Genomic DNA, 72089 nt, shown 5'->3' with positions numbered 1-72089 from the left:
TATTACTCAGACTTCTGGGTCCAAAATGCCTGGTGTCTTCAGCAAAGGGGACTTACTTTTAAACTTCCCTATAAAAGTATTTAAAAATTTCCAAAGTGTCATCCATTTTCACTTTCAACGGTACATGAGTGCTCTCATTGCTCTGCATTCTTGTCCATAGTTCGTGACACTAGTCTTCCTTTTAATCATGTTGAGTGTGTAGTGGTTGTCTCTGGAGTTTTAACTTAAGGTTCACTGAGAGATAATGATGTTAAAGAGCTTTGACTTGCTATAATGGTTTACTGCATTGTCAGCCTTCCTACTTTGAGAGACATCTAGAAAATTGGAAAGACAAACTTCCGTGGGTGTTTATAAAATCCTGTTCAGAGATGACTCCTTTGTAGGGCCTTGGAATCGGAGAAGGCTCTCCTTGCATGTGAGTGGAACTGCCAAGGAGGTTTGAGGTCTCATTGGAATAAGAAGCAGAAAAGAGTAGCTCATTCTCACACAGCTGTGAGGCCCTTCTTAGCCAGTAAGTTCTTTGTTGCTGTCATTGCCTAGGGACAGGAGACACTTGGTACCAACTATTGTAACTGAAGGATGTACTATCATCTCTCATCAGTGGTTGTTCTGAAATGATTGCTATACTCTCATAAAGGCGTCAGTTGGATACTGCTGACAGAGTCATCGTACAACTGTTGATACCTTTATTTCACACTTGAAGAAATGAGAACTGGAAAGTTCTATCACTTTATCAAGATCATTAAGTCATAATGTCAAAGGAGCTGATCACATCGGGAATTCTCAAATTCTGTTTCATGCTTTCTTTGTCTTTTTATTTATTAGTGGCTTGATGAATTAAACACTGGGATGGCCGTTAAGTCTGTTACTTCATTCTTTTAGATTTAAATACGACAGACATAGTGATGTTAAACATACCGTTTGGTTGACTTATCTCACCCCAACCTTATGAAAATACATTTTCTTTGTCTAGACTATTATGTTGTCTAATAGACAGAGAAGTCATGCAATTGCCCAATATCACATGGCTAATAAGAGGTGTGGACAGAATATAAAACTCAATTACTACCAAATAATGTATGTCATGTTTTGTGTTGTTAAACATACATATTCTTCTGTCTCTCATGCAAAAGAAACTATGTCCTGTTAAATTTGAGGGGTTTGTGGTCAGAAAAGAAAATAGAGCCAATGGAGCTATGACACTTAGAGAAAATGGCATGTCAGGACAGGAGGTCCAAAAAGACTGAATAGTTAGCCACCACAGGGCAAGACCTTGAGAGAAAGATCCATAAGGAGTCCTTGGACAATGCACTACCTACAAACACAGCCAGATTTGAAGACAGTTCTGTTGATGACTCTACTCTTTATGGCCCACTTGGTTCTTAAGAACTGGTGTGTGGTGAGGAAGTTGGTTTCTCCCTAAGATATTCTACCATACTTTGGCTGCTGCTTCTTGTTAGAATCCAAGCAAATGAGCCTAGGTTGTTTACCCAGAGGGCCTGAGTAAACAGTAATCCCAATGACCCCTTTTCTATTTACTGAAAGGCCCATGAGGCCCAGAAGGTACCCTTTGGGGTGGCTGGTAATCCTCCTTTACTGGGATTTCACCCTCCAGATAAGGGACAGTGAGATGCTGAGTCAGTGCCTACAGATTGGCATTGGCAGGCTGGTGTTAATCTGTGTTATTTTAGCTCCCACAGGGTGAGTAATCACGCCCAGCCAGAGGAGCTCACTGGGGGAACAGGTGCAAGCTTCTAAAGGCTGCCTCAGTGCCGGTAAAGGCGGTTATCTGAGAGCATATCTATATTTACTCTTTGCAAGGGAGTATTTTTGAAGCATGATTTACAGGAACATTCAGGCTCCCTAAAAAAATTCATTTCTGCCCCAGTTACATGGGGTCATGACCAGATACCAGTAACATACATTGGGTGAAGCCATGCGTGGGACTTACAGAGCAGGGCTGAAGTCCCAGAGAGGCCGCCTGTGACAAGGAATAACTTTGTTTGGTGGTTGCACAAGCAAACATGCTTTTAGGCTCTCATTGGGGAACATATCGTTCTGTCTGGGAAGTAGCCAGAGTGTTTGATCAATGCCAAGAACAAACATACAGGCCACTTTATGCTCAGACAGGGACACTGTGTGGTGCTGGGCTGCCATGCCCCTCTTTTCTCCTCTGGCCTCTCACACAGACTGCGTTTGCTGCTCTTCTGCATTTCTCAACCCTTGGTTTACTTAAGAGTTATTACTGGTGCTGGGCGTTGGTGGCGCACGCCTTTAATCCCAGCACTCCGGAGGCAGAGGCAGGCGGATCTCTGTGAGTTCGAGGCCATCCTGGTCTCCAGAGCGAGTGCCAGGACAGGCTCCAAAGCTACACAGAGAAACCCTGTCTCGAAAAACAAAACAAAACAAAAAAATTATTACTGGAGGCCGCTGTACCTCCCAACAATTGTAATCTTGTTATTTAGGGTCACATGCCAATAGGTTCTTGCTACTTTCACTTAGTTTGTGTCTCAGGGACTCAAACTGTAGAGCTTTGGGATGGAACCAGGGGGGACCAGCCATTGACCTCCTGTCCCTCCACCCCACCCCTGCCACAGAAGGGAAAGGAGAGCCTGAGCAGTCACCCCCGCCCCGCCCCATTACCTCTCTGTTGTAGCTGGGGCAAAGAAGGAAAAGAACACTTGGGATCCAATCAGCACCTGCAAAGTTGAGAGAAAACTTAGCTTTTGTCTTCAGGCCTTGCACATGTCTCCACCCCTTTCCCGTGTCTTCTTTCTCAGCACCTTGCCTTGCTGACTCCTTTATAATACTGCAGGCAGGAACTAGCACACTTTTTCTTTTGCTTCTAGAAGAAATATTTGAAAGTTTTTCAGATATCTCCTTATGTGTATATAAGCCGTGGCTTGTTTCAAACTTTTAAACTGAGTTTCTAAATCTCAGTCACTTTTTTTTTTTTTTTTTTTTTTTGGTTTGAAACTACCATTAAACAAGATGCATCTACATGGTGTCAAACACTGAAATTAAAATTTTATTTCATTCTCCTAGTCATTCATCCAACAATCTATATCCATCCATCCATCCACCCACCCACATGTACATATGTACATAATACATACATACATAATACATACATACATACGTCCAGGGTATTAGGCATATTCTATGTGTTTAGTGCCCAAATGAGACAAACTCCTTTTTATAGATGACAATTATAAAATGAAAACTGCCATAAATATACTTATTGCTTATCAAATAAGTGAAAATGGAAAAGTTTAGGAGACAATGATCTTGGTGAATGTAAAGGATTCTGCCATGGAAAAATGCAAAATACAAAATATCAAGTCCAGGCAGGATACACTTATACTGGGCTTGGGTCTGCTAATTGCTTTAACATGTGTGGGGATGGAGCCATCACCTGACTTGATTCCCGTATGGGGAAACAAATGAAGCTCTGCACTGATAGGTAGGTATAACTGGATGGATAATGTAATCGTCAGCATTAGTGTGAGGATTTCACTGGCCATTCAAAGGCAGTGGATTTAAGTCCCAGTTCACCATTCCTAAGCATGCCCCATTGATAAATCTAATGGATATTTATTGAGCTCTATATACCAAACATGATGTGAGGTTATGGAATTCCCCTGCCCTCATATGATATCTGTACTCATTCCCGTAGAATAGGCTTCATTTTGTGGCTTTGGCAGTTTGACGACCCTCTCTATGATTTTCTTCATGTCATCTGTTAAGTGAGATGATAATATATAAGTATGTCGGATGAGTAAATGAGAAAACATTCACAAAACATCTGACTCTTCTTTTTGAGTGTCATTGTTTTAGAGGCCACATATGAGTGTGAGGATGGTGGCAGTGGTCTTTCTGTAACTGGGTTATTCCATTTAGTAAATGTCCTGTGCATGTTATCAGAAATACCAAAATTTCTTTACAATTTTTTATTTCATTAATTGTATGTATTACATATGTATGTGTGTATGTACATGTATGTGTGAGTGCCTATGGGACACAACATGTGTGGAGGTCAGAGGACAACTTGTGGCATTTGGTTCTCTCCATCTATCATGTGTGTCCTATGGATTGAAGTCAGGTTGTCAAAGGTTTGTCAACCTTCACCTGCTGAGACATCGTAACAATCCCTAATTTCCTTTCTTAAGGCTGAATAGTCCACTGTGTATACAGATCTTTCATATTCCTTAAGATTTGGCAACTTGGTTCCAAAATTAGTGACAAAAATCAAGGTAGAGGACAGAACAACAATTGGGCTTTATTAAGAAGCACGTCCATTCTGCTACTCCACTTATCGCTCTCTGCTAATCTTTAGGGGACTGTTGAATTGTAAGTCACAGCTGCAGAAAGAGTTGTGTGTCTTTTTCTTCTGCTCCTTCTAATAAGCCAGTGACAAGTTCCAAGAGGAAGATTTGTAGAGATTAGATTTGTTTGTAAGATGTTTAGCCTAGAATCTCATTTTTCAGTTGGATGGCTACTTGTGCAATGGATCTGCCAAACTGTTCCTCTTTTTTTTTGCCTATCTGAGCAGTAGAAAAGAAATTTAAGAAGAAAACTTGGGGTGTAGAAAATGAACAGCTGAAGAAGGCAGCTCATTCCCCCTGCCTGGCAGAAAAATGACACAAGAGTCACCTGTAGGGCCAGTGAATGCCACGGAGAGTACTAGACTTGAACTATAATGGTGGAAGCACACCCTCACTGGGAATCACCAAGAGAAGAGACCCAGCAGCAAAAATCTGCAGGCTGGAACATATCGGAATGGGATCGGGAGAGTGTGAGAGGCCCACAGGGATCAACTTCCCGTGCTGGGTGGCCATACAGTGAAGAGCCAGAGAATGATCAGGTGTCTCCCAAGGGATACAGCATTTGGAAGCCCACCTGGCCAAGGGCAGAAATCATGACGGCCACTGGTAAGCAAAACACTGCATTCCCTTTCGTATGTTTTCTGTCCCTGACCTCCACGTAGAAGATGATGGGGGCTGGATGGGGGTCCAGAGAAGCTTTCCATTCTTGCCACTGGCCCCAGTGTGGGTGTTACACATTTATACTGGTTCAGACACTAAAGCTGGTGGCTCTGGAATATGTCTTTACAACCCCCAAAGCAAAGGTGACAGAATCTCCCCGAGATGCCATAGGATCTTGGGAAGAGGAGAGTCTGTTAAAGCCAGGCTCAGAGGCAACTAAAATCCCACCAAGTTTGAACCCCACGGAGGGTAAAGAGTTCAATAAATTTCAAAAGGTCGGAAAGAGTTCAACAAACACCCAAAGTGGTGGATGTTATTCCTATACACCAGAAGAGAATAAATAATTAGACCACATACGCATGTTTCTTATTGAAGGGTCCCAAAGGTATTCTATTTGTAGTCTTCATTTATGGAAAGCATAATATGCTCACTGCCTCCAAGTTTTCATTTCACCTTGTGAGGGGACATTTTTCCTCAGAGTTCATCACATTCCTTTTTGTTGCTTTGGATATTTGCTTTCTTTGGCATTTTTGTGGACCTCCATGTTCTTGAGGGATAGAGGAGACCACAAACTTCATCTAATGTTGCTTCCTGCCTGGTTAAGAAAAAGAACTATTTTGTTATGAAAAAAAGAAACAAGCACGTTATTAAAAACAGCATGCTTTGTGCAAGACTGCAGGCAGATCAATTTTTGCAGACTTAAGAAACCACCTGGAGACAAGAGTGATCAGGTACTGAAATAGAAGCAGGAAGACACTGGGTTTGGGGCCAGAGACCCAGAGTATCTCTCTTGGTGTATATTTTTAAAACACTTGGTTTGTGGGGGATGCCCCCCAAGCACACATTCATGAGTATTCGTGGGTGTGCACTTGCCAAGGCATGCATGTGTTTGTCAGAGGACAACCTCAGGGGTTCTGAATCTTTCGCTTCTTTAAGAGCAGGACCTCTCTTTTGTTGTCTGCCACTGTGGACTCCAGGTTAGCTGGCATGTTTGTTTTGGGGGGGGAGTCTCCTGCCTCTGCCCTTCTCACTGTAGGCATACTAGGATCACAGACTTGTCATACCGGATTTTGGGCAGGTTCTGGGGTTCAAATTCATGCCCTTACACTTGTTCCGATGGTGCATCAGTCACAGAGACATCTCCCTAGCTCCCTCGTGTGAAGTTGCATGAGCTATTTATTGTTGTAAGCATTCACTTTCTTAGATGTAAAATGGGGACTTTGACAAAGACAGTTCCGAATCGATGACAATTAAAGGAGAGACCGTGTCAAGTGCATAGCACAATGCCAGGTACAATGCTGATTCTCAGAAACAGCTGCTGTGTCTTTCCAAAGCTGTCAGGTCAGGTGCACACCTGAGTGGAGGAGCCAAGGTGCTTCTGGGAAGGGAGGCACTGGGGAGGGGCAGGGACCTGAGAGAATCAGGAGACCATTCATTTGCTCATTCAATACACTCAGTTGGCCAGCTGTGTGGCATTAAGATCCACGAGTAATCATGATTACAGTATTTTAGCTAAAGGATAATACTGGTATTTTCAGATTTATTTCATAACACATTTACATGTTAGTGTTAATTAATACTCATAGTTTGGTTAAAAGTGTTTATAATGAAAAACTTTTTAAAATCACTGTAATTAAATATTCGATATATTTCTTACAATGTTTGAACATCTTGCCTTGAATACAAGTTTCAAAACTGTTTTAAGCTCATTCTCATTTTAATTACAAGGAGAACAAGCAATAAGAATGAACATATAAAGTAAATCTTATATAAAGTGGAAAAAATCAACCCTATGTCCCAGAAATGAACTAAATGCTTAGATTTTTAAGTATGAGCCTAAGAACAAACAAAATGCATAAATGATACCACCTTTTAATCACAAACTGAGAGTTTTGGGGATATATCTTCCGGGTACCAAAAAAAATTTCATAATTTACACACAAGAACAGGGAAAGCTTAAATCCTAATATTGACATCTGAACCTTCTATTTACAGCAAGGTCTTTTTTGTGATAGCACAGAATGGTCTTGGAGAATGTTGTATTTTTGTTACAGGCTGCAATGATTTTATTGGCAGCTAGAGCTGTTGTTACTTAAGGCTCAGCAGTCAGCTGGCTAGATACTGGGCACACAGCCTGGGCTATGAAACAATCTTTTGTTCAAATAAACAAAATGAATCAATCAGGCAGATAAGGAGTTTCTATATCTAAATGAGGCTGACTTCGTTGTCAGCTTGACCGAATTGGGAAGGAGCCTTGTCTGAGGCTGTGTCTTTGTTCTCTGTAACTCTCTTTCAGGAAAGATCTACTTACATATTCAGGAACACAGAATTAGGTGTGGGTGGGTCTGTGCTGTGGGATATGGGCTAGTGGCTCAGTGTTCTCCACTTACCAGCTCTGAGTCTGGACGGGATCCCAGGACCTAGTTTTTATGATGGGCTTAGCTCTCTAGGTCCTTCTCGAAGTATGACCACCTAGCAACAATTCCGTAAGTAACTCAGATCACAAATTCTTAAAATACTGAACTGAGAAAATACAAGCACACAACCCAGTGGCTTTTTGGTAGTTAACAACCAATGGCATGAATACTGGAGTCCCAGTTTGCTGGACATTGAGGTTGCAATCACTAAACTCACTTTTGCACAGCAAGTTTTCCTCTATTAACTGGTATGGTTGTTTAGTTGGTTTTTAGGGTAAAGTCAACATTGGTTTAAGGCAAATACTTTTAGGATATCTTTGAATGGTCTATGCACCCCTATGTTCCCATTAATCATTAATAATGTGGTGTAAGCCATTTGTCAGCCAAATAGATATGAGCATGACTCAAAACAAGTTCCCCACCATCATGCTGTTTTTTCCTTTTGAAGTAGGGACAGTGGGAAGAAATCTTCATGTAAGGACAGGGACTATTACATTTGTGAGCCAGGATCCAGAGAGGGAGGTGAATTGCTTGGCCAGGAAGCATCAGGAAGGCAGGATGGATGGCCTTGGGAGAAATGCTGGTCATGTCTAGGCTGGAGCCAGAAAATGAACCTGGGCTTGACCTGTGACACCGCACCCACATTGGACAATCTTATTCTAGAGCCCTGGATCAAGGGCAACTAAGAAAATATTTCTCAAAAAAAAAAAAAAACAAAAAAGAAACCAATACAACACAAGAACAAAATAAGAGTCAGGGAAATGACTCAGAGGGCGGTGCAAGCTTGAAGCCTTACACTTGATTCCCGGAACTCACACAAAAAGTCCATTGTGGTGGAGTGCAGGTCCAGTCTCATGATTTGTAGGGCAAGGTCAAAAGCAGAGACAAGAGAATCACCTAGAAGGTTGGAGGCCAGGTAGCCTGGAGTACACAGCCAAACAACAAAGACAAGAGCGGCCTTGCTTAAACAGGGTGGAAGGTGAGGGCTAACTCCTGAACATTGGTGCCTTTGACCTCAAAATGGCTCCTGTGTCTACACACATGGAGGTGGGGGAATTAAATGACAAGTTTTAACAACAAACCTAGTTTTGCCACCTAGAGGAAGGGGAGAATTCACTTTTGTGCAAAATAATTGAAGAAAACTGTAAGTGAGTAGAGTTACAAAAAATTACTCAGGAAACCAAAGCATGGATGTGGTGAGCGGGTAAATGATAGGGGGAGCTGGGCTGCTACAGAGAGGGTCACTCCCAGAGAAGCTGGTTATGGGTTGGGCAGGAGGGAACATCTGTGGAAGCTATGCAAAAGTGCTGTCTTACTGAGTCTGTATTCCTGGGAAAGGAACCCTAAGTCATCCTTGGGTATACATGGACTTACATGGAGCCCATGTGCAGAGAGGCAACCATGATGGGCAAAGGAGGGCAAAAATAGATGTGAGAAGCCACATGACTAATTAAACTTAGTCACTAGAGGAGCAAAGGGTGACAGCTATGGTTATCCCAGGGTGAACAACAGTCTCACCGTTGGCCTCTTGCCCTCTCCAGCTTCTCGCACTTGTTCTGTTCTCCATGTGTGTCTTTCCTTATTTTTCTCACACACAGCTGGTGGGATGTGACTTGGTCACTGGAGATGAGTGTTGCTGTCATGATGACTGTGACATGGTCTGGCCTTTGCTTCTCGGGAGTTGGGGGGATGTCACTGGAGTATCAGATGACACATTCAGAAGCATACAAATAAATGAATAAAAGCTATGTGGGAATCTATTTAAACATTTAGAGTGTCCTCCATTCTTAAGGGGCATTTATGTTTACAATATAGATGGCAGCTCCCACCCCCCCCCACCAGTAATATTATTAAAAAAGAAATCCCACTTAGGACTGCTTCTTAGCTGTGACTAAGATGAAATGAAACAGAAAATCATGATTCTGGTGACCCAATTGCTCAAGATGGCCCCTATTAGTAGTGTGTAGATAAACTTGGATTTTTTTTCCTCATGAAAGTCCAGAACAGTTAATTGCAACAATCTCAATCTATGGTGAACCTCATGCTGAACGAGTTTCAAAGGCATGACTCAGTTTCTAGCTGTTTGCTTCTGCAAATGAGAGATTGGGATCTCATGGCTCAGGACCCAAACTCATCTCCTTTTGCCCACATAGTCAGCATTTCTGGTTTATAATTGGGGGTGGGGGTGGCCAAGATTTAACCAAAAAAGGATAAACCAGGTTCATGGAAAAGTCTTACTTGCTAATAAAAACCACAGAGACGAAAGGATAGGGCTTGCTGGTTCCTGTCAGTTCTTTCACTCCAAACCCTACCGGGATGCCTGATGATATCTATGAGAGCCACACTTGAGAGGTGGTGGCATCAAAACCAAGGACAAAAATTCACCAGGATGAGAGTGGGCAGAGGTAAGCAGGACCAATTCTCAGTGACAAGATTTGACCATCACTTAGGGCTTTGATGTTTACTCTAGAACACAGGCTTTGTCAACACAAAGCAAAGCAGACAATCGCACCACTGATGTTACACTACCGGGCTGTTACTTGGAGGTCACAGAAATTGGAAGGATGTGTTATGACTGGGCAATTATTCTGTAACTGATTTTAGAGCGCAGGTAATCTAAGTTACAAGCGAAGGTATGGATTGGCAGCTAGTCTGACTTTTGTGCTTAGCTGTGTAAAATTTTGAATTGTGCTTTACAAGCAGACCCTCTGTTTAAAATGTATTTCTATTGGCCCAGGGTAGCTGTCACAAAATGTCTTGAGAAATTTAGCTTAAAAGAATTTTTTGTCTTCTCCCCAGTTTCTAAGGTTTCAATCAATGGCCACTTAGCTCTAGTATTTCAGGGTCTGGGGCAAGCAAAACATCATGGTGTGTTGGGCCTGGTGGAGCAAAGCTATTCATATTGCTTGTCTGGGAAGCAAAGAGAAAGGGAGAGAAGGAGGGCTTGAGTGACCAAGATAACCTTTCGGGTGGGCTGCCAATAACCTATTCCTGTGGGTAGCCCTGCCTCCTACAGCCTCTGCCACCTACAGATAGGCCCAACAGCTGGAGACCAATTTCACTGTACAGGAGCTCTGTGGGGAGCATTTAATATCTGATCCATGTTGCAAGGTCAGTGCCAATACAAGAAGGCTATGCCCCAAGCCCTGAAGACTTTCTTTCACAAAACATTTTATGGAGACATTTTCTTTTCTTGCTAGTGATTCCTTTCTACTAATTAGATTTAATTGCATCAGCTTCCTAATAGTGTCCCTTCTGGCAATAAAAAGGAAAAATAAAAGCCTTCACCACTTTCAAAATACCTGCTTTCTTCTTCAAGGTAAACAAAACTCTCGTGCCAAATTAAAATCAATTTCCTGTAATCATATTCTTAATAGATATTATATTAATTTGTTCTAATTTGTGTGTGTGTGTGTGTGTGTGGTATATGGACTGGTTTTGTGAGCACTTGTGCGTGTGAGTGCTTTTGTAAGTATGTATTTGTGCATGGTATGTGTGTTTCAGTGCAGGTGCTCATGGAGCCGGGAGGCTTTGGATCCCTCCCCTTGCCCTCAGAGCTGAAGTTATAGATTGTAGTGAGCTGCCTGTCAGCAGGAACCAAATTCAGGTGCTGAGCTGTTTCTACACTCCTACACCACCTTCCACTGCCCCCAAGATAGCATCTGTCACTGAAGCTGGAGCTTACCAATTCCTTCATTGGTTGGACTGGATGGTCAGTGAACTCTAGGGATCATTTTGTCTCCACCACCACCTCAGTGCTGGAGAAAAAGACAGGCTGTGAACCTATTTCTTTTTTTGTGGGTGCTAGAGATCCCAACTCAGGTAATTAGGCTTGCACAGAAAACACCTTACCCAAGGAGGCTTCACTTCAACTCAAAAGATTTCAAAGTGAAGCCATATTCAGGTCTTAGGAGGAAAATGGGAACATCATCAATGAAGTAGCAGAATTTCCTTTAGACTGATTTCAGTTCCAGCAAACTTTATGCAGACTTTTCCAGTGGGTGGGTTCTAGTACCTCACAGCCAATGACGCTTGATCCACCCAATGTATTTTGGCGAGTGAGTGATGGACATTGAAAAAAGAGCCTCATGTGTACTAAACAAATACCTGAGCATTGAGCCCCATTCGCTGTCTTTTTAAAAGATGAGTTGTTTTTCTCCTTATTCTACATTTTATGCTTGCATATTGGCTCTTTCTTGGTTCCAGGGCTGCAAAATGCTGAGTGGTCAAGGCAGGTGCTACGCACTGAATTGTGTTTCTTTCAAAGATGTTGATGTCCTCACACCCAGATGCTGCTGTGACTGTCACAGGTTTTCTAATTAGGTTTTTGCATATCATCACATGAAGATAAGATCGCTATTTCAAACTTTACTGTGCCCTTAGTGAAGGGAATTTGGGACAAAGAACTAGATGGAGGAGATGGTGGGAAGACAGGGAGAGTGGAAGTCTGGAGCTGAGGAGCACTGCATGACTGGAAGCAGAAAGGCCTGGGACTGAAGAACACTGCTTGACTGGAAGCAGAGAGGCCTGGGACTGAGGAGCACTGCGTGACTGGAAGCAGAGAGGCCTGGGACTGAGGAGCACTGCGTGACTGGAAGCAGAGAGGCCTGGGACTGAGGAGCACTCCACTGTGGGAAGCTGAGAGGCCTGGGACTGAGGAGCACTCCACTGTGGGAAGCTGAGAGGCCTGCAGTGGATTCTGGCAACAATCCTGAAAGAATCAACTTTTGGGGCACTTTTATTTTAGATCTCAACTTTAACAAATATGAGGCAATGCATTTTTGTTATTTAAGCAGTTCAATTTATGCACTATTTTTGAAAACTTTGGATCAGTGACACAGTTGGGAAATACTAAACTAGCAGACAAACCTGAATGACAGAATTCACCTGAATGACAGAGTTCAACTGCTACTCAACATTTCAAAACTGTCTTCTCCTTGGTGTGGGTACTGCCTTCTGTCCTAGGCTCACACAGCTGAGTATGTCCCTGATGTTTGCCTCATCAGACTGCCAGTCACTTCATGGTAAATGTTGTGTCTTAAGTGAGAACATCGGAGGGATGTTGTAAAACTGACTCTAAAGCAATCTATACCGTCAGAGAAAGGGCAGCCAGAATTTCAATTACATTTTTCTTTTGTACAAACTGAAAGGCAAACTGAGAATCAGGGGAGGAGGGGAGGGAGAGGGAACTGGGATTGACGTGTAAAACAATCTTGTTTCTAATTTAAATAAAAAATGGAAAAAACCAAACTAAATAATAATAATAATAATAATAATAATAATAATAATAATAATAATAATAATAAAGAAACATAATAGACCCCAAACAAATTTGGAGGCATCAGACAATCTAAATCCAAAATTTACTACAAAACCAGGGTTGTCAAAGTAGCATGGCATGGCATAGAAACAAAACAAAGAAGTGGACCAACTGAAGAGGAAACCCAGAAATAAACTTATCTATTCTAGTCCCCTGGTCTTCAGCAGTGGTCAAAAGACTACAGGGAAAATTGCAGATAGATCCATACCTGTCACCATGCACAAAATTTAAGTGCAAATGGATCAAAGATCTCACCATAAATCCAGCCACTCTGAATCTTCTAGAAGAGAAAGTGGGAATTACCCTTGAACAAATTGGCACAGGAGACTGCTTCCTGAACATTACACCAGTAGCACAGACATTGAGGTTTGCAATTAATAAATGGGACCTCCTGCAACTGAGAAGCTTCTGCAAGGCAAAGGAAACAGTCAGTAAGACAAAACAACCACCCACAGAATGGGAAAAGATCTTCAATGATCCCACATCTGACAGAGGACTGATTTCCAAAATATATAAGGAGCTCAAGAAGCTAGACACCAAAACACCAAACAATGAAATTAAAAAGTGGGGTACAGAACTAAATACAGAATTCTCAACAGCAGAATCTGAAATGGCTGAAAGACGCTTAAGAAAGTGCTCAAAATCCTTGGCCATCAGAGAAATGCAACTCAAAACAACTCTGAAATACTACCTCACACCTGTCAGAATGGCTAAAATCAAAAATACCAATGACAATCTATGCTGGAGAAGATGTGGAGAAAAAGGAACACTCCTCCATTACTGGTGGGAGTGAGAACTTGTAAGACCACTCTGGAAATCAGTGTGGCGGTTGCTCAGAAAAATGGGATCAGTCTACCTCAAGATCCAGCCATTCCTCTCTTGGGTATATACCCAAATAGGGCATGTACATAGAACAAGGACATCTGTTCAACCATGTTCATAGCAGCATTGTTTGTAAGAGCCAGAACCTGGAAGCAACCTAGATGCCCCTCAACTGAAGAATGGATTGAGAAAATGTGGTACATCTATACAATGGAGTACTACTCAGCAGAAAAAAGCAATGGAATCTTGAAACTCGCAGGCAAATGGGTGGAACAAGAAGAAATCATCCTGAGTGAGGTAACCCAGGCACAAAAAGACAAACATGGTATGTACTCACTCATATATGAATTTTAGACATAGAGCAAAGGATTACCAGTCTATAATGCTCTTCACCAAAGAAACTAGGAAACAATAAGGACTCTAAGGGAAAAAATGCATGGACCCCAGAAATGGGAAGTGGCATGAACTCCTGAGTTAATTGGGAGCATGAGGGTAGGGGAGAGGGAGCTGCCACAATAAGAGCAAGAGAAGAGGAGTAGAGAAGAGGAAATGGAGGAGCAGAAATATTGAGTTGGGGGAAGAATAGAGGAGAGAGAGCAGGAGGAGAGATACCATATCAGAGGGAGTCACTATAGGTCCGAAAAGAGATCTGGAACCAGGGAGATCTCCAGAAACCTACAAAGATGACACGATCTGACAATCCAGGCAAGGGTGGAGAGGATAACCTAAAGGCCCTTCCCCTAAAATGAGATTGATGACTACTCTTTATGCCATCCTAGAGCCCTCATCCAGTGGCTGATGGAAGCAGAGACAGACATCCACAGATATACACTGAGCTGAAATCGGGAATTTAGTTGAAGAGAGGGAGGAATGAAGAGCGAAGGGGTCTGTACCAGGTGGAGAAACCCACAGGAACATTTGGCCTGAACAAGGGAAAGCACATCGACCCCAGATGCTGTCTGGGAGGCCAGTACAAGACTGATCCAGACCCCTGAACATGGATGTCAATAAGGAGGCCTCTGCACTCCAGGGAGCCTCTGGTGGTGGATTAGTATTTTTCCCTGGTGCAAGAAGGGACTTTGAGAGCCCATCCCACATGAAGGGATGCACTCTGGCCCTGGACACATGGGGAAGGGCCCAGGCCCAGCACAGGAAGATTTGGTGGACACTCCAGAGCCCCCGTTGAGGGCCCTACCCTGCTTGGGGAGTGGTGGGTGGATGGGGTAGGTTGGGGTGGGGAGGAGGAATGGGGGTGAGGGGAGGGAGAGGGAGAAGGGACTTAGATATGAAACAAGCTTGTTTCCTAATTTGAACTAATAAATAAAAAAATGGCAATGTTTTTTAAGCCATCAGCTGAAAAAAAGTGGTATCCAGTTTTCATATAGAAGTCGTGAAACACTGTTTTCCTTGGATTAAAATGGCAGAACAATTCTTCGACACTCTTATTCAAGAGAGAGTGGAAAGGCATGCTGCAACCATTTTAATTATCACATTGGAGTTCTTTTGAGAGAAAAGAAACAAAGTGATATGTTGTCAGGACTTCAATTAAAAAAATGTTTTGTCTTTCTGTGCTTTCACAGAGCTGGGAAGCTGCCTCCCTAGGCAATCATGCACATAAATGTATTTCTAATTTTCCTAAAATACTCCTCGGATCATTCAGCTACTGGGTGAAAATCAACACTAGTCCCTTACTGTGTATCGGGTCATTCCTAGGCTCTTCTATATTGTTGGTCATCACCACCCATACTATTTTAAACCTTACTTTCCCTTCCCTGCAATTAGCTTTATCATGAGCTGATCACCTTCTTCTATCCGCATTAAGACCAACATGTGCAGGATTCATATAACTATGTACCCATGCTCACACCGGATACTCTAGACCTTCACTTAACATGTTCTGTTCTTTCTGATTGTCTCTTTCTCTCTTAGAGTCTACATTTCCTTAGAAGCTGCTACAGATTTTCTTTCCTCCTAGGAATCTCTCCTCCTGACTTGAAACAGCACAAGTATTTCACTTTCTTATCTCCAGTCTTTATTTGGTATGATGCAGCTGAGTACTGGTCTAAATGTCATTCGTCTTAACTTTTTTCTGAATGTAGAAGCTGTATCACCATTTTCCTCCTCCTCTGCATTTCTGAGAGTCCTCTGGCACATGGTAAGGCATCATAAACAGAGATTCCTTTCCACCAGTCTGCTTTCTACCTTGCAGACTGCTGCAGCCATGAGTCTATACAAGCTCGTACATGAGGAATCCCGAATCCCCAAATGTCCCCAGTTACTGTCACCTGGGGAGGCTGAGGTAGCCAGGCTTACCAACAGCCAGTGCAGTCATCCTGTATGTGGATCACCGAGAGAAGAAAAAGCAATGCTAACCTTCATTGGTCCATATGGCTGAGGAATATTTCAGTTACAATTTTTGTGTATATCTATCTTCTTTTCTTCCTTTCAGGGGAAAGTTGGGACATACACTAGATATATATTTAATCTTTAAAGAAATTGCCAAATGCCTTTTGCTGAAGTGTTTGTTCTTTCCCAACAATAGTAGTTGAGAGTTTCTGTTGTTCTGCTTCCAAGCTAGTAAGAGGTAGAGACACATTTAAAATGTTTCCTTATTCTAAAAGTAGTGGAACTTCAAATACTTAATTGATAATTCCCCCTGTGACTGGTGCTTTTGAACAAATTTCATGGGCGTACGTCTTATCCATATGTTTCCAGTGAGGAAGTAATGAACCAAAAATCTGCCCAACTTCTTTATTGGATAGTATGATTTCTCCTTTACAATACCTGGAGAAATTTTCATTTATTTTGTGTATAAATCCTTTACCAGATATATAATACACAAATATTTCTGCCAGCTTATGATTGATATTCTCATTTTTTAAAAGTTGTTTTTAAAGAGAAGCCTACATTTTTAATCTGGCTCCACGTATATGAGCAACAGCTATGTTTAAGAAATCTTCCCCAACATAAGGGCATAAAGTTTTTCTTCTATGTTTTCTTTTAGAAGTTTTATCATTTGGGCTTAGTTTAGGTCCTTAACCTAATTTCAATATCTATGTGATTTAAGTTCACTCTTTTGTATGAGGAAATCCAATCATACTAGCTCATTTTCCAAAACCACTATATTTCTTCCATTGGATTTCTTTGGCACCTTTGTCAAAAATCAATTGTCCATATACGCCTGTGGGTTTATTTCCGAACTCTCCATTCTCACCAATTGATTTTTTTCCCCTGTCTATCGTGACTCCACATGGTCCTGATTACTGTAGCTTCATTATAAGTGTTGAAGAGAGACACATCTTCTCCTTTTGCATCTTCCTTTCTCAAGTTTATTTTGGCTCTTCTAGCTCAATCACATTTTCCATAAGAACTGTAGAATGAGTTGGCCAATTACCAGTGAAAAGCCTACTGAGATTTTGATTAGGATTGCAATGAAGCTAACCAACAACTTGAAGTTCACAGAATTGACTTCTTAAAAATAATGAGACTTTAGATCTTATAAGCATCCACTTTGTAAACAGATTTGTCTCTCCATGTGGTTACATCACCCTTATTTTCTCTCAGCATGCTTTTTAGTTTCCACTGCCTATATCATGTTGAGTTTTCATTGATTTAATATGGATATGTGGCTGTCATTTCATGTCCTTTCTCATGTGTGTGTATACATGTGTTTATGTGTATGCATTTGGAGACCAGAGATACACCTCAATTGCGTTCCTCTATTTCCACCTTAGTATTTCTTCCATTTTTCTTTTATTGAAGATACATTTTCATACAATATTTTATGATTATAGTTACCCCCCATAAATGCAGTTAACATTGTAAGTGCAGAATTCAAAGTAGCTTCACTTGCAGATGATATAATAGTATATGTAAGTGACCATAACATTTTCACCAAGGAACTCTTCCAGCTGATTAACACTTTCAGCAAAGTAGCTGGATACAAAATTAACTTACAAAATTTAGTAACCCTCCTGTATACAAATGACAAATCAACCGAGAAAGAAATCAGGGGAATAACACCTCTCTCAACAGACATTAGTAATATAAAATATCTTAGAGTAGTTCTAACCAAGCAAGTGAAAGACTTGTATGATAAAATCTTTAAGGCAATGAAGAAAAATTAAAAAAACATATCAGAAGATGGAAAGAACTCCCATGCTCATGTATCAGTAGGATTAATATAGTAAAAATGATCAGCCCTACCAAAAGCAATCATAAGACTCAATGCAATTCTCATCAAAATTCCAAGGCAGATCTTTTTCCTTTCTTTTGATTTATTCTATGCATCTTTTATATCATGTATCTTGATCCCATTCGTTTTCTCATCCCTTCCCACCTGCCTTCTGCCTCTGTATTCCCCCAAAATAAAACAGTATTTAAGAGAAAAAAAGAGAAAAAGGCAAAAATTAAAAATCTGTCCCAGAAGCAGCATGCACTGGACCTTCATGGGTCTGTATCAGGTTTTCTGATTATATACTATGCTTCCTGCTTAGTGATTCTCTGGGAGGCATGGACGTAAATGAGTGGGACTCTGATTCTCGGATCCTTTTCCTTTTGTTAGTTTGTTTTGTCCAAATGTGATGTGTCAAGTTTTTAAAATCTTATTGTATTATGTTATATTATATATTATCTCTTAGAAGCTGTTTATTCTATGAAAGACATAAAAGGAGTGGATATGGATGGGAGGAGATAGGGGGGAGGGAACCAGGAAGAGTACAGGGAGGGGAAACTGTAATCAGGATATGTTATATAAGAAAAAATATTTTCAATAAAAGAAAAACATGTTTAAAAAGGAAATAACTTTTCTATACAATTTATTATGATTATGGTTTCCTCGTCCCCCGTTCCTCACAGATTCTCCCTACCTCTCATCTCATTCAAATTCATATCCTTTCTTTATCTCTCTTGTTAGAAAATAAACAGGTATCAAAAATAATAATAAAGTAAGATAAAACAAAACCAAATAAACCAGAATAGGAAAAACCAACCAAACATACAAGCATAAGAAATAGTGCCAAAGAAAAAGCAAAAGAAGTTAATATAGATGCCAGAGACACCCGTGTTCCCACACAGAAATCCCGTAAAAACACAAAATTGGAAACCTTAGTATATCTTAGTGTGTGTGTGTGTGTGTGTGTGTGTGTGTGTGTGTGTGTGTGTGTTTGCATATGTATTTGCAGGAACACACACACATATACAAAGACCTCTAAGGGGAGAAAAATGAACAAAGCCACAACAAAGCTTCATGAGACATAGAACTTCCAAAAAATGCCATTGTGATTGTCTTGTGTTGGCCACCTGGGCATGGAGCCTGACCTTGACTGTCCACCTTAATTTTTAAAACAGAATTTTTAATTGAACCTGGAGCCATTATATTCATCTAGACTGGCATCTAACCAGAAAGCCTCAAGGATCCTACCTTCTCCATCTCTCCAATGCTGTGCATCATAGGCGTGTGCTGCCTCACCTGGCCTTTATGTGGTTGTTGGGGATCTGAACTCATCTTCATTGCTGCTCTACAAGCACAGTACCAACTGAGCCATCCCCTAATTCTTTACATTTTCATGACTTAAGACATGTCACAACTTGAATGAAATCCTGCTTATTAACTCTGTTCTTTCATGGGTCACACTTTCAGAATAAAGGCAGTGTGTATGTATACATTGCCTGATCATGACATTGCTATTTATTGTCTTATTCTTAATTTATGTTATTGCTTATTAGCTGCTGAATACCATGGAGAGATAGATTTTTGCTTGTTTTCATCAATATTGTACCCTAGAATATAACATTGCGTTTAGCACTTAAGAGACACTCAAACTTAAAACATTAACTGTTAAATGACTTGTATCTGGTGGATTGTGTCTTGGTTATTGTCTTCACAGAAGTCTGAACTCCACTGCCTTTTTATTTTCATCTTGTTTAGCAACAGATGACTGAAACCATCATGATGTCCTTGCTTGCAACAAGACTTGGGGGTCTGCAAATGAGCTCCCTCTTAGGGGTCTAAGAACAGTTTTTACATGTTTTTCAAAGGTTGTTAAAATGGCAAATAAAAATAAATAGAGCAGGTCATGCACAGTATTTTTTTTGCTGAATTAATTCATTTTTTTTTATTTTTGTCATGCACAGTCTTACAGAGTCAGGAAAGGATCTGATTTGAATTGGATCCACTACTGTCAGTCTCACCTCTATAGTCCCAGGACTGACCTTCAGGCTGTCAGGATATTTCATCCTTGGGGATACGTGAGAGATCAAAGAAATACCTTTCCCAAAGATGCCACTGTGACGTAAGGATTATTTTGACCTCGATGATATTTTAATTGATGAAGAAACTCTCCTAGATCTTTCATTGACTAAAAGTAGGAACCTTCTAAAACATAGACTCTCATATACTCTCTATCCACAGGTTTTTGAGCCACAAAGAAAATGGACAGTGTGTGCTGAAGTCGGTCAGATCATTTAAGCTTCACTCTGTTAGGTCCTCTCTGTGTTTCCCTTACTATAGTTTGGTAACCTAGGAAGCCCAAACTCTTTTATAGTTGTTTCTAGTTGTTTCTCCCTCCCTCCCTCCCTCCCTCCCTCCTCCCTCCCTCCCCCTCCCCTCCCTCCCTCCCTCCCTCCTCCCTCTTCTCTTCTTCCTCTTTCCCTGTGTTTTTTATATTATTTCTCCATATTATTTCAAAGATACTGTGGAAGCTCAAGCTCTAAGCAACTACTGATTGATTTGTCACTGTGTGTGTGTGTGTGTGTGTGTGTGTGTGTGTGTGTGTGTGTCTGTGTGTGTCTTTCATGTTATTTGCCTTTAGACTTACTGACCCCAGCCAGTGAGCCTATGATGATACAGGGAAAGGCTCCCCCTCTATTTTCATCTACCCTTCCCATGTACATCCCATGGTTGATCTTGAAAAAGGAAATGAACAAAATTGGGTTGTTCCCTGTCCTGGAGCAGAAGCACTGCTGTCTTTTCTCTTGAAGGACCTTGCTGGAGAGCAAAGGCTGAAAGAAAGTGCCGAAGATGTACTGTTTCATGGTATTTTGAGTATGCATTTACTAGAATCTAGGCTAAAGGACAGATTGGTAACTTAAATGATAATGAAATGGATAGCAAGAAACGGGCCTCCTAAGAGGTATATGCTTATATTTCAAGAGTTGAGAACACCCTGGGTGGGGAGACACTCAAGCAGTAAATTCAGAGGCATTGGGCTTGTATCTAACCTGCAGACATTTGTTCATATTCCTGTTCTATCCCAAATGACAATCTGTGTGCATTAGGGAGCATAAAGTTTCTTTCTCCCTCTTGGTAGAGAAGTAATATGATAACTATTTCTTTCCCCTATGAACTCTTAGATTCTCCTGGGGTTCTCTACCTACATCACCAGTCTAGCAAGCAGAAGGGGCTATTCATTGGCTGCATCACTGTAGAAGGGGAAAAAGATCGGGGGGAGGGGGGAAGGGTGCCAATGCAGCCATTTGGTGTAGGTAAGTACAAACAGTTGGCCCCTATTTTAGAAATCTTATATCCAGTTCCAGGATAATATAAATCAAGATAGAGCTTAAAGCATCAATATTTATAATGTTTTGAATATCTATACTCAAAAGTAGGCTGTAAGGTCTCATGGCATGAGAATCTTTGCAGTTTATTGTGGTATCCTCAGTGCCTGTCAGGATATGAGCTAAAGAAATCTTTGGTGATTGCTTGCTGAATAATAATAAGATTGCCTCAAGGCCTGAAAAATGGCTAAGTACCATTCAGTAGATTTGAGGTCCGCTCCAAGAATCCTAACTTTTAATGGATGAACACATGAGTAATACCTTCCTGTAATATCTGAAGAACTCCAGGGACTTCCAGCTGATGGGATCAGCTTGGTGATGATGAAGCAGTACCAGTGTCCTTTTCCTCCGTAGGTCATTTATGGACTGACCTTGGGCATCACTCTAACTTGGCCCTATCTCAGGTACTTTCCTTAAGGGTCTGTTTATACAGAGTGAAGGCTTTGCTCCCAGTGCTAACTGGGCCTTACCTGACCACTCTGTAGCTTTTCTAACTGTAACACAAGGAGGGTAATGCTACAGGGAGTTACTACAATAAAGGTTTGTAGTAGTACTTTCTTCTCAGGATTGCCAGCCCGCAAGTAATGACATGGAGACTTATCATCGGTTATGAAAGCTTGGCCTTTAGTTTAGGCTTGTTTCCAGCTAGCTCTGATAATTTAGATTAACCCATATTTTTTAAGGAAAAATTTTATTTAAATTAAAAACAAGCTTGTTTTACATGTCAATCCCAGTTCCCTCTCCCTCCCCTCCTCCTCTGCCCCTCTTGCACCCCTGTATCCCATGCCCTTTCTGCTTCCAGGGAGGGCGAGGCCTTCCATGGGGGATCTTCAAAGTCTGTCGTATCATTTGGAGCAGGGCCTAGACCTTCCCCCGTGCTGAGAGAGCATCCCTCTATGTGAAGTGGGCTCCCAACATCCATTCGTGTACTAGGGATTAATACTGATCCACTACCAGAGGCCCCATAGATTAACCAGACCTCCAAACTGACATCCTTGTTCTGGGGGTCTGGACCTATGCTGGTTTCCCAGCAATTTGTCTGGGTTCCATGAGCTCCCCCTTGTTCAGATCAGCTGTTTCTTTGGGTTTCTCCAGCCTAGTCTTGACCCCTTTGTTTATCACTCCTGCCTCTCTGCAACTGGATTCCAGAGTTCAGCTCAGTGTTTAGCTGTGGGTGTCTGCTTCTGCTTCCATCAGCTACTGGATGAAGTCACTAGGATGGCATATAAGGTAGTCATCAACCTCAGAGAAGGGCATTTAAGGTAGTCTCTTAGCTATTGCTTAGATTGTTAGTTGGGGTCAATTTTGTAGATCTCTGGACATTTCCCTAGTGCCAGATTTCTCTTTAAACCTGTAATGGCTCCCTCTATGATGGTATCTCTTTTCTTGCTCTCCTCTATTCTTCCTCCTCACCCCTTCTCTTCTCCCCTTCTCATTCTCCTAGCTCTCCCTCCCTTCCCCCATGCCCTCAATTAGCTCAGGAGATCTTGTCCCTTTCCTCTTCTCTGAGGGACCATGTATGCCTCTCTTAGAGTCCTCCTTGTTTCCTAGCTTCTCTGGCAGTGTAGATTGTAGGCTGGTAATCCTTTGCTCTATTTGTAAAATCCACATATGAGTGAGTACATATCATGTTTGTCCTTTTGTGACTGGGTTACCTATTTTCTGCCATGTGGCTTGTTACTTCATCTCAACCCTGCACATTCTGTCTCCCCTGCATCTTGCTGGTAAATGCCTCTTGAGCCTAGATTCCTCCCTCTGACTTCCTCTCTCTGCCAAAAAGTCCTGCTTATTGTCTCCTGCCTAGCTATCTGTCATTTAGCATTTTATTAAAGCAATCACAATGACACACCGTCCCAGTGTACAAAAAGATTAACCCACAACAAAGGTTTGTGATAATAAATGAATTAATTAATATGAAATACTCAGAGTAACAAGTTCAAAAGATTGTTTGGCTACTTATTGTGGATTGTTTGGACACTTACTGTTTTAACTTAAAAAGGGTTCAGAGATAAAATAAAATCTAGTGGGACTAATTTCAAGATTAATGCATGAGACAGACATTTATGGCCACTGAAAAATATAGTTGCAACATCCCAATCAATAGTTTTGTCTTAATGTAAGAAATTGTTTCTACAAATTCAATAGTTAATTTCATCCTTAAAATAAACTCACTCAAATTAATTCATGGTAAAAGGTGATTCTAAATGGAAATATCTGGACTATGTAAAAATTAGAATAAGACCTGACCACACAGATTGCAAACTACATACAAAGAACCACTGTGAGATAGCCTAAGAAAACAAATAGAACAATTCTCTCTGCTTTCCAGCAAACCAGGGTACTATTTCCAATAGCTTTTAAAAACCATGTTTTTGTTATCATTTGGAGGCCTGCTTTCACAAGATGAAACATGATATTTGGAAGGAGAAAAGCTGCCTAGGGAGCAACTGAAGCCTAATTGTTCTTCTAATGGCTTAAGCCTGTTTTTATCCACTCAACAAACAGTCATTGAGTGTGTGCCTTGGGCAAGGTGCTGTGCTAGGCTTTTGTATGTTTATTTAGAATGTGCAGTGAGCTAGCCAGCTTCTCTGTAGTCATGGAAGTATAGCTTCATGTCCCTAAGGGTGTTGACAGGTCTCATTGGATGACGCATGGCACGAGCAATCACTCAGCTTTTGGTTGGACACATTTCGAAAAAGGACCAAGTATGGATCTGAGTCCCACCTTTTCAGGGACTCCTAGGTCATAGACCATGCATTCACCTAGAGATGCAGTACAAGGGTTACAACTTGGCAATGTGTTACCGTAAAGTACATAGATCTGTTGCTGTCACTGCCGTATGACAAGCTACCACTTCATGACTTCAAATCTGAAAGACTATACTTATTACTGTTGCTTTATGAATTTAACACAAGATTAATTGATAAGGTTAAATGATTTATTAAGTAATCAACATTTTTGATAAATGGATGATATCTACATAAAATGTTGTATTGCTAAACACTAAAACATATTTTATACATGTTAACACCTTAATTTTTACAGAAATCCTCTAAGAAAGAGATTATAACAGCTTCTAAATTTCACAGACCAGAAAACCGAGGCAGAGAATATTGTCCATTGGTGGGATGCATCAGAGCGGGAATGAAATCTAGGCAGCTGGTCCTCAGGGTCTATATGGCTCACAGTTGTGACACATGGGTGAGACCTATTGGTTTCATTCACCAATCAGCAATTCAAGATTACTTAAATATTAAGTTAAATCTTAATTTAATATATGTTAATGATCACTGTATTATAATTTGAAAATAAATTGACCGTAAAACACATTGATGTTGAGATTTTAGTCAATGGTTCCATTTTTTTCACACTTTAACTATCTTAGTGAGTACCTCATTGGTTGGTACCTTGGGAACCACATCCAAACGTTCCAAATATCAGACTCCACGCTCCTTTGCAACATCCTCAGACACTTTCTTCGGTGGTTCTTCCATCTCTCCACAGAAATGACCCTTATCTTTGAGACGCACTAACCTAACCTCATTTTCCTTTGGGGGATTTTCATATTAATTAATTTTAGTAATTTTCCTGAACATATTAGGGATTATTGCATCTCCTGTATTATTGATTTAAACTGATGTTAAAACTTATGGTCACTATTTCATGTTACATAAACTCATTTTTGGGGCTTTTCAATTTTTCAGTGGGATTCTAAGCTCCTCGAGAGAAAAAGGCAAGTGTTGATCATATAATAGAAGACTTGAGTAAGTTGTATGTGTATATTAAAGCCACAATGCACAGGAAAGTAAATAGAGATTCTTTCTAAGACTCAAGAAACATGCAGTCATTAAAAATATTAAGGCCTGTCAGGTAAGATCACTGGCTGTAGGAGCCTAAAGAGCTGAGTTTGATCCCTGAAACCTAAAGTAGAAAAGACCAAGTTCCCAAATTATTCTGTGACTCCCTCCACATGCATAATGTTTTTGCATGATCCTCTCTAATATATATATATATATATATGCATATATATATATCATATATATGCATATACATAAGGCCTGGGAACACTACTCAATGGTTAAAGCATTTGCTGTACAGTATGAGGACTCTAGTTCAGATCATCGGATCCCACACAAATGCAGAGAGGGCTTGGAGGCCCACCTGAGATTCTAGTGCTCAGGTGGTAGAGACAAGGGAATCACCAAAGCACTCTGACTTGCCAGACTATCCATATTGGAGCTTTGTGTTTAAATAAAAAACTCTGCCTTAATTAACATTGTGGGCAGTGACTGAGGAGGACTCCAGCTAGATAGTTATTGAATATCTACCTATAACATTTAACCAGTAACACTGGGGATTATGTGGTAAGTACGAAAATGGTCCCGATCATTTTAGAATTTAGAGGCTACTGGGATGCCCAGTCCACGGTTGGTTTAGGATGTAGGATTATGAGTAGTATTAAGACAAAAGAGAAGAGAGGAAGGGGCTTAAGGCTGAGGGAAATGCATGTGTTCAGGGTTCAGAAGACAGAAGAGTGAACAGATAGAAATTACAAGAGTGATTGCTTAGGCTGGATCGTAGAAAGCAACAAAATTGTTGAACACTGGGGAATTACTAAAGGAGTTTTCACTTGAGGTAATATTGTGAGAAAGCTGGTTTAAGGGAATTAACCTGCAAGTTTTGAGAGAGTGCAGAAGAGTTACTCTGTAAGCAATTAATAAGAAATATAGATTCCAAAAGTTTTGAATTTAAAGTTCCTTCCTTAAATTTTAATCCAAAACAAAGTTATTGTGCTTGGAAATATATGTAAAGGAAAAAGATTCAATGAACTGCAATTCTATTAAGTGTCAAAGTATATTTGGGGGCCAGAAAATAGCCCAAAAGGCATAGTTTTGTGAAATAGATGAAACCTCTGAAATTGCACTCAGCAAACAAGCTTAGATATTAAAGCACTCATTTACATTTATGAAAGGGAATATGCTAATGAATAATTCCTAGCTTTGCCACATTATTTGATATCACCCTTATGTTAACACCACTATATTAAATGGTAACAGTAAAATGAAAATAATATCTTACATTTTGTTGATGAAATCTATTTTTTTTTTGTTACTGGATTTGTCATTATGTGGGCTCATATCATTTTCACATCATTTAATAGATTTACATATTATCAAGGCTACTGATATTTCTGTTTTGAGTGTATTTTAATGTTAGTTTACATTTGGGAAAGAATTAAAAATTCTCACTTCCAACAGAAAGCAATGATATATGGGCAATAATAGGTTTCATTAAAGTGCAAGTGAGCAAGAAAGAAGAATACTCATAATATCTAAAAAAAATTAGATCACATGCTCAAGAAATTGCCTCAGAACTGATTACCTATAACTTTTGTTTAACTTCCTCTGTTCAATACATTGCAATTTCTAAAGACTAAAGACTAATAGATGGAGGTAATATCAACAAAAGCCAGTTGTAAATTAATTGGTTTGGCAGTAGATTCTGGAGTCTCTAAAACGCTGTAGAACTCCTTGACTATAACTTAAAGTATAAATCTTATACAGTTATTTGATGCAGAATTCAAATCTGTTCTAATGGCAAGGATCAATCCCATTATGAGAAGTTGAAGAATGTGCTTATTTATTGAGTGAATATTCATTGAGTGACTGAATTGCTCTCTGTAGGTGATAAAAATCTAACCGTGTAAATTAAGGAGAGTAACAAGGTTAGAAGGGTGATGGAGGTCAGAATGCATCACTTTAAATGTTGTCATGGAAATTCCTTGACTTCTTCCACCAGTTCTGGTGGAAGAATAAGAACCCCTCCTCTCTTCCACCTACAGGCCAGATCAAAGTATTCAGATGATGTCACCTACTTTTCAGTGTGGGTCCATATTCAAATGAAATGGAACCCTTCAAAGAGCAGTTGAAGATCAAAGGAATTGTTGAAGTTCATGACCAGATTCTGGCTCCAACGATGTCTCAATATGGGTGAGTTGCATTAGGCGAGATCAAATGATCTTACTATTTATAACCAAGTTTGAAGTGTGGGTGAAATGGTCTAGAGATGGTCTGAACAAATGTCTGGCTACGTTGTTGATTCAGGAAAATAGAATGCTATGGGATACACACATTGACTTGAGTAAAAATGACATTTTGGGCTGGGGATATACACAATGATAAAGAAACACAATGATAAAGTGTTTTTTGCTCAAACATAGAATCTGAGTTCCATCTGACTAAACCCATGTAAAAAGCTGGCATGGTGGTATATACCTGTAACCATAGCACAGGTCTCAAACACTGGGAGGTGAATAGCTCCTGAGGTGCAACACCAAAGGCTGAACTCTGGCCTCCACACACACATACATGGATACATATTTGCACACATGCACGAACATGCATACATATCCATTCACATACACAATGACACATGGGTGAAGGTTTTGAGGATTTATATTGTGTTCTCTTCCTGTCAAGCAGCTTGGTCCAAGGAAATCATACAGTTACAAACCTCTCCCTCCTGTGTGTGTGTGTGTGTATGGAGAGAGAGAGAGAGAGAGAGAGAGAGAGAGAGAGAGAGAGAGAGAGAGAGAAAGAGAGAGAGAGAGAGGACGAATGTTTCTGTTGAAAGCACTGGGTCCTTCGACAGTAGGAAAATGTGGTCAGGGAAGAGGTAGTAAAGAGGCACTGTAAAGAGGTTTTTTAAGTTGGTGGTGTTTTGTTGTAAATATAATTAGTTTTATAATGTTTCAAAATTTAGCTATGGTTAACCCATTTCACTAATCTCATTACTCTAATTTTACCTTTTTCCTTCTTTTCTTTTCCTATTTCCCATTTGCAGAAACTTGCCATGTATGCTGTTTTTTTGATGTGAATGACCCCCATAGGTTCATGTGTTTGAGTACTTGGTCCCCAGTGGTCAAATTCTTTGGGAAGGATTAGGACGTGTGATTTTGTTGGAGGAGGTATGCCACAGTGGCAGGCTCTGAAGCATCTAAAGCCTCTCTTCATCCCCAGACTACCCTCTGCTTTCTGTTTGTGGGTTGAAATGTGAGCTTCCAGCAGCTGCTCCAGAGCCACAAATGCCAGCCTCCTGCCATGTTCCCTGATGGTAAAAGACTCCTACCCTCTGGAAATTTAAACCCCAAATAAACCTTCCCATCTATAAGTTGCCTTGGTCATGGGGCTTTATTACAGCAATTTAAAAGAATACAGAAATTGGTACTAGAAAGTGGGCTATTGCTGTGACAAACCTAACCATGTAGGTTCCTGGAAGAATGTAGATTTGGGGAGTACAGAATAGAGAAGCAGTTGAACATTATAAACAGAGTTTAATGAACCATCCTACTAGGAGCTTGGAAAACATTGCGTGCTGAGAGCAATGTGCACTGTTGAGGCCCAGCTCAAAAGGTTTCAGAGGGGAGCAATTTTAGCAACTGGACTAGCACAAAATTCTTGTGGAATTTTGGCAAAGAATGAATAATATCTGCCTTTATCCTATGAACTTTCCTGAAGCCATGGTAAAAAAAGAAAAACAATGGACTAAATTGCTTTGGTGGAGGAGATTTCAAGGTAGCCTAAGATTGACTGTGTTCTGAGGTTATTAGTAATCACCATTATGGAGGCGTACAATGAAAAAGGGCAAGTAAGGCACAAAGAAGTAAAAAGTTTAAGGTTGGAAGAGAAAAGGTTACCAGAAAATTTATTATTGTTGCTAAGGTTTCTCCTGAAGCAGATTTAGAAGAGGCCCATTTCCCACTGGAATTAAAGGGCAGGGGTGGGAGGTAGGTAGCCATCAGGGCAAGACCCCACCCTACCAAGCTTACAAATTAGGAAAGGAAAAGGCATAAGGAATTTATGCTTCTAAAAAATAACAAATACTGTTGAAAGTGTGGTTCAAGGGGTAGCCAAACTTGATGGTGTAGTTAATGTGGTCTGTCTTTAGGGTGATGAAAGATAAATGAACAAAGAGGTTGCAGACTCTTCCTCAACAGTTATGGAGAGTCTGAGGTCAGGTGCGTAGTAGAAGAGTCACTATATGGAGGCCCTTCGAGGCCATCTTATGGAGCTGAAAGTGAAGCCTGGATTTTTGTTGGAGACTTCAAGATGTTGGAGATGCCAGAACCATGAGACTTCTGTCAAGGAGAGCTGCAGATAGAAAGTGGAACCAGCCCAAGGGAGAGAGGTGTGATGGAATCAGCAAAACAAGAAGGGTGAAGTCATTTAGGCCCTTTGACTTTGGACTTGGAGCTACAGGATTTGGAATTGGACCTGTTGGGTTTCTAGCTTGCTTTGATACAGTATTTCCTCACTATGTCACCATTCCTCCCTTTTGGATTGGTAATGTATATTCAGTGCCAATGTACGTTGGAAGCATATGATTTTGATTATGATTTTGGTTTTGATTTTACAAAGGGTTGCAATTAAGAGATTGTTTTGAGTCTCAGAAGAAACTTTGGACTTTGAAACACTATGGAGACTTTGAAGCTGACCCAAATCTGTTTTACATTATGACATGGACACAATTCAGAGAGTAGAATGTGGCAGCTTGAATGAGAAGAGCCTCACATAGGTGTTTGTGCTCAAGTACTTGGTCCACAATTGGAGGAACTGTTTGGGAAAGATTAGCAAGTATGGCCTTGTTGGAGGAGATATATCATGGGGCTGGGCTTCAAAAGACTCCCACCATTCCCTAAGAACCCTCTACTTCCTGTTTGTGGGTTGGAATGTAAGCTCTCAACTACTAATCCAGAACCATGAATGCCTGCCTGCTGCCATGCTGCCTGCCATTTTGGTGATAGACCCCTACCCCTCTGGAACTGTAAACTCCAAATAAACCCTTCCAATTATATTTCTTTGATCATTGTGTTTTTATCATAGCAATAGAAACATAAGTAGTACACCATGTAAAGGCACTATGATGGAAGCATAGTTGCTTGTCTAAAGGCATAGAAGGATTGAATTAGTAAAAGAAGGCCCCAAACAACAAAGGTAACATCAGCCACAATTTAGTTAGTAATTCCTTTTTTATTATTACTTTTTTGTTCATTTTATGGGTAGGCCATGCACATGTTTTTATGTGTTTATGTGTTGTGTTATATGTGAACATGTCGTAGTGTGCATGGGAAGGTTGGAAGACAACTTGAGGCATTCTGTTCTCTCCTACTACTATGTGGATTATAGAGACTGAACTCAGGTCTTGGGCCTGGTGGAAGTTACCTCTATAGCCCCAATTTAGTAATTTCTATCTTATTTCTAAGTTATTGTTACACAGATTCTGAACCCAAAATTATTTGGGAATTTAAATTATCTAGGTTATTGTTTTGATATTTCACAATGTGTATGCAAATACCACACTGTGTAAAATTAGCAAAATGAACACAAGGATTGTAGGAAACATATGCATTGCCAAATGGTTATTGAATAAATACTTGTAGCTAAATGAGTCTTAGTACAGTATGTTTATTGAGTATACACAAACAAGAAAAAGACAACCATATTTTGTGACCTACTATAAACACTTTTGTTTTAAAATTAGGATTTTAAATTTGCTTTTAATACTTTTCAAAGCCTATGTCAAATGTATAGATGAGTTATATCTGAATATAAAGTGAGGAATCCCTTTAACTGAAATCATTCATTATACTTTGAGATTATTCAAGAAAAGAACTTTGTAAGACCACATCAATAGTATAATAAAAATATTTATTATAAAATTATCACATTTTCTGCACATAACCTACAGACAAAAATATCATCCACACATTAATAAGTTAAGTGGGCCTGGGCATTCATATCCAATCACTAGAGTCTAATGTCTCCCATGGGTTCATAAATACCAGGAAGACTGTTTCAGTTTAATTTACACAGTTGATGCTGTTGAGATCCTAAAGATTTTCTTTACTATTTTAAACACAGCTCAGAATGTTTGGGTTATTTAACCAAATGCCTTAGATCTTTGGTAAACACAAGTATTTATATGCACAAACATACAGATGAAATTTCAATTAGAAAAACAGTGACAACAACACAATAGGTAAGCTAGATGCTAACGGTTTTGTGTGATCAATCAATGCAGGAATCAAAGTCCTACCATCCAAGTCACTGGCCAGGACTTCCAAATATCAAATCTGAAATCTAAATAGTTGTGGCTTCTGCTGCCACAGCCAGATATTCCTCAGCACTAGGTCAGCATAAAATTACATACAGATTTCAAACTCCCTGTTACACAGGACTTATAATTTATAATTCAGATTTATAATTCAGAAAAAGTTCCAATGTTATTTTTAGACAAATGAATTCATTATTTCACAAACTCCTTGTCTTGTAAGAGAGAAACCCTTCTAAGAAGCTATACTCCTTTCAAAGACACCAATTCATCCTCCACCCCTCTCCGGAGGAAAAACAGGATTTTTTGGACGGGCTTGTGGGGGCAATAGGAAGATGCCTGCCTCTGCCTCCTTCCTTTCTTCTTTCCATCCCTTCCCTTGTTTATTGTTTTTTTTCTTTCTTTTCTCAGGGTGATCTGCATGGATGATGAGCCATGCCTGCCAAATACACCTTCATCCTCTGAGCAACACGCACATCACAGCTTTTAGTCATTGGTTCTCAGAGTCCCAATGATTCACAAATGACATCATCCTGGCATGAGAACTTACTTCCAGACTACTGCATTAAAAAACCAAAACCAAAAAACCCAAACAAAACACAAAACCCCAAGAAAGATTTAAATTTTAATGCTCTCAGGGTAATTGGCACTAGAAAAATTTGAACAGATATGTTAATATTGGAGTGTAGAGACTATAATTAAAACATAAAATGCACACGGTTTTAAGCCTGGAGCCTGGATTCTTCACCACTTCCAGTTAGAGAACTCCCATTTAAGTTTGTAATATGTGATTTCTTTCTCTAATGTGGGTTTTTCCACATCCAATCTTTGGATCACTTTGGTGATTTTTTTCCCTTTCCAACCCAACTTCCTGAATTCAGTGCATATTTAACAATTCACCCAGAAGTAGGCACAGACCAAAAATCACTGGCTTATGGAGTGTAGTCCAAACAAGAAAGGCTGTGTGATACTGGAGCTGTCTTGCCAAAGAAGCTTTGTACATAGGCCACGCTGCCCAGGCTGCAAGCTTAAATAAAGTGCTTTGGCATCTTTCGTCCTGTCCTGTCTAGAGTATATTAACATCTACAAAATGCACATTTACAGACATTTCTAGTAACACTCTAATCTTTGCATGGCAGGAAAACACCCATGTCTCAATAGTTGATGTTCACTGAACACCAATATATTTGGATGGCAACAAGAATTCTAAAGCATCCACCTGTTGAGCCTGCAAACCTCAAATCCTGTACTTATTAAGAAAGAGATGTAACTTAGAGACTGACTTCTTTTCAGTATTTGCAATAACCTCGAGTCATTCTGCATTGCCAAATGAGGAGCAGGTCACCTGCAGTCTACTGGAGTCTGGCCCTCCTGACTTCTCCCAGGTCACACAACCAAGCTCCATCTCTCATTGGATCAATGTCTGTCCTAGCGTTTGTATTTTGCTTGGTTGGTTGTTTTGTTTTGTTTTGCGGAAACAAAAGTCCACACACATTCATGAAGCAGCACTGCCATAGACCCACTTTGATCCCATAAAGGTTCCTACATGTTCCCCTTCACACTGCCACCGTTTCCTTTGACAGGTTTTTTGGTTCTCTGCTTGGGATACACCAGTCGCCAGCTTCGGAGCTCATCTGATAGTGTTTGAAGGCTGACTTGTTAAAGACTGGGAGTTTTTCTACAGACTCAGAAGATAAAGCCTAAGAAGAGAGGTGAGAAAATGTTAAAGAAATTATGCAGGGCTGTACTTCATTATTCAAAATACATTCAGAGGTATGACTTAATATCCAAATACTCTCGTTTAATTGACTTTGTACTAAAAGTATACAAACTCATGGTGTTCTTGGTATTTTTTTTTTTACAAAATAAGACTAAAAAACTATCATCTTTATGAAATAGAGGCTTAACGGGGATGTGGGATTGTAAATTTGGGCACAGATTTTGTGTTGAATATTTTCACATGCTGTTTGAGTACCTCTGATGTAATGGAGTTGAAGAGGAGAGCAATTCTTTCCAGTGAGAAACCTATGAATCTCTGATAGAGACCTAAGATGATACTGTTAAAGGGCTCTTTCTCTACCACTTTGAACACGTTGGCCAATTTCATAAATGAATAAACATAGTAACTACTGAAGGGAGTCAAAGGGAACTTCATTTAATTCCAGTGAACAAGATGGAAGCCTAGAAACTTGATGCTGCTGTTCTTACCATCTGTAAATAAATTTTCAGTTGAAATAGTTGGCAAATGATAAGCAGAATTGGGATGGTGACCTTAAAAAACAAATTTAGGTTGCATCTGGGACAGAAAAACATGGACTCAGTTTTAAAATTCAAGTTGGAAATACCTGGCACTCCACTGACAGCTCGTCATTAATCTTTTTCCTGGGTTTTAAATAGGGTCAGCTTAAGGTTACAGAGGTCTTGATTTTTATTATTTTATTCTGAAACATCATTAGCATGTATTACTCACAAGGCTGAGTGAAACAGAACACTAGCTCCCCTCACAGATGTCAAGAGAAGTTGTCTGAGAAAAGTTCTCATTGGTATGCTGTCACTCTGAGGCTTCTTCTAGGTCTGGGTCAACACTTGAGGCCCATAGCATGGCTGAGCTTTCTCTTGGCTAAGTTGCATGTTAGGTGTGCACATACCAAAATAGAAACTTTAATAACTGGCTATTGCTTAGATGAACTGAGTTTGAATAGTTCACAGAGGACTGTGGAACTTAGAGAAGTACATGAAGCCATGACTTTAAAATGGTGGTTTTTACTGAGGTCAAAGCATACCTTTAAGTAGATGATGGCGTCTGTCCCATAGCCCGACATAGAGTAGAGATTCAGGTCTCCTTGAAAATACTTGGCATAGAGACGAGAAATTGGCAAGCCATAACCAAAACCAGCCTGGATGAGGGAAGATCAAGTGTTAATGAAAAAGTAGACATGACCCAAGGTGGGAAGGAGCTAGTGTCTAAATACTTTCTCTCAATCAGATGTCCTTAGAATCTTCACTTTGTAATATTTCTCATATCCCCACATGCCTATTTAACTAAATAGATTAACTTGCCTAAACACTGTTTCATAATTCTCACCCTACATTTAGAACTAGGTGGCTGAGATGACTTCAGCTGTATCACTGGCCTTACCAAAGGGGCATTCCGTGAATTGTCCATCACAGGCGTTGGAGCAGTGGAGTATGTGTAACTAAAGAGGCGGTCAGTGATCCTCAGAGGAACACCACCTCCTCGGTCAGAAATCTGAAACAGGGAGACAAATAGATCAGAGCTATACTTCAACAACAGTGGGCACTTGTCTACAGAAAAGGCTCTTCCTTTCTTGAAAGTCATCTGGCACACATGGCTTTGAGAGCTGTCCCAAATGGAAAGCCGTATTACCATAGGCCCCTTTTAGTTTCCTCCAGATAAAACAAAAACAAAAGGAGGGAGTGACTACCTTGATTGTAAGGTCTTCTTTTCCCAAGACGACAGTTGCCTCGACTGGTGTCAGGGAAGGGCGATTTTCTTGATGCTCAACTGTGGCCCTCATGGCATTCTAAAGACAACAAAAACCATAAGAAATTCAATGGGGGAAGAATGAGAGACAATAAATAACTGGTTTTATGTTTAAAATAAAAGCAGCAGAGGGTAATTCAAAGTTCCTATTTCTTAAGTGAGTGATAAAACATCTCTGTAAATATAGCCATTTATGAATGTGTCATGTAGAATGCATAATGAAAAATCTTCATTTACCATGGAATATAGCTCCTGGGAGTAATGTCTAATGGAAAAACAATTCTGCTAGCTGTCAAGTTCTTATTTGTAAGCTTAATTTAAATGTAGAAATTGGTTTTTATAGTCCATTTCCTAGTGCTCTATTTTTCTGTCTTTCCATTACATTTTATATCCAAACACCAAAGACTATTACATAAGGAATGAACAGTGAATCGTTGAACCAATTTATTGGCTTTTATAAAACTCGCTAGAAAAAAAGGTTGTTACTATTTAAAAAGACAGTCAATAATTCTAAATTAAATTTCTATTTGCATTTGAATATCATCTTAGCTTTCACCATTGATGGTGGAATAACTCTTTGAGTTAGAGCATTCAATTAAAAATAAACTAAATCGATGAAAAAGGATCACATGCATTTTAGCACAGAATACACTAAAACAAGCTTACAGGGGAAATGCCTTGTAGGTAAAGTCTCACTTTATGAGACTGCTTTCCTGTCTGATTGTCCTTTGGTATCTCTATATAATACCAGATATTCACTGAAGTGAAGTAAAATAGATCAGATTTTTGTAGTTTTATCAATATCAATATCTCATTGCAAAGCATTAGAATAAGTTAGAAAGCAGTGTATTCTGGATTTATGTCGGTTTTAGAGGCAGATTTTACTTTTTAAAAAAGATTTCCTCCTCCTGTTAATATATAAAATTGTCTTGGGGAACATCACAAACTTCAAGTATTCTTTTTTGTTTGTTTGTTTGAGTTCAGAGCATTAGTATGATCTTAGAATGTATAATATAATTTGTCATCAGTGTTTAGTTACCCAGACTAGAGACATTTGAGTCTTCAATGCCCCTGAAGTGCAAATTCTTGGCCCTACACAATCTAAACATTTATATGTACCTGTCTTTTATCAAGGCCTGCAGATGATTGTGGCACATACTTTCTGAGAATCAGGGTCCTGCAGGCTGTTTAGAAAGTATGGACTTTAGATAAACATCACATCCTTGGAAAGTCAGAATCCTGGATACCACTCCAGACCTGCATCGATTTTGCATTGTAATGCAGCCCACTCATGATTCAGATTCATGTGATGGGATTGACTGTAGATTCAGAATGAGGCCACCCCACCTATAGGAACCATTCCTTGGAGTCTGCTGCTGGAGAGTCTATGGTATGGAGGTTGCAAGACTTCATTCACTAATGAATTCACCCCGTGACCTCTTCTAAAGAATAGACGACTAGTGCTTTGTTGCACATCCGAAGAAACGATGGGAGCATCCTCTCCATTCTTCAGTACTGAGATAGCATGAGCCATATTGTATGTTTTCAAACACATTGTTTACTGTGTCTCTGTGCACTTTGCCAAACACTGGCTATATTCTCCTTTATACCAAAGTGTTCTTAGGAGAATATGTAGAGGCTCTTACTTACTCGGGAATGATAAAAGTATAAGGAGTCAACGATTTAAAGACAAATCCATGATTGCTGTGAAGTATCATACCTTGAATAATTCAAAGAGCATATGATGAAGGTGCGAAGGGACATACACGATATGAATTGGTTGGCCTGGAAATTTTCCTAGAAAAAATTAAACTCATTAGAATTGAGAAACAAACATTGAAATGAACCTCCATGTATGCTTAATTAATGTTTTAGTTTTAGACAAGAAACGGATAAGCGCTGTTTTCTGCACCTGAACATCGTGATGTAGAACTTTCCCCCGTCAGTAGTAGAGGCAGCTGGCTTGTTCGCAAAGCGCTGTCCCAGCTGCTACCTACTAGTCAAGATTAATGCTTACATGTCTCCACAAGTGTAGTTGTAGTTGACTGAAGTGTGAGGCAGGGGAGTAAATCAAGTTACACAGATGTTCTACCTTCAACATGCTTGAGCTATACAATTTCAGTGTTAAAACTAAATGTATTTAAAGATAGGAGGAATCCATATGCTTATAACATTAAAATTAAGGGTAGCTATATTTTTCGTATTTTAATGCATATTAAATTACATGATTCATTTAATCACCAAAAAAAAATTAAACCCTAGAGGTTAAGTGTGTTTAAGCTTAACCAACAGGCTAAAGAAAACAGAAACAAAAACCTCATGATGCTGTTTGAAAAGGAAAATAGAAGTATTCTTTGATGCCCAGTCCTGGGGAAAGTTTGAATGAGTAAACACAAGGAGGATCTGGCACAATCTTGTCTTTGTTTTGTCCAACAGTGCAAGCAGTTTATCTGCAAGTATAATACGATGCTGCTTCCCCTGGGTTACTTTGTCATTATCATCCCTCCTGCTTTTGTCTTAGTGTTCACCTACATTTCAATGTTCTCAGTCTAAGTTAGTCCTAACGATTAGCCTCGTAACTAATAAATGCTCCTGTATAAACATGACTTGGAAAAACACATAGCAGAAAGGGAATATCATTCTAATTTTGGTATGCCTTGATCTGAGAAGCTACTCTCTTCTGGAATAGAAGACAATAATGTAAAAATCACCCCTTGCATTGTTCTATGTGTGACTACTCTAGCTCGACAGATAGCACAGAGTTCAAATTTTGAAGTATATCCCATGCCCAAATAGTAGCATTTTTGCAGTACGGTTTTAAAATTGTGGTAAGAACATTCAACACAAGTTCAAGTATACTTGAAGAATTCTCGTGTGTATGGTACAATACTGCTAACTATGTTGTGCATCAGATCTCTTGAATGTATTCATCTTACACAACTGAAACTTTATACCTATTCAAAAGCAACCCTTCATTTCTTCCCCCTGAGCCACTGACAAGTACTGTTGTAATCTGCACTTGTGTGATTATGACTAACTTGGGTTTATAGCTCACATGACTGGAATCATGCAATATCTGTCATTCGGTGTCTATCTTATTCCTTCTAGGACAATTTAGGAAGTATTTTTGTTCTCTGTGAATAACTTCTTGAGAAGGATAGCTCCATTGACAACTCTTTTCTATACTTCAGATATCCTTATTATTCATAGTCTACTTTTTATTTAATTTTCTGAGACACAGTCTCATATATGTTCAGGGGCCTGGAGTTTGAAATGTAGGAAGGACTTGTACTCCACTTCCCAAGTGCTGCAGTTGCAGACACCATACCTGGAGATTATCTTGCATATTTTATAGGAAGCAGTCTTTCCCTGACCTAAGATATTAGAGCCTAGGTACATCTTTGTTCAAGCATTCTTCCTTATGAATTGCTGTTAGCAAGTGATATGCACAATTGAAGCTTTTCAACTGAGGTACCAGCGAGAAGTTTGGCTTTAAAAACAAAGCAAAATGCCTTTGTACAAATTCTAAGCAAGCTCAGGATAATAAAAAGAACACAAAAGCTGTCTTATATTTACAAAAAAGCAGTGATGCTAAGTTTTAGATAGCTTTACTTGTTTCTTGCTGCTAGCTTACCATTTACTTGTGTGAGCTTTAATTCTGGCGATGTCAGATAATACTGATCGCAGAGCATCTTTGCACATTCAAAGGCATCTGGAATAGAATTTTTCATAACAAAGAAATAAATTTATTCCAAGTACACTTGTCAAGTGATACTCAATGTGTTTACTGCCCTTAATCTAAAATCCTATTCACTGGGGAATTGGCTTATGTGTATGAAAAATGTCTTTTTAATATTTTATTAAAACTATTTTATTGAGGTTGGACCAATAACAATATGTGCACCTCAGAGATCAAATACAATATATAAGAATATGGCACATGGACCACTTATGTTTAAATTTTTTATAATACTATAAATGAGTGTTTACACTCCTGACACTCAAAAGCTAGGGACCTGGTTGGCAGAATTCGTAAAGCAAGAGCAGAACATAGTGAACACAAATTCAATTACAGAATCACCAACATTACAGATTTGCCAACCATATATTGTACATTTTCAATAAGAGAAATATAGAAGTGTAGAAATTACCTTGGACCACTGCTACCACATCACAGCTTGGGTCGATGCTTCCAATGTGGCTTGGGTTTCCTGTCTTTGAGTCACTGAAAATAAGGACTGTTAAAAAAATGAAAACAGAAGCATGTTATGAAAAACAAGGGGGAAATTAGAACTGCCAGGAAGAAAGGCTATGGGGCCCCAGTCATGGGTACAGCCTCAGCATGGCTTGTATACAACACCCACATCTCCAAGCTATGTTTTGAGAAAGTCACTTACTATGCTGGTTCATCAGCATCCGAGTAGAAATTCGGTTCATATAAAACCGGTCCAAGAAATACTGAAGATTTTGATTGGTAACTGGGTCAACTGTACAGGTGTCTTTATACTCAAGGATTCCTTGAGCCATTGTAGGGACCACATTATGATGTCTGTTTCGAACTTTGATGAGCGCGTCTACAAAGCTGAGTTAGAACATTTATAGTTAGTGGACATTAATGAACTTTTCCACATATCTCTCCCTTAATTGCCTCAAAGAAAACTAAAGGTCTTTTTGCAGCAGGAGCCGCCCAAGAACAGCCAATTGTAAAATGCTGGGTGAAGCTTCTTTCAGACTCTCACTACACATTCTTCTACTGTAGTGGAAGAGCCAGTTTCATGAGACGGTTGGGGTTTTTAGGTTCCATGTCAAACCACTCACTGTTTGGCTGGTATGTTCATTAAAAATGTTCATTAAGCCTACTTGTTAGAAAATAATTAAAACCACAGACAATTCACTGTGAAAAATGAAACTCTTGAAGTTTCTTGTCATACTTTAAAGATTTGCATTTAGTTAACTAGAAATTATAACACAAATAAGAAAAATGTAATCACCAATGACCCAGAAGTCCATTAAAATTATGTAAAAGCAAATTCTCTTGCAAGTATACTCTTTGGACTAAATTGAAGTAAATATGAAATTCCTTGAGAAGCAAAAACTGCAAGATCTCTATGTTTGCTCACACATAGCACTAATTTCAGCTCTATAGCTCTACACATCTAAAACCACCAGCGAGCCATAATTTGTAAGGAGTAGCAATTTACTGTGGAAGTTGGAGCTCTTTAATCTAAAGATCTTGAAAAAGATCTGTGAGGTGTGTCCAGAAGGACTCAGGTTTATAAATACATATTCTCACAAGGAAAGCTTACTCTGATAGAACTTTCTGATCTTCTGAACTCTTCTCATGGAACTCCACCAAGTCCATCAAGCTCTGTATGTACCTGTTAAAGGAGAAGTGTTGATATTAATGGCAGATGCAAATAAATGGTTACAAATAAAATACCTTTTGAGATGATCAGAAAGCTCAAAATTGCGTCTTTCCTTCAGGATGTTTGGAAAAGAACATATTAAGGTATCTTTAAAGTTGAAGTTTCCCACCCTCTACTCTCCTGGCCACTTTGGTTGGCAGATATTTTCATTTCTTCTACTAAAAACACTCATAATCAACTTTTAAGAAAACATTTCTTATTTTTGTTTTCAGACTGTACTCTTCAGGAGAGCCTGAGTCTTGGCAATGAGCACAAAGGATTGCACATACGTTTCAGGCTGGAATCATCCAATGGTCATATCATATTTCTTCAATCACTGGGCAAGATGCTGTGTAATCAATGAACTAAGGTAGGGCTCTTTATCTGCCACCATCTATAACATCGATCTATCCTCCAAAAATCTGCTTGCTAGGCATCAGTACTATTAGTTTAAGACAAGTCACAGGAACTGACATTAAATGCTGGTGCTTTGTGTCTATTTAAGTCTTTAAAAAACTATCTCATTTAGTCGTAGGCAACAAGTCTAATAACGATAGGTGTGGCAGTTGAGGCAGAGAGGGTTTAAGACACTTGCTAAGCTACTAAGGGAGATGAAAAGGCAAAATTTGAACTCAAGGCTCACTTTGCTAATTACTGGTAAAGGACAAAGATTAGACCCTCTCTAAACAGCAGACATCCTGATCTATTTCTAGGCAATGGATTATTTGTGCAATTTCAGATTCCATCCTTTGTTATGTAAAGCACAAAATCAAACTACACATATTGATTATTTCTCAAATTTATCCCATGTGTCAAAATTATTTTGTAATGAAAGTTGGGTATGGTGGTCCATGCTCACAAACCCAGCAGCTGGAGGGTGAAGGCAAGTAGAGAAGACTTCAAGGTCATTCTAAGCTATATAAAGAGTTCCAGGAAGCCTGTGGTACAGGAGATCCTGTCTTGAAAGACAAACAACAGGGGAAAAATAGGACAAAAATAAAAGCACAGCCCCCTCCCCCAAATAAAGGGCTCTGAGTTTTTAGGATATTAACAAATAAAGGGCTCTGAGTTTCTAGGATATTAACAAATGTCTATTCATAGATTTATATCTACCCTAATGATAACCTGCCCTAAGTTAGTACAAACTTCCTTACAATTTCCAGAACTATTTTCTGTTAAGACCATCTGCTGAGTACGATGTTAACATGGCATAAGAAGGGGTACTCAGGTAGCATTGAAAGTTCAGACGTCAAAACAGTGAGCCCCTTACCAGCTCTTCACCAGCTGCACGGAGGGGGTATTCACTAGTCGCTCAGGAAGGATGTCAATCTCCTTCAGGATGTTGGCTAGTCTCACGGGCAACTCTTGTCGCAGAAAAGCAAAAGAAGTTCTTTCACAGGCATTTTCTGAACCTGCAATGGATTAAAACATGTTCACTTTGGGGGGGGCGGGTAGAAAATAAATATCAAATATAAAGGACATTGGAAAATGACATCTTAACTGCAGTTAGAGTTTGTAAATACTTTAGGAATAGGTATCTTCAGTGTATTTTCGTTCTGTCTCCCCACCCCCTTTTCTTCTTTTAAGAGTGATCAGTATAGCTGAATTACTGTTTGTTTTCCTGCTGAGGAGAATTCACTTTGGAGAAGTCAGACCAGTCTCCCGGTTGTTCCTATCCATTAGAGTAGGGCCAGCCTGTACCACAAAGTCAACAACACTCTAGAATGAGTATGGACTAGAAAGGTACTGGGTAGGAGGCAGAGTGATTTCCAGACTAGCAATAAACATTACCACATTAACATCTTGAAATATTCCTATGGCATCACTGCACTAAGGGAGTAGCCAGGTTTTATTTTAGTAGTACTGTAAACACTTGTAAAACAATAAGGGCAAAGTGGTAAAGATGTTTTTCAGGCATGCTAAGAGGTCTCCGGGGTAGGTGTGGGTATGTGTGGAGGTAGGAGTTAAATCTAGCAGTCTAATGTGAGTTTACGCTATTACGAATTGTACAATGGGAAGAAGGGAGGAAGTTTCTAGTCCATTATTAAAATGGTGGCTGGTGGCAAACACACATATATGGATATATTTCAACTCAAAGATCTAGACAGCGAGAAGAGGAAAGCGGAGTCAAAGCTAAACATTCACACAGGGCCACAGGTGACCTACACTTGTGGTCCAAACTGTCAGAAAGTAGCCAAACTAGGACATCTCAAGGTGCACAGCCCTTTGGGGCTCCCGAGCTTCTCAGCCAAGTGGACCTCAGTTGCCCTAGCTATGAGCTCAGCCCTTCCTATCCTGACACTTCCCCGGCCTCAGCGCCACCCTCCTGGGCCCCAGGTCTCCTCTCACCAAAGTCCAGCAGCTGCTTCATGGACAGCGGGGACGGGCTGTAGCGCGAGAACAGCTCGACTTCCCTGGGGACCAGGCCGGCGCTGCTCAGCGAGCTGGCGCTGCGCATCACGAAGCGGGCCGCCTTCATCCTGAAGCCCACCTAGGCTGGCGGTGGCTGGGACACGTTGGGGAACAAGGACCGCGGGGCAGGAGCGCTGTCGGGCGGGAGCAGGGCGGGAGCAGGTGCGCTGTGGACTCAGGGTCCCCGGTGCTGGGTGGCTGGTTGACACTCTGGTCTTCCCACCTCCCGCCGTCTTTTATCACCCTGCCCTCCCTCCCCACCTCAACTCCAGTCGGGAGGAGTCACTGGAACTCTGAACTTGGGGCCACACCAATCAGCTCAGAGGAAGAACTTTGGGCCCCTCCCCTTGGCCACGGACACCAGAAAGACCTGGCACGGTGACACTAGAGAGAGCAGGCTCTGGTGCCCTAGTCTGCGAGGGGCAAGGCCAAGGGGCATGAGGGGGAGCTATAGCGGGCATCTGGGACGATGTGGGCTGGGGATTGCCGCCTTGGGACAGGTCCCAGCTCTCCAGGGGCTTCAGGCCCGCCCAGACTTGTCCTTGTTTACAACTCCGGAGCCCTCTCAATGTCATGTGTTCCTTGCCAGAAACTGTTTCCAAGAATCTCGGTTCTGAGAGCACATTGGTGCTTGCTCAGAGCGGGACTTTTACAGTAGCCAATCAGCTACTTAACAGAGCATGGGCTTCCCTGCCATTGGACCACGGAAGGAATGGGCATCCTATACTTTCCCCCACTTTCTTCTTAGCAAGCATCCCACCGCTCCAAGTTTAGAAACTGCTCTAAGAGGCTTATTATTCGGGAGTGGGCGGGGGGGGGGTTCGTTTCTCTCCTGTAACACTTTCTACTTGTTAATTAAATGCAAAATAAAAAAGAATTGGCTGCCATTTGACTGACTTTGTTTTCCTCTTGTCAGAGAATTTTTTTCACGGTCTCTGACTAAAGCATTCTAGATGGCTCTCAAATGCCCCCCACAAAAATCTACTCCAAAAGTTTTGCCTTTGCTGTTTGGCTTCTCTGTCTCCAAATACAGCCCTTTGTAGCATATTGTAGTTTTTTGGACTCTTTGACATCTGTCTCTGACAGAGATTAGGGCTCTGTCAGATGCTCCATGCCTCCTACCCTATTGTTACTACTAATATTTGTTCAGCTAATGGCTGCTGTTGGACCATATTAGCCTGTCATAAAAGTCTCATCCTAACCTCTTCCACCCTTCCATCTGCTCTAAATGAGCTGTAGAATGAAGCCAGGGTTTGGGGAAGCTGGTAATGACTTAGTTGCAAATGTAATAGATTGGAAACTAATAAGGAAATAATGGTCATTTGCTTTCAATGGTCCCAGTTAGCCTTGGACCCTTGCATTTAAGCAGAATGGGGTTTTAGGAAAGTCATGGGTGACCCCTAGGGCTCACCCACTCTGCATGTTTCTCTATGAGATCCCACCCAGTCACAGGACTGATTTCCAATTTCTATCTCTAATGCAAACTCAGCCAGTGGAGCCAGACTCCATTATTCTACTGCTTATCTGACCTCTCCATTCACATTTCTAGCGTCCTCTCAAATCCATCACCATTGCTGGGGATCTGATCTAGTCCTCTCAAATTCTGTGTCGACTTGGACTTGTGTGACACTGTAAGAGACAGCACATTGGTTTCCTTCCACAACCACCTCATCGCTGCCTGTCCATTACCTATAAATTCTAGCATTTATGATTGCTTTTCCATCCAGGCATTTTGCTCAGAACTATGAGGGAAAAAACCTGTGAAGTCATTCAATATTCATAGTTTTTCTGGTAATTAGTGTATGGTATGGGTTCTTAAAGACACTGAGAAATAATTTGGAGATGGATGAAAACACACAAGTAACTGCACTTTGGGGCGGGGAAGAAGAAAAATGGTCAAACTAGATGTAACTTAAAGCACTGTGCTTCAGCACAAAAAGGGTCCTAGGCCTCACTGAGCTTGAATATAGACATGACCAGAACTCTCATGTTGTGCTAAGATCCCTTGTAATCTAAAGCTCTGGAGAGCCAAGATGTGTCCAGGAGGTCCAAACTGAAACAAGATTGCTGAAGCAGGTGAAGGTAAGGTAAAAGTTTCCTTTCTATCCTGGACTACATCCTAAGAAATGAAAGTACACACCCACATTTCTATTCACGAATGAGATAGTCACAATTTCTTACTACAAAGGCCAACATTTTAATCTGGAGAGGGAAGGAAACTGTATGATCTGTATGTCTCATTTAGAAAAAAAAGTCCCTTTTCCTCAAGCTCATTGTACTCTCAGCCTTACTTACCCCGTGGTGTTATGAGGCGATTAAGGATCAGGTGGGGTCATATGATGCTTACAGAGATGACTAAAGGCTAAGTGTGAACCGAGGTCACCAAAATTTTGTCGCCATGCTATCCCATCCAATAACATTTACCAGGTTGCTCTCAGTACACTGCATTCTTCTGTGTCATTTCTGTGTGATGGTAACTGTTGTTATTATTGGCAACACTGGTGGTAGCTGAGCCGGAATGGTCAGGTCAGGTTTTTACCTAGTTGGCAAATGTGCCCTGTGGTACTGTGATTAGAGAGTGGCCTGGGATCTCTGTGTTCAGACTGACTACAAATTTTGGAGGGAATTCAGTTGAGACAAAGGTGAAACAGGAAAAGTTATTTGGGAATCATGAGTGTGAACCAATTCATGTGTTCCTTTGAGTAAACGTAAAGCATGAGAAATTACTGTCTGACTCAGTTTCTGGGAAGGGGTAAACCATGCTTCCCCTTTCAGAACCTGCTGGATACAACATCCCAGCTGACACATAGGATTCTTTATATGTTTCAAATGTACTTTCACCTACATTAAATTGTTCCGCATCCTTTGTCTGGCAAAAATCCATAGTATAATGCTGTTAGGGGAGCTTTGAGAATGTAAGTCACAGTTTGGACAAAGGTTTGGGGGATCAAATTGACAACATGGATCAAAGCTCTTAAAGAGAAGCCTATTCATTTTCCCCCTCATTCTAGAGGCATAGTCCAAGGAAGCAATGAACACACACACACACACACACACACACACACACACACACACACACACACACCAAGAACTCCAAAGTCATCATGGAAAAGTTAGAAGATTGACCATAGAACACTTATAGTTAAAAGATGACCTGCCAATTTGGGAATATATTTACAAAATATGTAACAAATAAATGGTGAAACAAAAATAGCTGTTTCATTAGGATAAAAGCAGCCATGGTTTGTTTCCTTTTGGAGTTGTAGATTTGGATAAGAAAATAGCCTTTACTAAAGCAAATGGACACTGAATCTATACATTAAATTAGGTTAAGAGCTATAAAGAAACACACATAAAGAACATATGAGCTGGTGTGACCTTAGACTTGGTGGTCATGGATAGTCTTCTGAAGAGAATGGCAAATGAGATGAAGTAGCTAGCATTCTGTTGGCATGTCAGAGAATGCTAGAAAAAGCATATTGGTATAGATAATTGGGTAGATTGAGGCCTAATATTTCTTGCAATTCTGATCACTTAGAAGACAGTAGGTTCAGGAGTTAAATTAGGTGTCTTGGTAGCTGCAACATCATCTATTGTTAAGTATCTCAAACTACATTGGATGACTGGAAACAATGGTCATTTATTATTTTAGAGTTATAAGACTTTCATTGAATCCACAGTAGAAAAGTTATAACTAAAGACATCAAAGCAACAGTCTATAAGAAAGACTCATCAATGTGTCAGAGGCTGTGATGGCACTGATAGTATCAGACAGCAGCAATACTGTTAGGGTCAAGGACCCTAACATCTATCTGGAGGGAGAGCTAAGATGGTGATCAGGGACTTCTGCCTCTGAGGATTGGTATCTGGGATGATCTTGGAAGGATTCATAAGACTAGCAAATGATTGCTAGGTAATGAGAAAGCATGCTTTCATCTTGATGAACTATAGTTATTGAAGCTGCAGACATACAAGAGGATTAAAGGCTAGTTTAGTCTGCCTAGTGCCTAGAGCATCCTGAGTGAAGAGAGAAGGGGAGGTTGTGTTGCTTGCTCAAATTTATTAGCAACAATTGAATTCCACTAAACTTTATTGAGGACTTCCTGTGTAACAGGTACCAAGACAGATGCTAGAGCCATAAAGATAAAAATAAGACAGTTACTATCTATGAGGATGGTCGAAAGATACGTGAGTAATCTTGAAAATAAATGTCATTAGTTATGTGTGATTGTGGAGCAGTCAGGGAAGACATCCTTAGAGAAGGCAGCATACCATATGTGTTTTGATACCTTTTATGCAGGCAAGGGAAAGGGTATAGGAATAGAGAGGAGGAGAACTAAGAGGAAGCCACTGTGTTTGTAGGATCTCTGCACTTCATCAAACATCAGAAGGAAGTTTGCTTACTAAGTTTTTTTCAAGTTCTCTTGTGTTCTCAGTCTGTGGCACTGGGAGGAAATGATTTCATCACTGAAAGCAAGACCATTGGGAATCAAGCAGATGGGGTGCTCTGACTGGAGGCCAGCTAAAGTCATGAGCTTCTTTGGGAATGTGTTTGTTAATGAGAAACCACAGGAGAGTCCGAACTACCAGTGAAGGGAAGATAAGAACTCAGGGGTCACCCATTCATTGCTGAAAGTGACGTGGCTGTGGATTCTGTTCCCAGAATTTTCACTGAAAGCTTTCTTTGCTTGCCTGCAGCCATGGCTCTCTCCACCTTGGATGGAGTCCTTCTGAAATGGGCTTTTGTCTCATTCACAACATTCTGACACACATTAAGATCACAATGCTTCACGAAACAGAAAGGCCAACTCATTCTTCTTTTGGCCCTTGGGACCAAAACCCAACGAGAGAGAGAGAGAGAGAGAGAGAGAGAGAGAGAGAGAGAGAGACAGAGACAGAGACAGAGAGACAGACAGAGAGAGAGACAGAGAGAGACAGAGAGAGACAGAGACAGAGAGACAGAGAGAGACAGAGAGACAGAGAGAGACAGAGAGACAGAGAGAGAGAGAGAGAGAGAGAGCTCTTGACATTTTTTGCGGTTAGACAAGAAGCATAACTTATTATTCATTTTTTTCCCAAGTATTTTTCCAATTACATTTGATGTTTGCTTTTATAAGAAACAATAAATGAAGGCGAGCACTGGAAATGAAAAATTAACCAAAGAAGAAAAATAAATGCATAATAAGCAAACAGAAACATGCTCAAAGTAATAACTAAGAAGATGTGAATGCATTGTTTTTCTGCCATCTGATTGGCAAATAAAAAAGAAGCTGATGGGATCTGCTGGTAAGGCTTTGGGTAGTGAGCGCTGTTAGACATCTTTGTGTTGGTGTAAAAATGGCAATGAGCTGATGGAAATCTTAGTAATGGTTATCCTGAGTCTCAGCCCTTGTAATTCCAGAAGTCTCCCCTTCAGCTTTAAGTACAGAGAACATGAAGATTTATGTATAAGATAATCCACTGCAGCATTACCTGTAACAACAAAAATCTGTGAAGCTGCCTATCTCACTGAAATGAAATGCAGCCAACGTGATGCATGATGCAAAGCTTTGCAGCAGCCCTGGAGGTCTGCCATTCAAATCTTGTTTCCATGAAAAGCTTGCTGTTAGTTTTGGACAATGGGATTAGCTGACAGTCCCTGGGGCAGTAACAACCTGAGGACCTTTACAAGATTTGAATTGAACAGTGACCTTTCCACAGATCCCCAAGTGCCCATAGGTCCATCCTAGGCCCTCTGAAACCCATCAAAGCCTATCCTGCTCAATTCTGCTTGCCATGCCCCCTTTCTTGCCTCAGGAATCAAGTATGCATCACAGTCAGCAACCTGCGTGCTCTCCTCTGCTTCCACCCTAAGGGGAAATGAGATCAGAATGCCTTTCACCCAGGTAGGAGATGGAGCAAACACTTCCCACAGGAATACCACACTTGGCAGGGAGTGATTATTTCCCGGGACACCAAGTGTGTGTGTGTGTGTGTGTGTGTGTGTGTGTGTGTACATGTGTGTGTATTGTACATATATGTATATGAATATATATGTATGTATTATGCATATACATACATATGTATATACATATATCAGGGATTTGCATTCTTGGCAGCCAGAGTTCAGAGTAATCCTATACTAGGACTTTGGTCTGTGGAGTTTGAGCTGTCGAAACAGGAAAGGACATGTTTAAGCCCCTGCACTTCCCCTGCTAAATCAATGTCATGTGGTAGAGCCTCTTGGAGGTGTCATCCATACTTAGAGGAGCTGGTACCATACCATATTTTTAAAACACATTTTCATGCATATGAATTCATTCACGGAAATTGGAGGTCCTTTGAGGATGAACTGTACAAGACCACAAACCTGTGTAGCAGCAACCCTAACTACTCCAGCAGAGCAGCAGAAGTTCCTATGCTGGAAACAGTTCAAACTAGAGCACAATAACTGTTACTGCCACTATGGGAAACAGCATGCAGACTTCGTGATAACGTAACAGAAATCCATATTTGTTGAGATGGGAATCCTTGAGGTAGGTGTGGCCTCAGGCAAGAAGTGCATGTTAGTATGTGAGAGACATTTGACTCCCAGGTTTGTTGTGGCACTTTTCCCATGCACAAAAACATGAAAACATGGAAGTGGCTATCAAATGGTGAGTAGATAAGGATAATATGTCACATGTGCACGATGGGGTACCATTCCAACTTAAAAATTAAGGAATTCCTATCATTTGTGACAACACCGAGGGACCCAGAAGATATTGAGTTTGGTTTGAAAAAATAGCCAGGCAGAGCCCATTCCACATAGAGAGATACTCCTTCAGCCTAGACACACGGGGGTCAGCCTAGACCCTATCCCAAAGGATATGACAGACTCTGAAGATCCCCCGTGGAAGGCCTCACCTTCCCTGGGGAGCAGAAAGGGTATGGGATAGGTAGAGTGATAGTGGGAGGCTGGGGAGGAGGGGAGAGAGAGGGAACTGGGATTGGCACGTAAAACAATCTTGTTTCTAATTTAAATAAAAAATGGAGAAAAAAAGAGCCAGGCATAGAGGCAAAATCCTGTGAGATCTTGCTTGTGTGTGAAATCTGGAAAAATGAAGCCATCAAAACTGAGGGTAAAATGATGATGACCAGAAGCTTACAATGGAGACTAAGAGGATGTTGGTCAAAACCTTCAGGATTTTGGTATTTGCAAATTCCAAAGATCTCTTTACAGCATGCTAGCTATTGTAAATAATGGGGTATGTACACCTGAAAATTGCTGGGTAGGTTTTGTGTTCTTACCACAAAAATTGTATGTAAAGTAATATGCTAATTCATTTCAATCTGCTGTCCCACAATGCATCACAACATGTGTGCACACCATACATTGATAAAATTCCTGGAAATTGGAGAATTTTAAAAAAGGAATATACTTAGTGTGAAATATAAAAAAATTATGACTCCAGGTTCATGTTATTAAGGCAGCAAGTTGGTAATCGTATGCTACTGTTTCTATTCAGCTCCTTCCTGCAGAACTTGACACACTGGACATTGTGTACCAAGAATGGATGCAGACTCATGCCACACACATGCATCAGCTAAGAAAAAAAAAACATTTAAAATTGACATATATGTAAATTGGTGTCCTCTAATTTTTATTTAAAAGAGAAAAATGGGTATGTGAATATGAATTAATCTGAGTGCAATGTCTCACAAGCAACCTCACAAAACAATTGAGGCATTGCAGATAAATTCAGGAGGATTTTCCCTTCTTACTCTACATCTCCTCCTTATATTCTCCATGGTGCTGACCTCAGGGCATATAGCATCAAAGCCAGCAACAGCACTTACTAAGGGAACAGTGTGTAAGACAGACTGATCTAGGATTTTTTCCCCCTTGGGATCTTACAGGATGCACTAACAGTGACTTGGGGCAACTAGGCATGTGACATCTACTAATGGCCAGGGCTTGTTCTGGTGGTCCTCTGTGACTATGTGGCCATTAGGCAAATGGCTGGGTAAGTAAGGAGAGCATCATTTCTAGAAATAAATTGCAGCATGGTGAGTGATAATTGTCCAACCCTATGGTAAGCCAACTCAATGCTAGTGTGCTTGAAGGCAGAGCTGGGGTTCTAGAGAGAAACAATCCCAGACAACTCCAGAGGTCAAGTAGCCAACCCTGTATTCACAGTTTTTCCAACAATTTAAGCCCAGTAACTTTGACCCCTGTTGGATTTTTGTCACCCATTTTTGTGGCCACGTCACAAGACAGCTGTATGGTGTGAATGTGCCTCCTTGAAATTACATGTAAAAACCCCAAGGTAATGCTAAGATGTGGGGTTTTATTGAAAGCAATTCCATCATCAAGGCTTCAGTCTCTCAAATGAGTTATTTATTCATGTAAAGGTTGTCGTAACTAGTTTAAGCTCTTGCTGTGCTTCAGCTCTTGCACCATGTGAGGAAGGGCCCCTCCTTTCCAAGAGCTAAGGCATTTTGTTTTCTCAGGATCTTAGAGGATGCACCAACAAGTGACTTGGGGCAACTAGACATGCGGTGTCGACTATTGCTAATGACCAGTGCTTGTTTTATCCATCCTCTGTGTGGATCAGACACTCTCTCGAGAGCAAAGGGCAGCACTCAACAGAGAACAAACTCAGACAACCTCCAATTGGATTTTCTGGCTTCCAGACTGTAAGAGATCTATTTCCCCTCTTTATAAATGGTCCAGTTATACCTGTTTTGTTATGGGAGCACCAATGGGCCGTGATCTCCAGTTTTCAGGCAGGATTATGTCATCCCCCATCTTTCCTTCCAACAACCTCTTCTTCCATTTCCTACCTTCCTTCCTTCTCCAGAATCTTGTTTAGTCATCCATCTGTGAAGACCTTGTGGTCCTAACCCATCCTGTTTTACTCAGAGCATAACCCATGTCATTACTTCTTTCAGTCTCAACTTTCTTTTCTTCTTGTTCTTCTGGATTTCTGGCTAGAAACCATTATCTTCCCCATGGCATTTCCCGTCCCTTTACTAGTCTCCCAGATTACAGTATGACAGTAGATAAACGGCCAGGCTGTAGGGGGAGTTTCTCTGTGTCCAGGCAGCTGTCTCCAAATAACCTCTCAGAGACTTAATATTAATGACAAATGCTTGGCCAATAGCTCAGACTTGTTACTAGCTAACTTACATTTTAAATTAATTCGTATTTCTTATCTACCCTCTGCCATGTAGTGGTACCTTATTTCAACAAGGCACACTCATCTTGCTTCTTTCTGCATCTCTCATTAGTCTGGACATGCCACCCTTCTTCCCAGCATCCTCTGTGTCTTGCTGTCCTACCTATGCCTCCTGCCTAGATACCTGGCAGTCAGCTCTTTTATTAAACCACTCAGAAGGCACACAGGCAAAGACATATCTTCACAGTGCACAAAAGGATCATTCCATAACACCAGGCCTTTGCTAAACCTTTTGTACATGGAAGAATTCCTGCTGTAGCATATACAGACACAGGAGTGAAGAGTGACCTTCGGTTTGAATAGTACAGCTAAATGACTATGTTTGTGTTCTGTTCACTGATCACCAGAGTTTATTGGATCTACCTAAAACATGCATCACATCTTGATTTAACTGAAGCACCTGTGAGCCATTTCTCCCACATTTCATCCATACGTGATACTCATTACTCCCAGTTCTGGGTATGTCCCTGCCAATTGTTCTAATCTGTCATAGCCTCTCAGTTTCTTCGCTTTTCTTCCCAACACTGCTCCCTGGAGCCCAGAGTTGGTTTTAGAATTCCGCACACCACCAGTTTCTTCTTTGAATCTTCTCATTTTCTTACCAGAGACTGATGACACCACATTTCACATAGTCTCAAGTAGAGATAGCTTTCCTCAACACAGGGTATTTGGTTCAAAGGTGAAATAGGATTCCTCTTCCTCCATCTCACTTGATACTTCTCCTGCCTTCACACACATCACACACATCCTGGAGCATCACAGGGACTTTGAAGGTCAAGACTCCAGGCAATGTTGCTCACACCTTTTGTTGCTGCCATTTATAGAATACCTGGCTTCTGGCTTCCTTGCCCGTATGATTCCTGTCCTCGTGTGGCTGAAGGAATCACTCCTGCTGATAATCCAGGTACACTAACTCTCACAGCTAACCAATCTCTTCTCCTCACTGTAGCTTCAGAAACCAACTCAATCATCTGTTTCTACGATCACACTCTTAGAACTTGTCTTGACAGAACATACTGCCATGTCCAAATAACCCAGTGTGAGCACCCCATTTCCTGAATACTGCCTTCCACACTTTGAGCATTTAAGCCAATCCTTTCTCAAGTATAATACCTCAGTACTATGGAGGCACCCTTTTCATTTTCCTTCATTCCCTCTAAGTCTCCACTCCCTCTTACCCAACAATGCCTCCTGGTCTAACACTGTAATTTTACCCATGAGAAAACCTTTTACTGACCTCTTGTGTCTCACTTCTTGACAAATCAACCCTTGTTAAACCATCCCAAATACAGAGTGTGGGTACAAAAGTCACTCCATATACATGAAATGTGCAAATGTTGACTTTACTTTCTTCCGCTTTCTGTTGCAAGTACCCACTAATATAAGACTTTACTCCATTTCCTTTTCATCAGAGATGCATTTCTATTCCCGGGAGTATATTAATGTCAGGGCAGTGAATACTTAGTGTGCTAGCATCCATTGAGATGCTTCTTGTCGAATCTGGTCCTAGATTGTTAGTTCAAGTAAGCTATTGATCCAGCATGCTTCTTTCCATCCAATTTGTGTCTGACACACTTTCCCAGTACTTTTATCCCAAGTCTTTTGGAAGTATTTTATTCTGCTGCTCCAGAAGCACACTGACACAAAAGCTTATATTCATCCACCTTGATGCCTCCCTGATGTGAATAACACATTTGGCTGCATCAAACTTTCCAAGGCTGGTTTAAACCTGTGTCTCTGAAGTCCCCATGCAGCCATTTCTGTCCCTCATGCTTTCTGAGTCTCTTGATGGCATGATGAGTTCTAAAAGTTTTTTTTTTTTTTTTTACTTTTGAAATCATTTGTAGCATCATGAATCTACGACAGATCACATAAAGATTACCACAATTAACCTTCAAGCTAGAAAAGATTCTCTTTGTATAGAGGAATTAAAAATTAGAGAACTGACAACAGTTCAGATCTCATGCTTTGGTTTTGTGCATCTGAAAAGAAGTCACACCAATAATTTTAATTCCTCAGTAAAGTTTGACCTTGAATTTTTACTAAACATTTTTGGCTTTTTTTGTGAGTCCTGCCCCTTCTTCCCAACTGGTAGAGAGGGTCATGGGGTCATGAGAAACATTTCCAAAAAACCACATGTAATTAATATTTTAAAGATGTATGCACATATGTACACACTATGAAGACATACCAAATTTTCCATGATGGTAGCATGTTGGTGGTAGAGTTATTGGTATTTATCTTTGCTTCTTAAATGCTTCTCTGGATATTAAACAATAAAATGTTAGTTTTTAATTATAAGCAAGTTGAAATGATAATAGATGCAGCAAGAGAACTAGAAAAGTTTGGTGAATGCATTCTCTGAAACAGTCTTTTTTTTAATGAATTGGAAGGTAAAATAAGGTAATAGAGATGGGCCAGCAGCCTCTACCTTCTCTTCAATCCCCTTGCCATGAAGCAAGACATAGAACCGAGGAGCATGTACCCAGCTCGTTCTTACCAATTGGGTCCAGTGTCTTCTGGGAACTGGTACCGAGCTATTGTAGGATGAAATTCTGCATCCTTCCATGGTTTATTCCTTTCCTCTGTTTGCTAGTCATTGCCTAAATTTCCTGAATGCATTACCAGACCGGATATTTCTTTCCCTTATTTGTAGCCCCACCTCTCATAGACTTCACACGGCATTTTCTTACTGAAAAGACTCTAAGGTTTGTCCAATTCTGTCATTGGTTCCTGTGGCTGTGACAATCTTGGATAAACTTCCTGACTTTTTCCACATAGTCAAGCACTCACATTCAAGCCCCGGGTTGTACTGAAGACACATATTCGCTAGAGAAAATCTTGTGATTTTTTTTTTTTTTTGCTTAACTCAGAACAGGATTAAGACAGGCATTATACCAACATTGCATTGAGTAAGTCAGTCCTGAGTGTAACGGCAGAAGCCCAGATGTTCCCTAGAAAACTTTGTCTGGAAATACCAGTTGAATCAAACACTTTTACAAGTGGTGGTTAGTCCTTCCTAATCCCACTGGGACTGCTGTACTAAAAGTAGCTCTGTTACCTCCTTTCCTGTCTAACTGAGCCTAGCCACTCAGCACTCCAGATGTTGGTGAATTAGTAACTAGCATGGAGAGACTCGATGCTTCTTACTCCCGATATAAGGGTCCATGTGAGCTGTGTGTGGCACTTCTGGTTTTCTGCGCCTTCCTTTTACAATACAAAAGGACAGCTCCATAGTACAATTATCAGTGGTGAAAATAGCACTCATTCTACTTAGTACTCTACTGAGTTCACTTGCAAAAGAGAACAGGGAGAGTTAACAGGAAGAGTTCGCTAAACCTCAGTTTCAACAGAAATTCTGCTTCATTTGCCTAGGGCTGATAAATGCTATTTTTTTCAATTAGTAAAACATTTTTGTTTTACATTAGTCTTTTTGATATCTCATCTATTTTCTTTGCTGGTCAAAAACCAGGCAACATTGTTAACTGAATTCAAAACACAACCAACAGTTCTTGAGTATTCGATGTTTTTGTTTCGTGAATGATACTGATGTTTTACAATGCTCTTTTACATGTAAACCTTGGATAAGACTGTCTGGGAGAAACTAGACTGTTTTTGTAACCATTCTGGCAGGAGTGAAGATATTCTAGAGATACTTGTTCCCTCCTTTTGGCTGTCAGACTATTGAAAAACTGGTCCCCAATGAATTGGAATTTCTCTTGGAAATTTGTAATTTCTCCTGAAGTCTGGTGACAGCCATAGAAGGAATGTATCTCCTAGGAAGATTTCACACAGTTGTAACAACCTGCTGGACCACCTGGCTGGCAAGACAGGGGCGGGGTCAAAGATGGGACCCACCTGAGCTAGAACTGCTGGACCTCTGCACACCTGTCAGTCTTTCTTTATAGACTCTCCTTGCCTTCTTGACAAGGTAGGCAGCTGAATACAACTTCTCTTTCATTCCCTGTCTCTAATTGCCCTGTGGAGGACTGGTGGAGGAGCCTAATTTGTTAAGGCTGCCGGGGCCCTAACAAGTCCAGTAAAGCCTTCAATTTTAATAATCATCACACCTACACATGGACCTTTCCTTATTTAGATCCTTTGCTCCAAAAATAAACTGGAAGACCCAAAGTGCTGAGTTCATAAAACATGCTTATGATCTTGAGTGACAGATGGGGTCGGCTGGATTTCACCAGGCAGCGCTGGGGCCAAGGTGACATAGGCATGAAGGAGGCTGAGCTCTCCTTTCCATTTCCATCTTTTCTTCTCTTCGTCTCTCTCCACACCAGCATCACCACTTCTACTTTCAATGCCCAGGGTCCTGAAAATGTGCTGTGTTGGGCAAGAGGATTGTTTGGCTCTGCCAAGGCAGTAACTCATTTCTTGTTTGCAAATAAAAGTACTTCCTGCCCCACGGTTTTCACTGGGATTGTTTTTAGGAGAAAAAACAAAACAAAACCGCTTGTCTTGCAGAAGCTGACCAGGTACCTCCTTGCTCTCCAGAGCCAGATAAAGTAGATGAAAGGTCAGTCACACGCCCACACCCACAGCCCTGCCGGTACTGCCTGGCAGCTCAGTCAACAAGGGGAAGTTTAGTAGGTGAAGGGTCACTCTTGTGCGGTAATAACTTTCCGTGCATCAACTCTCAGGCATCTAGTTTCTGTTTGTGGAAATAGAGCTCTCTAAGGGAAAGGTCACACCGGCCAGAAGTGGTCCTAGAATAACCCATGCCTGATTCTGGCAGCTTCCAAGACATGAGACTTAGTTCAGACCCCATAGCTTTTCCAAATTCTGCTGCCTAAGTGGAAAAAAAATTGTAAAGTGCTGTAGGGAACACCCAGTACCAACTAAGAGGAACTGAACAGCCTTCGGGCTCACAAATTTGTATTAGGAGAAAGGAGGAGATTATTTTTAAAAGTCTAATTCCATACAGGAACCTGTGGGGTTTTCTTGGTTGGTTGGTTGTTTTTTCAAGACAGGGTTTGTCTGTGTAACAGCCCTAGCTATCCTGGAGCTAGTTCTGTAGATCATGCTGCCCTATGAACTCACCAGCCTCTGCCTCCCGAATGCTGGGATTAAAGGTGTGTGCCACCACCGCCTGGTTTATTACTTGGTATAGACTAGAGCAGCAGCCAATCTTCAGGCAGGGCCAGCGAAGACGCTTGAAAGCATGTCTTAAACACCCAGCTTAGAAAAGACTCTGCCCGGTTATCCAAACCATGAGCTGTGATGAGCAAGTAGGCCATGACATCTCTGTTTACTAGGTTATGAATGGCAGTGAAATAAACAAGAACCGGGGAGGGGGTTTAAAATTAATACTTTTCAAGCCGGGCGTTGGTGGCGCACGCCTTTAATCCCAGCACTCGGGAGGCAGAGGCAGGCGGATCTCTGTGAGTTCGAGGCCAGCCTGGTCTCCAGAGCGAGTGCCAGGATAGGCTCCAAAGCTACACAGAGAAACCCTGTCTCAAAAAAAAAAATAATAATAATACTTTTCTTTCAGGTCTACGAGGACTGATGTAAGATCTGTTTAAATTTCTATAACAAAAGCTCGCGGTCTCAAGGCCCCTCCCTTGCTCCTAGCACAAACCAAAAACCACCCCTACTTGCTCCCCAAGGACAGTGACACCTTCCATGAGGGATCATTAAAGTCTGTTACATCATTTGGGTGAGGGCGTAGGCCCTCCTCCATGAATAGTATCCTTCCATAGGAAATGGGCTCCCAAAGTCCATTTGTGCACTAGGGATAAATACTGGATCTACTGTTAAAGGTCCCATAGCTTGCCCAGGCCTCCTAACTGGCACCCACATTCAGAGGGTTTGGTTCAGTCCAATGCTGGTTCCCCAGCTTTACTCCTGGGCTCCTTGTGCTCTCACTAGGTCAGGTCAGCTGGTTCTGTAGGTTTCTCCAGCAGTCTTGACTCCTTTGTTCATCTTTCTGCCCTGTCTACAACTGGATTCCAGGAGTTGGGCTCAGTGCTTAGCTGTGGATCTCTGCTTCTGCTTCCATCAGCTACTGGATGAAGGCTTTAGGATGGCGTTTAAGGTAGTCATCATTCTCATTACAGGGGAAGCCCTGTAACTTAAGGTAGCTTCTCCACTAATACTTAGGGTCCTAGTTGGGGTCATCCTTGTGGATCTCAGTACAATTCCCTAGTGTCAGATTTCTCTTTAAACCTATAGCATCTCCCTCTATTGATATATCTTTTCTTGTTCTCCTCTATTCCTCTCCCCACTCAATCTTCCTGATCCCTTATGTTCTCCTCCTCTCTCCTCCTCCCCCCATGCTCCCAATTTGTTCAGGGGCTCTTGTCTTGTCTGCTTCACTGGGGGACCGTGTATGTCTCTCCTATGGTCCTCCTTGTTTTCTTGCCCCTCTGGAGGTGTGGATTGTAGGCTTGTAATCCTTTGCTCTATGTATAATATCCATATATGAGTGAGTACATACCATGTTTGCCTTTCTGTGACTGGGTTACCTCACTTAGGATGGCTTCTTCTAGTGCCCTCCATTTGCCTGCAAATGTCAAATTCCATTGTTTTTTCCACTGAGTAGTACTCCACTGTGTAAATGAACCACATTTTCTTTATCCATTCTTTGGTTGAGGGGCATCTAGGTTGCTTCCAGGTTCTGGCTATTACAAATAACGCTGCTATGAACAGTTGTCCCTATTGTATGAATGTGCATCCTTTGGGTATATGCCTAAGAGTAGAATTGTTTTTCTGCTTCTGAGTTATTCATACCCTTTTTGACTGTTAATGGATATTATATTCCAGGGTGCAATTGAAGAATCTATACATTACACAAAGTTGGTAGCAGATAGGAGGCCACCTTACCTTGACATATTTCGGAGATCTCCAAATGACTGGGATTTCCACGTCTTTCCTCCATATTTTGAAACAGCCTTTAATGAAACTCTCACTTTCCTACTGTCCCTGAACAGAAGAACTAATACTATGTATTCTGTCCTTCAAAGAAAGTTGTCCAATAGCTTGGTCAACTCATTTCAATATTTTGATTTATGGAAGAATTTCTCAAAGCCAGTGAGTAGCATTTGCCCTTTCTCAATAAAGGAAGATTTTCTATGTTCTGGCAACCAAAGAAATAATTAAGCTAATTTCTCCATGGACCTTAGAAAAAGTGGCAACAAATAATGGATTTGTCCTTTAAGAAACACATCACACCGTCTACAGAGCCATTTAAGGCAGTTCCAGATTAGCCATCAGCTATTTTTCTCATTAAGGCCATGTTTAAATTGTTGTATCTGAGAATTATAGGAGACATATCAGATAAACAGCAGTGGCAAGAATTGGTGAAGTATTGATTTTTCTTCAGTCCAAATGTTTGCTAAGTAAATGATAAATAATTTGCCTTTGCTGTAACATTTTCCTGAGGTCTTGCTGGCAGCCAACACATGCTTTTCCTTTAGCACCAAAAGTTTAATTACCAGAAAAGACAAGGACATGTTGGTAAATTAGATCTCATAACAGAGCATTAGACTTGTTTCGGTGTGAATGCATTTTTTTTGCCTTGTCTTCCCTTTACCTTGAGCATCCTTCTCTCCCCTTCCCCAAGACTATACTTCTGTGTTCACACTACTATTACCCAAAAAGGGGCCATGGGGACTTCAGTAAATCTTATACTTGCATCCCAAACTGTATGCCTTTGAAATATCAGATGCAGTGTTTTGTAACAGGAAAGATGGAGTGAGGACAAAGAAATCCCCAGTTCTTCATCTCTTTCTTTTTCTCATTAACTTTTTTTTTGAAAATTAAAATACAAGTACATAGTTTCCCCCTCCTCTTTTTAAATATTTACTGAGAACCTTTGAGAGAGAAAAGCCATTCATTTATCTATGACTCAGTTTCCACTTCAATAAAATGTTAGCACAGACAACCTCTAAGATATATCTTATTTTTACCATCCATCCACTCATTTCCCCACAGTAGGAGTCTGAATCCTTATTGCTGTTCCTTGATTTGTGTTGATTGAGCATAAGCTATTTTTCCAAGAGGGAACAGGCTTACAGTATCCCAGGCCAACAACTGTCTCATTGCTGCCAGATTCCTGCAGGTAACAATCTGTCTCTGGGTAGTGAGTGATCTTCACATAGTAAAATCCCTACCCCAGAGCTTCCCAGTGTAGCAAAAACCAGCATTAGTTTTCCTCCCTTGAGTTTTAAGGAACTTGTCACAGCAACAAAACATTTTGACTAACTCACTCTTGTGATATCTTCATCTAGCACTGAGGAGGTGCTTGGGTCCTTCTTGGAGAACATTACCATTTTTTTTTTGTCAAGAAAGAACAAGTGATTGCCTCCCACGAAGGATGTGGGCATTTGCATCAAATGCCTTGATCATTTCTTAATGTGGTTTTTAAAACCTTACTCATTTTAAATTGCCTACATGGAGGGCCATGTGTAAGTGAATCCTGGTTCCCTGAGAGGTTAGAGGTATTGGGTCTTCCTGAACTGGTGTTAGGGGTATCTTTGAGCCACTTGGTGTGGATGCCAAGAACTGATCTTGGATCCTTTGAAAGACTGGTTCTTAATGAAAGCCATCTCCCAAAACTTCTAAGGTAACTATGAATCTTACATGAGTAATACATGCCAGAGAGTGCTGCCAGGTGCTGACCATTGATTGCTATCAAAGGAGACAGGGCTGTGAGGATCAAATGGCTCCCAGGTATGGCCCTGTTAGGTTTTGAAAATTCCTACTCCAGAGCTCCCAATATCTTTACTGAACCTTATCTTCTTATCACTAAGAGATTTTGGGAATAAATTTTATTTTTGATTAAGATAGTATGAGTTGGGAGCAACTGCAAATTTATAAACTAGATCTAGAAGCTGACAACAACCTGAAGGAGACCCTATGGAATTTCCTCATGTGTTTGTAGACCAATATCATCATGCTTAGACATCATTTCCCTAAGACTTGCCTCTGACATCATCCCCAGACCTTCTCTATCTTGTAGACTTACAGTCACACTTGGATACAATACCTCCCTTGTGTCTTATCCTTTTTTTCCCATTTTTATTTTTTTATTTCATTTTACATTCCAACCAGTTCTCCCACCCCTCCTCCCACCCCTGCTCACCTCCCTCACCTTCCCCCACCACACCTCTGGTTCACTCTTCCTCACAGGTAAGGGCTCCCATGAGGAGTTAACATAGTCTGGCACAATAGATTGGGGCAGGGACCGGCCCCTCTGCCATGGATTAGGACTGAGCATGACATCCCACCATAGGGAATGGGCTCCAACAAGCTAGTTCATGTACCAGGTTTGTATCATGGTCCTATTGTCAGGGACCCCTTTGATAGTCCAAGCTTCACAATTGTCTCCCACATTTGGAAGGCCTAATTCAGTCCCTTGGATTCTCCCACCTTTCATCATATTCTTTACCTCATTCTCTCAACAAAGTTGACAAGGATTGAACTGGTTTATGATGCAGCAGTATGGTGATGTTGGTTGAGTTTGTTGCTGATTTAAACCCCCATACCCAGTCTCCACAAACATGGACACTAGACATTTAACTGATTGGTGCTTCAACCCCAATAAAACTTTTTCTTTAGTCTCATTGATGTTTGCCTGCCCCAAACTTAGTGGATTCAAATTCCTGATGATGTTCATCTTTTCTAAAAACCAGCTTCTTTCATCTACAATTTGACAATTCTGATCTTGACATTTGGCCTGGCTTGAGCATCTGAAACCTCAGACTCCCCCCTCCCCCCCCCCCCGTGACATACTTCTTCCAATAAGGCCACACCTCCTAATAGTGCCACTCCCTATAGGTTTATGAAGGCCATTTTCATTTAAACCACCACAGAATGAATGAATCAGTAAGTCCAAGTTTGCAGTGTGACTGACCATAGTGACGTTAGTTTGGGATTTGTATTTCTTATTACTGCAGATTGGAAGCATTCCCTGTAACCTCCATCCAATACTACATTGTATGTCTATTAAGTTACTCTGTGGAGTAAGGCCTTTGCATGGAATTGGAAAGTTCATACCTTTAAGACGAGGCAAACCCTCTCTATCTCTATTTGAATGGAAATTGGGGATCCTCTGAAACTTCAGTGTTCAACATTTCCTGGGTAAGGGAGGATTCAGGATGGGGCTAATGGGGGAATTATTGAGAAGATTGCTTTTTTCTGTAATTTCCTCTCTACCCTTTTAGATGGGTAATTAACAACAGAGTATTGGCTTTCTTAGATTGTCACCTAGTAGCATAAGGTCAGTTAAAGCAGACCTGCTGGTATTCTAGAAAAGGGCATCTTTTACTGGTGTTTATCATTCAGGTACTGCAATCCACACTAGGTGAAAATTGGCGTGACAGCTCTCAGCTCAGTTGCAACTTAGAAGAAAACAGATTCTGCTTTGCTTAAATTGTTTTCGATTGACTGGGTAAGAATAAATTAAAGGTCCTTGTAGGTAATAGCTTCTGAATTCAATTAAAAATATCATCAGGCAGCTGCTTCCTTTTTTCCCCCTGAAAGTACAGAAATTATATCAAGCCGCCTAATTGATTTTCTTATGAAGTTTTTTTGACTGACAGATTAAGCCAAACTCTTCCTCTGCCTCCCTCACACTAACATAGGAACAGATCATGGGAATCAGAAGAAAAGTATAATTGCCTCACTATGGAAAGAATCTCAGTTAAAATCTGAAATGCCCTGCTGGCTTTTTGGAGCCCATTCCCTATGATGGGATGCTTTGTTCAGCCTTGATCAGGCAGGAGGGCTTGGCCCTGCCTCAACGTGATGTGCCAGGCTTCATTAACTCCCCATGGGAGGCCTTACTCTTTCTGGGGTATGGATGGGTTTTTGGGTGGGGGAAGATGTGGGCGGGGGGAGTGAGAGGAGGGGAGGGAGGGGGAACTGTGTTTGGTTAGTAAAATGAATGAGAAATTTAAAATAAAATTAAAAAATAAAATCATAAATGCCAGTCAATTCATCTTCCTGTCCGCTTATTCAAACACTGATTTATTGAACAAACTTGCATCTCTTGACTTGGCAATGTTTCACTGCACAAGCATTTAATACCTACCTACCTGGGATTCCCTGTTTACAAATCACCCTGGTTTTCTAGACTGATCTTCAAGCAATCAGGGGACATGACTGACAGGTAGTGAAGTTCCAAGAATGATGAAGAACGTATATCATACTTTAGATGAGAACCAAGCAGAAGGAAAGAAGAGATGGAGGGAAGTGAGGGAGAAGGAAGATATCAAGACCAGGGGATTAAAGACACAGATGATGAGATGATGTTTTCTTCATTTTGAGAACTGCAGGATGTTGGGCAAAAAGGGGCTGGATATGCACACACCCAGTGGTTATGTCTTTCCTTTTCTCTTTTCATGACAAGTTAAAGGGAGTCTCTTAGTCAGGGTTACTATTGCTGTGATGAAACACCATGACCAAAAACAACTTTTTGGAGGACAGGGTTTATTTCACTCACAGTTCCATATAACAGTTCATCATGAAAAGCAGCAAGGGCAGGAACTCAAGCATGGCAGGAAATTGGAGGCAGGAGTTGATGCAGAGGCCACGGAGAGTGCTGCTTACTTCCCATTGCTCACTCAGTCTGCTTTCTTATAGAATCTAGAACCACCAGCCCAGGGACAGCCAACCCACAATGGGATGGGCCCTCCTACATAGATTAGGAAAATTTATTAAGAAAATGCACACTAATTAAGAAAAGGTGTAGTGGCACACAACTTTAGCCTCTAATCCCAGTACTCAGGAGGCAGATGCAAGTGGATCTTTGTGAGTTCTAGTACAGAATGGTTTACATAGTGAGTTCTAGGACAGCCAAACTATATAATGAGATTCTCTAGAACGAAACCAAGAAAAAAGAAAAAGAAAATACCCTACAGGCTTGCCTACAGCCTGACCTTATGGAGACATTTTCTCAGCTGAGGCTCCCTCCTCTCTGATGACTCTAGTCTGTGTCAAGTTGGCATAAAACTAGCCAGCATATGGAGGCACCATAAGAGATTTTCCATCATAGCTCTTCTCTTAATTACTTTTCTATTGTTGTGATAAAACATCATTACCAAGAAGACTTATAAAAGAAAGCATTTAATTTGGGGCTTATGGTTTTAGAGGGTCCATGATGGCCTGGAAAAAGCATTGGAGGCAGTAACAGCTGAGAACTCACACCTTCATTCCAAAGGAGGAGGCACAAAGAGACACTCAAAGTCCATCCTCCAGTGTCCATCCCCCAGTGACACACCTCCACCAAGACCACAACCTCTAGTCCTTCCCAAGTAATTTCACTAAGCAGATACCAAGCATTCACACACAACAGCTTATGGAAGACATTCTCATTCAAACTTCCTAACTCTACTCCCTGACCGTGATTGGTTTGTAGCCATATCATAATGTAAAATGTATTTAGTCCAATTTCTGTCGTGACACAGAATGCAAATTAAAATTTCAAAAGGAAAAATGGAGGATAATGAGGAAATATTGGACCAAAGCAAGACCAAAATCCAGCAGGGGAAACTCCAAATTGTAGGTCTGTGTCCGACACCAAAACGTTTAGTTGTCTGCACCCTTCCAGAGTGGCTGCTTGCAACACACTTTTCTCTCTCAGGCTAGTTCCAGTCCCTGTATGAAACTCTCCTTACTGAATGTCTTAGGGCTCAGATATCTTCCACATTTTTGTGTCTCCAATGTAATCTAGGCTTCACTTTCACAGCTTCGTGCAATAGCCTCTCAAAACTTTGATAAACAGAATCCCGTTATTTATGTTTACAAAGTGGAGTCAGAAATATGTTGATAAATGGTAGTTTATTGGGGAAAGGTACTCATGCAAGGCAGCCAGTGACCAGGTTTGCACCTGAGCAGGATGGACCCAGAAGATGCTTCCTAGTCAACTCAGCCAGTAGAAAGAAAAAGCTGCATCCTCGACTCCCTCCTCCTTAAACCCTGTTTACATAACTCTGACCATGCCTCCTTCTCCTCCAAGAAGGCCATGCCTACTAATCCTTCCCAAAGAGATCCACTGACTAGGTACTTAGTATAAAAACACATGAGCCTCTAGGGGCCATTTCCATTCAACCCACCATAGCATTATATGCAAGTTTTTATTTATTTCTATTTTCTGAGCCAAACATGGGCATTGTTGGGTTTCATTAAATGCTATAGAAAGTCAGGCTATTTTCCTCACATTAAAGAGACAGCATTTTTCACATTTTTCTTTAACATGGGTAACAAAGCGCAATTCCCCTTTGATCTTAACACTCAGAGAACACAGGTGTCATAAGAATTTTGTAACAGTTGACACCCAACCTTTTCCAAAAGCCATTAATAAAGTATGACATTCAATTTCGCTCTCCCATTCTGACTCTACCACCTATTATTGTAGAGCCTTGCTTTACAAAATAGAAAACTCTTCTCATCTTAATGTGAGGCTGCATCTCTGCTAAGTCACTGAGGTGATCTCAATTGCTCCTAGGCTTTGCAGGTTCACACAGTTAGTGTCATGAGCTGTCAGGAACAGGAAGCATGTTTGAGTCTTGTTGGTCTTGTTAACCAAAGTCAGAAACACAGTACATCCTTATTCAATTCTTATTGTAAGAAGTAAAGTCTCCCCAGTTGTAACACAGCAAGATAATTGGCCTCTCTTCTCATTATCTAGCTCTAGGAATGCTTCCATGGAGGATGTAGTCAAGAGTAGGCAGAAGCTGCACACCATGATGGACAATGATGAAATGACAGAAACTTTGTTTTACTGATGAGAATCTAGAAAAACCTTTTCCTTCTAGGTTCTAGCTTGGAGCTCAAAAGGCCAGAAAAGTTCTTGAAGATCTTTTCTAAACAGTACTTAAGATCCGTTTCCTATTATTCCAGTTTCATTTGGTTGTGGATTGTCATAGAAATTCTTAGGACAAGATTCTGAGCCATGTGTAGCTCTGGGCTCAGAGTCAGGTGATAATTGACTGCAACATGTGGTATCCTGACACTAGATTTCAATATTGATAACACCATTTGCTAATGTTCTTTGTCAAATAACCAAGGATTCCGTGTCCCTAGAGACCCTTTGTACTCAATTTTGTTTACTACCCTGATACACACTGTTGTGAATTCATGCTATCATAAACTTTGATACTAGTAAGTAATTTGCACTCTGGGTAAACAAAGACCCAAAATATAGCAATACATGTAGAACAATTTGTTACCTAATAAGTGTACAGGCATTTCTCTTTTGATAGACAAAATCTTTTAAATGTTCCTCTAACATGGGGTACAGATGAAGTTAATATTTAATAGTTACATGAGAATAATTCTTCTAGTTCCTTACTTAAGTGTGATTAGCCCTGGTTCTGATCAATGAAGCATTCACAAAATTACTATAAAAGAAAAACTCAGATTAACCAGTGCAGAGTATCTGATTTCTTGCCGGCAATGTTTTGATGAGGAACACTATAGTCATGGTGACATTTCTTTTCTCCCTCCTTGGCTTCGGATTCTAGATTCCTAGCCACATACACCAGTCAACCAGTACTTGAGTTCAAGAGACTAGACTGGTATAAAGAAATAATTAAATTCCTGTAACATGGGTTTATTTGCACCTACAAGATTGAATTATATTAGAAAGAAAGATTTGTTTCCTTTTTATTTTGGTAGAAGCAGAATCTTGTTTGAGGGAATTGGTAATCTCAGAGAAAGACTAGGACATGGATTGGTAGTATATAAAAGTATGCCTTAGTCAAGAATCCAGAATTTCTGTGAAGAATTTTATGATTTAGCATATCTAACTTTAGGCAGAAGATCAACTAGGCAATATAAGATATGAATGCAATAAATCAAGTAGATATAATATGCATCTACAGAGGACTCCATGTAACAATGACAGAACACACACCTTTCTCAGATTCACACAAAACATTCCAAGGAATAGAGCACATACTGAGCCATAAACAAATTCTACTGAATTGAAAGAATTGTGATCATGCAAATTATATTCTCTAGCTACAATAAAATTATGAGTATCAGAAAGCAGTCTGTAAAATTCATAAACATATGGGTGGAAGTTAGAGACTATTTAAAGATACAGTCACAAAAATTAGAAAAACCATTAATATACAAAAAATGAGATGAAGTAAGCCTGTATTAATAGAGAACTCTCTCACAAAGCAGTAGCCTCATTTTCTACTTCAAAACAAGGGAAAAACTAACCTTAAAACAAATATGATAAGGGAAATAATGAAGATAAAATAAAATGAATGAAACAAGAATGAAAAGTCAATTAATTCAAGTATGCAATGAACAAAATTGACCAAATTTATTCAGAAATCTAAAAAACATTATTGAAAGCAATGCAAGCTAACATATAAAAAGAAAGTGTCATATTTATGTAGATTAGAAGAAATTTTCTTGTTGGTAAACTAGCAATGTCTCTGAGTTGATCTACATATTTGCAAAAGATGATAAGCTGGGCTTAAAATTTGCATGGAAATTCAAGAAAACCAGAATTATTAAGAGAGTTGAGAAAGTTAAAGCTACAAATAGTCAAAATAGTAGTTATACTACTGCAAACATGAACACCTGGATCAATTGACTGGAGTTAAGATTCATGAATCCCCCATTTCCAACATAGATGTACAGTCAGTGGGCAGAGTGGCGAAAACATGGCTATTTCAAGAAATAACATTGGAACACCTGGCTGATGACCCTCCAAAGAATGAAGTTGAACACATACTTCACAATACATATAAAAATTCAGTAGAAATGGACATAAATTTAAGTGTTAAGACAAACTGTATAAGAAATACAGAAACACAGGTTTAAATGCTTGTCATCATTCATTGCCTTGGTAATAATCTCTTAAATTTGACACTAAAAATACAAATTACTAAATATCAATAATAGTTGGATTAAACAATCTAGGGTTGCAATGATGGCCCAGATGATTAAGTGCTAACCACACAATCATGAAGACTTGAGGTCAAACCCAAGCATCCATGTGAAAAAGCCCAGAGCAGCTCCGAATACTCGTAATCTCAGTTATGTGAAGTAGGAAACAGATAGATGCATAGAGCTTGGGAACTAGATAATATAACTTAATCGATGAGCTCCAGGTTCACTAAGAGACTCTGTTGCAAAGCATAAGGTAGAGATTACTCAAGTAAGTCAACTGACATTGACCTCTGACCTCCACAAGCATGGAAGCACATATACCATGTGTATTTGCACCCATATACAAGCACATATATACACATGTGAAGAAAAAAATAACTCAAAGTTTTGTTCTACAAAGAACATTATCAACAAAGTGAAAAGACTGCTTAGTGAATGGGAGAAGATAATTATAGGTTATATATCTTTTTTTTCTTCTGTGACAGTTTCTCTGTGTACTGGTTGTCCTAGAACTCACTCTGTAGACCAGGCTATCCTTGAACTCACAGAGATTCGCCTGCTTCTGCTTCCCTGAGTGTTGGGATATATGTCTAGAATGTATAAAGGAATCTTACAATTCAATAGTGAGTTGGTAGTCCAATTAAAAATAGTGAGTATTCTGAATATTTATCCAAAGATTATATACAAATGTCAAATCAAAGTCACAAAGGAGCATCACTTCATGCTTTACTTCCTTTGGTAACTAAAATAATGAAAGTGATGATCAAGTATTAGCAAAGATAAGGGGAATCTGAGACAATCAAACACTCTATTGGGAATGTAAATGGTATACCTACTTTGGAAGACAGTCTACAATTTCTTCAAAAGGCTGAACTTACAGTTATGCTTTAACTTACCAATTTCATTTATGGAAATGAGAACATTTGTGTACATATGAAAAGCTGCACATGAATGATTTCAGTAGCAACATTAGTAACAGCCCCAAAGAAGGAATGGATGAGCTCTGTCTTAGTTAGGATTTTATTGCTGAGAAGAGACACCATAATCACAGAAACTCTTATAAAAGAAACATTTCATTGGGATATCTCCCTTACCATTTCAGAGGTTGAGTCCCTTATCATCATGATGAGGAGCATGGTGACTTGTAGGCAGACACGGTTCTGCATTAGCTGAAAGTCTTACATCTTGCAGGCAACAGGCAAGAGACTGAAACACTGGGTAGTATTCTGATCATAGGAAACTTCAAAGCCCACCCCTACAGTGACACACTTCCTCCAACAAGGTCATACCCACTCCAACAAAGCCACTCCTCCTAATAATACCACTGCCTATGAGATTATAGAGGCAATCACATTCAAACTATCACAAGCTCTAAATGTCCATGACTGACGAGTGGATGGATAGCATGATGAATACCAACCACGCAGGTAAAGGTTTTTCATCAGTACAAAGGAATGTAGAGTTGATAAATGCTGCATACAGTATGGAATGTGGAAAATAGGACCGAAGATGAAAGATGTCAGCCACACAAGCTCACCTGCCCTGTGCTTTTATTGATTTGAAAATTCATGGAATGCAAATTGCCAGAGACAGTAGTAGTTTAGGAGGGTTTGTAATGGTATCACTGACCAAAACACATGTCTTGGAGTGACCAAAATTTTCTAATTTTTTTAAATATATGTTTTATTGCTTGAAATTAAAATATAATTGCACCTCCCAATTTCCTTCCTCAAGCCCTTCCCATGCACCCCTCACTCCCTTTTAAATTCATGGTCTCTGATTCTTTAATTATTGTTATACATAAGAATGACTACTTGGCATTGGATAACCAATTTAGGCACTGGAAGGCTATTTCCTCCACTTTCAGCATCCCTTAGCCGCCTGTAGGTTTTGTCAAGGGTTGAGGCCCCCGGGGGACTTCCCCCTTCACTGTCAGTATGTCTCTTGCTGTCGTTGTTCAGGTCTTATTCAGGCAGCCATGTTGATGAGACTTTATGGATGTAGTTTTTCTGACATTTCTAGGAGATGAAATCTCACATTGAACTTCCTGGATCTTACATTACTCCCACTCTGTCTTCTGAAATGATCCCTAAACTTTAGGTCCAAGAGTTGTGTTGTTGTAGATATATCAGTTGGGACTTGGCATCACACAGTCACTGTCAGCTTGCTCTAGTCATTTTGTTGGCTTGTGGTTTTTCTCTAACAATCTGTCCATTGGAAAGAGATCTTTCTTTGACAACAGGTGAAAACTGCACTTAACAGAAGTTGTAAGGATAAATATCTAGATGGGAGTTAAGATTATTCTGGTTTAGTGAAGTAGAGGTATTCAGTTCTCCTTCAAGAACCTTTACTTAACCAGCCCTAGGTAAGTGGCTAAGTCTCCTGTACCAGGCACAGTTTCCCTTTTTGATCAGGCTTTAAGTCCAGTTAGAAAGCTGTTGATTACCACCAAGGTAGGCTTGCCATCTTTGCAGGGAGGCAACCAAGATCAACAGCAATAGCCTATGTTTGGGGACTCTTTGGGAGAAAACTGACCAACAATCCAGAAGGGGGCTTCTTACATTGGTGTTGTTTTTTGTTGTTGTTGGATAGTTTATGACTCTTGGGAGAAGCACTTGGAGGAAAATTTTATTTAAACTGTATATATACATGTATACACATACCTTCATGTATTATGTACAATACATATTTTATGTAGATAGATATGAATATGAATCTTTAGACCTCCTTACCATTATTTCACCCTTCTCTCTCCTTTTTTGTATTAACGTCCCTCCTCTATTAAAGCCACACCCATTTTCCTGTTTCCTTATTCCAATCTCTTGTACTCTGCTCTTCCCCTCTATATTGTGTTGCTTGCTTCCCATTTTGCTTTTCCTCATTTCTGCAGTTACTCCAGGTTGTATACTCATGTCTGAAGATTTGGAGCTAGGAAACTCAGGTTGAAGGGAAAATGTAACATTCATCTTTCTGGGTCTGGGTTATCTAACTCAATATGAGATTTTCCAGTTCTATACATTTACCTTCAAATTTCAGGGTTTCACTTTTTCTTTACAGCTGAATAGTATTTCACAGTGCAGATGAGAGGCATTTTTATTATCTGTTTCTTATTAGAAGGACATTTAGACTGTTTCCATTCTTTAGCTATGTGAACAGAGTTGCAATGAACATTGCTCAGTCTTATCTGTGGAGTGAGATATCCAGACATGAGTCCTTTGGGCATATGTGAAGGAATGGTGGTATAGTGGGATAATACAGGGGATTTATATTTAGCTTTATAATATAAATCACACTGATCTCCAGAGTGGCTCAACCAGTTTGCAATCCCAACAGCAATATGTTTCCATGTTGTCATGGAAAATATTAAGGAAGTGGGGTGCTTTCTTTCCCTCCATATCGCCATGGTATGTTGAATATAAGATGAAATGGCCAGTGGGTGGTGGTTGGCTTGACTTTGGAGAAGCAAGTTCTCTATAAATTATATATCACACCTACCTCATTAACGTCAGGGGACAGGTTTGCCATGCCTTCTTGTTCCCCTTTCTTCACATCCTCTCCAGCATAAACTGTTACTGGTGTTATTGATTTTAGCCATTCTGACAGGAGTAAGATGGTATCTCAGAGTGGTTTTGATTTGCATTTCCCTGATGGCTAAGGATGTTGAGCAATTTCTTAAGTGTCTTTCGGCTATTTGAGATTCCTCTGTTGAGAATTCCCTATTTAGATCTGTACCCCATTTTAAAGTGTTTTGGTGACTAGCTTCTTGAGTTCTTTGTAAATGTTGGAGATCAGCCCTCTGTCAGATGTGGGGTTTGTGAAGACCTTGTCCCATTCTGTAGGCTGCCGTTTTGTCTTGCCGACTGTGTCCTTTGCCTTACACAAGTTTCTCAGTTTCAGGAGGTCCCATTTATTAATTGTCCATCTCAGTGTCTGTGCTACTGGTATTATGTTCAGGAAGTGGTCTTCTGTACCAACATATTCATGGGTACTTCCTACTTTCTCTTCTATGAGGTTCAGTGTGGCTGAATTTATAATGTCTTTGATCCACTTGGACTTAAGTTTTGAGCATGGTGATAGACATGGATCCATCTGCAGTCTTCTACATGCCAGCATCCAGTTATGTCAGCACCATTTGTTGAAGATGCTTTCTTCTTTCCATTGTATAATTTCAGCTTCCTTGTCAAAAAGGCCAGATTCATTCCTCAGAACCTTACGCTTATTACACGATGTACTCTCTTTTTATCTAGAGATAGGATGACTTTCCCAATGCTGACATCAGCGATCTTTTGGCTTCTGTGCAGCTGGCGAGATCAGGGGTCAGTTCGATCATCAAGTGCTTAAGCCATCCAAACAGAAAGCCAACCAGACCGGTTCCCACTTTGTGCATTATTTGTTCTCAGCACTTAGCTGAGCCTTGGCAACGGCAAGGAGAAGCAGGAGATAATTTGTTTGAATTAGGCCGGTAGTCACCCTCAGAGATGTTTAACCCTCATTC

General features: G+C 40.4%; 1 protein-coding gene across 1 annotated transcript; it reads right to left on the bottom strand.

Annotated features, from left to right (window-relative positions):
- Nucleotides 1–30789: 30789 nt before the first annotated feature.
- Pdk4 (pyruvate dehydrogenase kinase 4) lies at nucleotides 30790–42781 on the bottom strand. Its single transcript, XM_027389885.2, has 11 exons — nucleotides 42471–42781; nucleotides 41392–41533; nucleotides 40023–40094; nucleotides 39114–39298; nucleotides 38868–38954; nucleotides 38351–38428; nucleotides 36437–36513; nucleotides 34658–34756; nucleotides 34351–34461; nucleotides 33995–34108; nucleotides 30790–32911 (listed from the first exon to the last, which is right to left on the bottom strand). Exons 1-11 carry the CDS (start codon nucleotides 42598–42600, stop codon nucleotides 32768–32770), a joined length of 1239 nt encoding a protein of 412 aa, XP_027245686.1. The 5' UTR covers nucleotides 42601–42781; the 3' UTR covers nucleotides 30790–32767.
- Between the last annotated feature and the right edge of the window lie 29308 nt (nucleotides 42782–72089).

Source organism: Cricetulus griseus (genome assembly GCF_003668045.3).
Source record: "Cricetulus griseus strain 17A/GY chromosome 1 unlocalized genomic scaffold, alternate assembly CriGri-PICRH-1.0 chr1_0, whole genome shotgun sequence".
NCBI classification, from domain to species: domain Eukaryota; kingdom Metazoa; phylum Chordata; class Mammalia; order Rodentia; family Cricetidae; genus Cricetulus; species Cricetulus griseus.
The sequence above is the reverse complement of the archived record's forward strand: the minus strand, read 5'-3'. Positions and strand labels throughout refer to the sequence as shown.

Bases quoted from the DNA above. Each gene is read 5' to 3' on its own strand.
- Pdk4 (XM_027389885.2), bottom strand. From the start codon at position 42,600: ATGAAGGCGGCCCGCTTCGTGATGCGCAGCGCCAGCTCGCTGAGCAGC. The intron at 36,514-38,350 runs GTAAGCTAGCAG...AATTTTTTCTAG, and splicing joins AAAGCTCACACAAGTAAATG to GAAAATTTCCAGGCCAACCA. The intron at 34,109-34,350 runs GTAAGGCCAGTG...TCCCTCATCCAG, and splicing joins ATTCACGGAATGCCCCTTTG to GCTGGTTTTGGTTATGGCTT.